This window comes from Diadema antillarum, unplaced genomic scaffold (assembly GCF_040938485.1).
Source record: "Diadema antillarum isolate AM-2024a unplaced genomic scaffold, OU_Dant_1.0 scf00000109, whole genome shotgun sequence".
Classification (NCBI taxonomy): Eukaryota; Metazoa; Echinodermata; class Echinoidea; order Diadematoida; family Diadematidae; genus Diadema; species Diadema antillarum.
In genome coordinates, this window is record NW_027270998.1 from 2,312,304 (window position 1) to 2,384,392 (window position 72,089).

The 72,089-nt window shown below is 38.8% G+C and overlaps 2 protein-coding genes and 1 pseudogene across 2 annotated transcripts; 2 read left to right on the forward strand and 1 right to left on the reverse strand.

Annotated features, from left to right (window-relative positions):
* Positions 1-3,037: 3,037 nt before the first annotated feature.
* Positions 3,038-5,046, forward strand: LOC139719337 (retinol dehydrogenase 13 pseudogene; annotated as a pseudogene).
* A 6,301-nt stretch (positions 5,047-11,347) lies between these two features.
* LOC139719372 (uncharacterized) lies at positions 11,348-30,416 on the reverse strand. The gene is made up of 14 exons (XM_071630787.1): positions 30,271-30,416; positions 28,733-28,795; positions 26,505-26,667; positions 24,964-25,029; positions 23,513-24,539; positions 21,586-21,733; positions 20,482-20,646; positions 19,302-19,466; positions 17,693-17,843; positions 16,619-16,784; positions 15,904-16,008; positions 14,936-15,125; positions 12,783-12,992; positions 11,348-11,519 (listed from the first exon to the last, which is right to left on the reverse strand). Exons 1-14 carry the CDS (start codon positions 30,342-30,344, stop codon positions 11,369-11,371), a joined length of 2,844 nt encoding a protein of 947 aa, XP_071486888.1. The 5' UTR covers positions 30,345-30,416; the 3' UTR covers positions 11,348-11,368.
* A 217-nt stretch (positions 30,417-30,633) lies between these two features.
* LOC139719339 (egl nine homolog 1-like) lies at positions 30,634-47,299 on the forward strand. Its single transcript, XM_071630754.1, has 7 exons — positions 30,634-30,826; positions 34,403-35,252; positions 36,519-36,638; positions 39,927-40,060; positions 41,545-41,624; positions 44,859-44,992; positions 46,494-47,299. The coding sequence occupies exons 2-7, from the start codon at positions 34,533-34,535 to the stop codon at positions 46,629-46,631; spliced, it is 1,326 nt and encodes a 441-aa protein (XP_071486855.1). The 5' UTR covers positions 30,634-30,826; positions 34,403-34,532; the 3' UTR covers positions 46,632-47,299.
* The last annotated feature ends 24,790 nt before the right edge of the window (positions 47,300-72,089 follow it).

Here is a 72,089-nt window from a genome sequence, read left to right on the forward strand (position 1 = left end):
TGATGCTGAATGGTAGGTGCCCCTTAAGATAAGCGCTGGGCTCGGCTTTTACACTGTTTAGAGCTAAAAGATACACATGATCCATATTATGAACTGAATACACGTGCAGACGTTTGTTCATCTGACAAGCTATTAAGTGAGTCGTCTGTGTTTTATGTGTATTCAAGACAACATACTAGACAATAAACCAAAGACACGTATCGTCCGATATTTTGTAACACGTTATACTTTATTTAATACTCTTTATTTGATTTCAAAGTTTACATCACTTTATAGCAAAACGTTCGTCTTGCAATGTATTAATATGCAAATAATATGCAATCATCAACAAAACAAACCCTCCCCACTGGGGTGACCATTGCATGTATGTTGCATGAACTACAGACTTATGTATTCTAAACGTTCGTGAAATTAGCAAGACAGTAAAATACACATCAAACAACAAGAGACTTCCAGATTACTAGTATACTTTTCCTAAACTTGAACTGCAATCGAGAGTGCGATCACCTGACAACATTCTTGCCAAGAGCGGTCAATCACAAGGACAGTGGTGCGATCATAGATTTCATAAAGCATACAGTTGTGTTCTGCATTGTGTGCTGATCATGCTATTTTATCATCTTAATTATACACGTGTATTATAGTTACATCCTGCTTGTGGATAGATTGCAAGTGTTTCGAAAAAGACATAATTATAGCGCTATGTGCAGATTCTCCTTATATCCTTGAAATTTGCCCGACCAGACGCCGTGCAAAGCGACATGGCTGTACCGTGTGTTACCTTGAAATATGGTTTGATATGCTGATTGTTTATATTACTACAGAAAAGTGACAACTTTATGATTTCTAAATTCTAAAGGTCTGTGTGTAAGGCTGGTTTCCGGACCCTTATACCAACATACTGTACTCCATTCTATAAAATGCACGGCAACGAAGTCGCCGCCCGTTCGGCGAAGGTGTGTGAAGCGGGGTTCCCACTATCGTATGATCTTTTACGAACGCCACGATTGGACATTCGTAACTGATCATGGAAGCTTCGTTGAAGTCATCTGAAATTTCACGTTTGGATACGAGGTTATGCGAGTCAATACGTGTTGGTTCGCTTGGATCCTGGATACGATTATGGTCACAATTGGTCTATTTAAAGCAATACGATCTGTCTGGTCTCCCGTTCGCGACGATTCGATAGGATTGTCCCGATTGAGTCTATCCATTATGATTGGTTCCGATCTACTAACTACGAGCGGGATCCCCGATTTGGTGCGTGCAGCTACGTTCCGATACGTCAAGCTCCAATACGAATACTGCGAACCAATGCGGGCTGTTGAGATAAGATACGATATCTTTCACGATCGGGATCAAAAGTGACACCCATTAAAGGTGCGATTGGACCCGAATGGGAATATAATATAGTCCGACTGACGGTGGATTTCATTGTTTCCTCCAATTTCTGCAGCTACTATCCACAACCATTGATGATGGCAAGGGTTGACAGGTTGAGGATGACGAGATCGTGAACTTTGCAGTATTGCGAATGACGATTACGTTATCATCAGATAGAAATCATCACCGAGGCGACCTCAGATAGTCCCTCCTTTAATTTAACCTTAAGAAATTAATAGATTATTGAATCGACGTGCTCATCCCCCAATAAATACGAATACACAAAATCAGACCATTGCCCCATTTTTTCCAGAAAAAAAGATCAAGACAAATGTTTTCACCTTTCTTTGAAATACGTGAAGAAAATATGATGACATTGAAGCTAAATAAAAGGATGGGATCTTTTTGAATGCTAACATAATGTGTGTTATATACACTCAATTTAAGAAAGTTGGCCGAACTGTTAGCATTGCTTGTGTGTTTGATTTCATGTTCGCATAGTATGTATCATATGTATTTTTATTTCAAAATGTCGTTATCTCATGGGGTATTGAAAGTTTGGTTGGTTTGGCTCGATTCATTGTTTCATTTAACAGTGTTTAACAAGACCGACATACACATACAACAGAAAGGTAACTCCCCTAAAATAATGTCACTTTTTAACCAAAAAAAAAAAAAAAAAAAAAATCCTAAGCAAAATTATTTCGCAGGGGTATTGCTGCACCTATTTACTAACTTTTATGTGAAAAATAATGACAGTGATCTTTATAATCATGCACGAGTGACCTTACATAAACCTCGACAATGGTCACTTTTCAAAAGTCACAAAAGTTACTTTGTGGGGTATGTGGAACATTTTGCTTCTGGTGGATGTTTCAGTGGTCTTGTGCATTGTGCCACCCCTCCCTTATTCAGCCTTGCAGAATACAAGGTACATACGATTTGCGAGTAAAATAAAGGCAAATGTGCAAAATAAGCAGAAGGAAAGTGAAAAAGTCGATCCCGATCAACACGATTAAGAAGCACGATTAGATAAGATTTGCTGCGTTTTGATACGATCGAAGACAATCTGATGCGATGATCACGATCAAAAATTAATCGTGTTAATCGTAGAAAATTTTTGAACCGTCCAAAAATGTTCTACGATTAACGCGATTGCCACGATTGACCTCAAGTTCTGATACAATCTGATAAGATCACCACGATTGCTTCACGATTAAGACAACGATTTCAATCGTGGCGCCGATCGTGATAGTGGGAACCCCGCTTGAGAGTTCTGTGCGCTAAACCTGCTTCAGTGTACTTCTTTTGTCGTTAGAGGGCGTACTCTGGGAATGAAAGTGGGAAATACCCGTTTCTTTGCGCTGCGTTTGCATGCCCGGATGCCATATTGAGCATGCAGTGACTGTTATGTTCTGCACTGTACCTGCACCCGAGCTGAGTGGTGGTGAGTAATGGTGACGCCTTTTTGGCTCAGAACTCATAGTACAAATGAAGATCAGCTAGATTTGCTTGTACCGTGGGCACTTTCACGACTACACATGTCATCGACACATTTTATGACAATCGGCTCTGCAGTTGTCAAGTGAAAAAAGAATGTTCAACGATACCGTCCAGGTTTAACTTGTGGCACTAACTGTTTTTAATAGTAGTAAATTTACATACAGCAGGACTCCTGTAGTGGTACATGGTTGTCGATTCTCGTCCCTGGATATACATCACATTAATTCCAGTTCATCAGTCAGATAGTTTATATCACAACAGCCGGGAAATTCTAGGCGTTCAAATTTGAACTTTGTATATTCAAGGAGGCTACATAATAAGTTGAGAAATAATGGGTATGGGTGCCAGTAGCAGTCTTGACGAGGGCAAATTGAGTTCTCCTAGCAGCTCTCAGCTGTGGACTATCGCAGGTGTTGCTGTGAGTACAGGGTTGCTGATGTACATCAAGTTGAGGTTCAGGGGCAGTGCTTGTCAAAGTACTGCCAAACTTACTGGCAAGACTGCTCTTGTGACGGGTGCAAACACTGGCATCGGAAAGGAAACTGTAGCCGATTTTGCACAGAGGGATGCCCGCGTCATTCTCGCATGTCGTGATGTCGAGAAGGGCAAGCAGGCTGTGGAGCACATCAGGAAACAGACGACCAGTGGAGAGCTAATTGTCATGAAGCTGGATTTAGCTTCACTTGCATCTGTGAACAGCTTCTGCGACAAGTTCCTGGATGAGATAGACAGACTGGATATTCTTGTCAACAATGCCGGCGTCTTCCAGACCCCCTACCAGACGACTGTAGATGGTTTTGAATTGCAGTTTGGAGTCAACCATCTTGGCCATTTCCTGCTCACAAACAGACTGTTAGATCTTCTGAAGAAGTCTGCACCTTCACGCATTGTCATTGTGTCCTCATCATTGCATAAAAGGGGGAAACTTGATTTCTCGAAACTCAACCCCAGTGAAGGTGATTACAACAAGGCGAAAGCGTATGCTGATAGCAAACTGGCCAATGTTCTGTTTGGGCAGGAACTGAGCAGACGCCTCCATGGTTCTGGCATCACCACCTACACCCTGCATCCAGGCGTAATCAATACAGAGCTTGGACGGTATCTTGGTTTCTCTACGTTCTTTTGGGCAGCAACTTATCCCCTGCGCTGGTTGCTGCTGAAATCTCCTTGGTATGGTGCCCAGACGACCATTCACTGCTCCGTTTCAGAGGAATTAATGAATGTTACCGGGAGATACTACGGAGATTGCAAGGAGAAACCCTACCCTGAAGTGAAAGGAGCAGATGATGCGGTTGCTAGGAAATTGTGGGAAGTGAGTGAAAGGATGACAGGACTGACAGCAAACTGAGATGAATGAGTGCCTATGATGAACAGTATTATGTAAAATTAATATTTGGACACACTGCATTAATTATGTTCAATTACAAAACAGAAAGTGATCTACTGTATTAGCACCATATAGGGCCTACCAATACATCTAGTCATCAATCAGTTTTTATGATTTCTTGATCAACTTGCTTATTTCACATGCACAAGAAGGTGTGGTGAAAACCTGCATTTAATCAACAATTTAAGCCAAAATTTGCAGAATTATGATATATTTCAATTGTGCATTTCACTGAGCTGGTGATGCTAAATTGTAAATCAATTAGTTTGAATATTTGCAGTACAGTCAACCTTGCCAAAATGGAATCTATTTTGACTGAAGAAATAGCTTCGACTTAAAGAAAATTGTTAGTTATCAAGGGATTAAAATCATTGGAATATAAAGACTAGAGGACTTGAAAAGACTTGACATAGGCGATTGTTTAACTTATGCAAGGTTGACTTAAGCACGGTTGACTGTATTGCTAGCATATATTCTTTGGTATTCAAGGATGTACCATCGATCTTTTACGTATTTTTGGAGGTAGGCCGATATTTTTGCTCTGAAAGCAAATGACGTAATCAAATGGGTGATTTGCAAGTTATGAACTAGATTTTTGGAATTGGTAATCGAGCTTGAGAAATACTAATTTGGAATAGTAAATTGGCACTGATAATGTTACAGCATCCACTAGTGTTTTAAACTGGGGTTGTAACTTGTAGGGATAGTGCTGCCTTCAGCTGTATCTAACTTGTGTAGCAACTTGTTTTCCACTGAAAACACTAAAGAATGGAGTGTATGATGCATGTACTGTGATCCTGTTTGTAGGTTTTAAGATAGTTGTCATTTCATAGGGGTTGTGCAGTTGACACTTAAAAGCAAAAAAAAAAAAAAAAAAAAAATTCATGCAAGTCTGTAAATGATTGACTGATGTGCTGTTAGTATAGTTGTGTTTGATTTAACTGGCATTGTTGATAGCGCATTCTGTGCCGTGGTACCATGGCTGTTGTATGAGCAGATGCACTCTAAAAACAACCAACCATGAATGATCAACACACACACATGAAATAGGAGAAATGCAATTGTTTTTTTCTTGTGAATTTGAAATGTTCATGATCCTTGAATTATGGATTGTATAGTGTGTGGAATGGAGCGAACAGTGTCAATATTTCTGAAATTTGTTATGCTGAAATATTGTAATGCTGAATTATGATTAATTGAATTATCAGATGTGCTGGTCAAAAAAAAATGAAATAAGCAATGACCCCACGAGTGTAATATCAGGCAAGTCGTAAATTAAAGTTGCAACAAGTGACAAACAGTTTCAGAAGGAAGACAATGCAAGATTATTTGGGATGGATGATGCTTTTACTCTAGAATCAACTTTGTTGATCATGGACACTGACTATTCATGTACAGTTTTAAAAGTAATGCCCTCAAGGGGATCATGTGTTTGTTTATGTTTTATATGTTTAAAGACTCATGGATATGTGCATATGAACAAATTTGATATCCCCCTCTCCCCCTCTAGTAGTCTGCTTCATTCTGTTGGCCTGCCATATGGAAAATGGTTACCATGATCAACAAGTTCACCATGCCATTGTCAATGAAGTGATTTTGAGTGTACAGTCTAGCACTGTACTGGAGAACTGTTGTAACAATGGACCTATGTACAATAGGTCCATGTTATAACCAACACCAGCACAACAAGATTTCATTATTAGTTATTTAAAAATAATTTTTTTTTTCCCAGTGTGGGTTTTTAACAGGCATGGCCATGACACAACTCACTAAATATGGCAAGCTAATTAATGCAAACACTGAACAAAACCTTATTTGTACAAGGATTTTACAGGTGAAATTCGTATTTCCCAATTTGCTTTGTATGGGACAAGATTGGAAAAATAGAGGATGCCACTCACTTTTTTTTTTCTTCTGATTAGCAGACACTTCCACTCCCATTCAGATGGCAGGGATCCTTTAAATAGCAAGATTGTCCTTGGAAATGATTGGACTGATTCCCCCCCCCCCCCCCCTCAAGATTTCTCTGCACACTGTATTACACTCCCATACCCACAAATAAACTGAGTAATAGTTGCAAGGTTTCACAAATATATACCAGTACTTTCAAATCTACAGTTCAATAAACTCTCTACTTCACACTGACATGCTAAGGGCATCTATGTGACCCGCTAGTGATGCTTAATGTCCAGACTGTCCAGATTTGGTTATTTTAATGAAAAAAATTCTAGCAGTCCCAACTACGTATCTCACTATAATGGCCTAATGGCCAGTATGTCTTTTCAAATACATTGTACTTCACTAGCGAGGTATTCAACATGTGTATGACTACATCTGTAATGTACCAGGGGAAAAAAAAGGGGGGAGGGTAAGAAATAACAAGAATGCACTTCATAAGAATTGATTGTCCCAAGGAGGTACCTCCTTACACAAAGTAGCTGGTTGCGTGTTATTTTATACAGTAGATACATTGTACACTTGTATGACTGAGCACTGTAAATAGTTGACTTCTTCCATGTTAGTGCTTCTCTCACCTATCGTTTGTTAGCTTGCTTTGTATAGAGAGTGGTGTTGAGAATGTCACAGGGTGCATTTGTACTGTCTACATGATCACTGCATACTGTAGAGTGGATGAGCAATGCAAATGTCTGAAAAATATTCTTTGCATGTGCGGGAAGATGTAAAAACATCATTTCATGAGCTGAACTTCTCAAATTAAATTGAAAATCTTAAATGAGACAACTGTAGAAGTGCGTATTACATAGAGTCTTTATTTGAGTAAAAAAAAAAGAACAATTTTTTAAATATTTATCACCACACACACATATCAAATAGTCATAAATTAAGAATTAACAATTGATATACATACTGTATACATATACTTTGCTATCTAGAAGTCAATCAGTGCTTCCAAAACAAGGTGTTTTCATTGTGATTGGGATGAATGGTTTGTCAGGAAACCACACGAATGCAACTGCTGTTAAACAGTGTATAAGCTGATCATCCAAAAATTTAGTCAAATCATGTTGGAAAATATACAGAGCACAGTGTAGTAGAATAATGGAAATATTGCCATGGTGTTTTGATCAATGGTGAAATGAACTTGGTTCAAGTGGAGGAAATCAACATGAAATCATCCTTCAACAGTGAGCTTAAGCCCATTATGTACTTCTGCCAAGATTGAGTTTATGGCTTGACTAAACGAAGTAAACATACGGTCAACCTTGCTCAAGTCAACCTTGCCTAAGTCGAATAATTACTTCAGTCGAAGTCCTCTTTATATTCTATTGATTTGAATCCCTCACAAGTTGAAGTATCTCTAAGTTGAAGCTACTTCTTCAGTTCAAATAGATTTCGACTTGGGCAAGGTTGACTGTATGTTGTACTTTTTCCATCAAGAAAACAATGGCAGATACATTTAATAGCAACACTGCAATTTTACTTTAAGTTCAATGCAACCAATGTATAAAGTAAAACTAAATGAATGGGAGAAGTATCATCAGCATTTGGACATAAAATAAGACATGGGATATTAAATCTTGTCTGTTTTCAAGACAGGGTGACATAAATACACGTATAAGTCACAACCCCATACGTAAAGTAATTGTAGGTGATGATGTCCTTGTCTTGTAAGTCTCCCAATAATCTGCATGTGTACACAAATAGTATTCACCAACTCGCATCATTTGGAAAGAATAATACAGATTTGCATCTAACTGGTGCTAAATGTACTGATATTAAAAACTTATGCTTGCAATGGTGAACTTTAACGAGATGGGGAAGTACTGTAGATCCATTATTCACCCAAAACAAAAGTGTTGTTTTTGTTTTGTTTTTTGGTCATCTCTGTGTTCCAGCTAGTGATAGCATTATCTCTGATCCTATTTCCATATGTACACATAGTTATGACAATTCTTACTGTTTGTGAAATAAAAATAGCCAAAAACTTTGAAATTCCATAAAAATTTCTTGTCGCTAGTGTAATTTTGAATGAAATCCTATGTTTCTGTTTCATTTTACTCAAGATATTTACTAAAGTTAATTTGAACAAGGAGTGGAATGCATTTGAGCAATCAATAGGGGACAGTTTTCTAACAAGAATTGTAGTCAAGTAACATACAACAAAGTGCTATACCAATGAAAGTACATGAGGTTTTGGCAAAATAATGTACACCTTATTCAAAAGCATCTTAAAGCCCAGGTAGCGTGGGGAGACATGAGTGGTCCGATTGAATTCGCTGCCCACTGGGGGCATTCAAAAACCCCGAATAGCATCCTTTGGCGATGAGTCAGCAAATATGTGCATCGCAGCGTACGCTCAGCGGTAACGGTCGATTCCAGTGGAGATTCTTTAGCCATGTGTGAACATACCTTTGGGATCAGTGACAAAGCTGTGCACAACTCACTATGGGGATTCTTAAATACGTCTAACTCAGGACTGCACACTAACCCACTTTTTCTACTGGTCCGACCTGTCTGTCGGACCAGTAGGTACTTAGTTTTTCTATTCTTTTACTGGTCCATTCCTGATAAAGTTACTGATCCGACAGTGACTTTTACTGGTCAGGGACCGTCTGACCAGTGCCAGTGTGCAGCCCTGACTAAGCGAGCCTCCCTTCCCACCTCATGGCGTCCCCATGCTACAGGGCCTTTTGATATAATAATGGTAGTCAACTGAAGTACTGAACACATGCTATTTCACAATATTTTGTACTCCATGGAGATAACTAACCCTTGCACTAGTGTTGTGATCAGCATAACAGTACCGGTACTGACAATAATTGTGTACAAGAGAGTATATTGCACAGGGGAGTCCCCTAGTAATGAGGTCACTGGGTCAGATTACGGTATTATACCTCATATCCAGACTCTCATACGTCCATCTGCACACTAGGAAAATACCCGTAAATATACACTGCATGAACATGTCCTGCTTTGATAAGGTTACATACCAGGTACATAGTGTGACACAATATTGATGAACAGGAAAATGGGGAAATGCATATTCTCTCAAAGAAAAACATGTCATTCTTGATGCCTGCCAAATATTTTAGATCCGATGATAATCACGCCCCAGATGGGGCCTGCCTTTCATTACATATGTCAATGAATCTTCATATTGTCTTCACATCGTGTTTGCATGTTTTCAATCACACTATACAACATCAGTGGGCACAAAGTAATGGTAATTGAAGAAAAAGGAAACAAATTAAATGGGTCTGAAAAATAGTAAGTACCACTCTATTAATACCACTCTATGAAAAATAGTAAGAACCACTCTATTAATACAGACCTATAAATGTAATGATTACATACATGTGCATAACAGTGTCGGTGATTGTTGTACCTTAAGCTCATCTACATAATGCATCACTTTTCTGAGTTTCTGATATGATGATGTGACCAAATTTTAAGTCAATGAATACAAAGTATATCGGTTTCGGATGGAAAAACACAACCATTCTTATCTCTCAAGCAACAGTGCTAAGTAAAAGGGGTTAAGGTCCCTCTGTTTTATTAAAACCTCAACATGAATGTGCTACCCGAGTGCATAACATTCCTCATAAGTACGACCTACAATCTTACACTGTACCAAGAAATGCAGGTAATAAGACAGAAAGGCAAAAAGACAGAGAAAACAGGAGAAAGAGGGAGATAAAAACATACAAAAACACATAGTCCTGGTTCAATTCTTGAATCAGAATCAAGATAGAAACTTCACTGCCGTTGATTTGCAATTCAAATTGTCATTTAGAATGTTGGTAATACTTGTTCTCGCAAATTACCAAGGTAATATACATTTTACAGCATTCAATAAATATCGCTACCAGTATTTCTCTCCATTGCTTTGGAAAAAACCTGAAATTTACAGTATTTCAACAGGGGAAAAAAGTGAAAAGACACTGTTAAATTTGTGATATCACAGACATTTTGAATTTTCTTAACTGCTAAAAAATGAAAGGCGTCATGACATCCCACATAGCATCTCAAAGATTCTAAAGTAACAGGAAGCAAACATTACATACACATTAAATTATATCTCAGAGACTCCAACTCTCCCGTTTTCAACGGGAGATCTCCCGCCGAAAACCCATTTTTGCAAAATCTCCCGTTCTCCCGCCCTGGCTCTTTGTCTCCCGTTGGAAAGGATTTCTTACTTATTTCTACAGTATGTTGAAAAAAATAAGCCTTAGATAGCACCAGAGAGCATCTAATACCCTAGGAACTTGGCGCTTCGCACACATCAACTTTGAGTCTCCCGTTTGCTAGGGGTTTCAGACAGGAGAATCTCCAGATCAGAAGGTGTTTTGGGTTGGAGTCTCTGATATTGGAGTCCCAGAAGTTGTATGTCGTCTGCGGAACTGAAGTTTTGCTCCCAGGCTCAGATTTATGCAACCATGTCTAGATTGTTTGTGCTAGTTATGTGGGTGATGTACTTATGGACGTGAATGTGGGTCTCGCACAGCAATGCTAACACCAACACCAAACTTGAAATGGCAAAGATGATAAAAATCTCTAAGGGCTAATGTTGGCTAATTGGGAAGAAGCATGTAAATCGTCAACACAAACGGCGGAGTTCGGTTCTGGCAACATCCGGCCCAACACAAACTACTGGAAATACATCATAATTTTGAAGTCAACCTCCAAACACTGTCTGATTTCAAGTTCTGTTTTATCGCCGGTGCTAGTGTTGAGATAGCACTAGCACTAGCACTGAACTTGGAATCACCAAATGTGCTCAGAAACAGAAAACTGCATAATCTGTACTAACTAGTGATACATAAATTTGATCGTTCGACAGCAAGACAGAGTATCACTGACAAAAATTCTTCTTAAACGTATTCTTTGGCAAATGTGGATGAATTCTGGCTATTTTTGGCTGGACAAAAAAAGGCTATGATTTACTAAAAACCTGCACAAATGAGGACAACCAATATAAGAAAACAGTTTGATTTTTAAAAATATATGAAAGTTTATAATATTACAAGAACACTACAAGAGGGGTACCAAGGTGTTGCTATGAATTGATGACATGTTCCAAAACACACACAAAAAAATGTTACACTGCTCCCTTCTCTCTATTTCACTAAGACCTTAGTCATAAAAGTCAAAGTCGTCCTTGTCTTCTGCCACAACTCCTGTTCCCATGGGAACGCTCATCTCCGACTCATCATCCAGGTCTGACTCGTTCCCCCAAAAGGCAGCCGACCTGTTCATGGTATCTGTGCGTCCTGTAGACTTCATGCTGGAGGATCACAGACAAAAACAAACAAACAACAACAACAATTGTAAGCTCAACATTTTTTCCCACTCTCATATTATTTACAATGCGTTATGGACATCACAATGATAACGGTATGAATGCTACAGCACTACTGTATAAGCTGTTATTTTTGCTTACGGATATTTTTGCAAATGAGAAGGTCACTGACATTTTCGCAAGATGTTGTTTTCGTGATTTGACATCTTTGGTATTGTAAATGCATTATTAGCCTAGCATATGGCAAAATTTTCGCGAGTTGTTGGATTCGCAGTCCAACTGTGATTCGCAAAATTCGTGAAAATTAAACCCTCTCAAAAATAACAGCTTATACAGTATTTAGGTCTAGAATGTCAGTCACATCAAATTTGCATATCCCCTGAGTAATCCCTTTGCAAGGATCTCTTGTCAGAAAATGTCCTACAATGTAGAACTGTAACTTCCCATAAAATCCTGGGATGAACCAATCAACTGTAAGCACATGTGTAATCCAATCAAATTGGAAGTTGCCATTAATTTGTGATGTAACTGCTTTCAGGACAGTGATGATATTGCAGCCCTAGTGTCATTGCTAATGGAAAGGTCTGGACTTCTATATTAAAAACCATGAGCCGATACACCTGCAGATTGTGCAGAATGGTAATACAGCAAGATACAGTGGACTCCCATTATAACAAAGTCCTCTGGACCGGCGTTTTCTTTCGTTATATCAACATTTCGTTGTAACTGAACAAATAAACAATGAAAAACATAAAGCCCATAATGTTGGGGCTTGAATTTTTATTTCGTTGTAACCAGAATTCGTTATAACTGTGTTCGTTATAACGGGAGTGCTATGCATTGTTCTAAAGAGATTTTTCATTTCATGTTAAAATAAGTTGACTAAATTCAAGCAAACATGAAAATTGAGAAAAAAAAAGTAAACTTTCATTAACATTACATAAAGAGCACGAAGAGACTTATGGAATTTAAATGATTCACATGTCTGAAGGCACAACAATAATGAACTAAGGCACAGTACCATTGCCCGACAAATGCTCTACTGGTTTGTGTATGGAAGTGCTGTATTGACGCTATCGTTAGTTGTCAATAAAATAGCAAGTGCAATGCCTTGTCCTTCAAAATTCACCATTGCCCAGTAAATATATTCGCAGAAGAGTTTGATGGAAAAGATACAAGTTCATGTGGTTGGATGCATAGCCAAGCCAAGTCATGAACACATGCATGCAAGTCATGATTGAGACAAACCTCTTCTCCATGGCTGATGGCATGTACCCTCCCCCATCTCTTGGGGTGGGGGAGAGTGAGCTGGGTAGGTCGCTCTTGTCCGGGGATGAAACATCGTCGGACCGGTCAGATGGGATGGGATCTCCCTTCAAACCATCGTCATCCCCCACTGGACTGTCTAGACTTCTCCCAAAGCTTCCACCAAGTGACGAGAGTACATTCCTCTTCCTCCTGAATTAATAATATAAAAAATATATATAACCATTATCATTATGATCATTATTGTTATTATCTTTATTTCATATGTGACTGTGCATCACAAAACAAACAAAAAGTTGCATCCCTTGATTTTCTGTGAGGACTCCAGAAAGGTGAAACTGGTCAACCAAGTCAATTTTGAGATTTCCATATCGTCTGAAAGAGCTATTCTTCTTCTACATTATTCTTGAGTTTCGGATCATAAACTGAATGGGAAAGTGGCTTTTCAGCCAGTCTACAACCCCTTTTTTGGTAGAGTAGTGTGATCAGGTTTTTCTTTTTAGGATTCTTTTCATTTCTTGAAAATCCTTTGCACACTCTTCACTTTCAATTATAGTAACTTTTGAAAGGATGATGCTACCGCTTTGAAAGTTAACATTTATCATGGGAAGCATGTGTTTGTAGAGCATGCTCAATTTCAGCTTAATCTGACAATCCTTTCATTGTTGTTGCTACAGTGGTTAACATCTTGTTTTTTGTCCCATTCATGGCACAGGTAGCATGGCTCAGTAAAGATTAAGCACTTGAATAGACCCTGTGCATCAGAGCCTCTTTTCTCAGTTCAAACTTTTCCAGAGTGTGGGCTTTCTTTACAATATTTATATAGGTTAGGAGAATCCATTTGAATTGGGTTATACATCATTTTAAAGCTTTGAGCAAAATCTGCCCTTAACTAAAAATCCCTGTCTGGCGACTTTTTGTTGGTTTTGTGATACAGGGTCACATACATACTTTGATATGTGTGGTTCCTTTCATTTGTTGGTTGACTCTCACTTTCATTTTGTTGCCTCTTCCTGGTACACCAGGTTAGGGCTTGCTGTTTGTTAAGCTCTCCCCCACCCCCCCACCCCCCCACCACCACCACCACTCATGCTGTTGCTATATCGCTCTTTTTCTTCCCTTATCCCTCTGTTGTCCCTATCTTGTTTGATGCTGCCTCCCTATTCATCTCTTTCCTTTACAGGTTGCCCCCTATTATCCTTGGGATCATCACTGACCCCCTTTTAACTTTTGTCTGTCCACCCTCCTGCCTTAATCCCCTCTCTTTACTTGTTGTGCTCCTTGCTCATGACCCATCCCTTTTGTTTTCTTTGTTCTGTGTCCCTAGCCCTCCCCTGACTGTTTTTGTTGTGTGTAGTCCTTATATGTGATTGCTTTCACTGCCTGTTTGTCATTTTGCCTATGACGGAAGATTCTGCTAGGATTGAAAGCTCAGGCCTTTTTTGACGCCTTTTTACTCCATTGGCTCGCAACTATTGGATAAGCTGTTTTCAGCAGCTTTTTTTTTTTTTTTTGCTACAATAGAAAAACAAACAAACATATGTTTGCCAGTGGTGACTGTGATGAAATAAAATGACAGCAAAACACTATTCTCGTGATCAGGTAAACATTACTTCCAGTATAGCTGGAGTAAAAACAAACAGCTTGCCTGTTCAATATAGTGCCTAGCTGGAGTGTGAATTGGTGTGAATGCTGTGCATACGGTGTACAAATCTATGTGGTTATACAGATGACACGATGTCAACGTTCAAAACCTTTGACCAATCATTCTTTTACATAACTTATCAATAATATTTCTTGTGGCTATCAGTGTGACAGTTTCATGGAATTTTAAACCCAATTATGAAAGAAAAGTAGACAATTTTGTCTTAAAAATTTGGCAATCGTCCACTGATTGCAGGTTTGTTTTCAATCCAGTCATTGCTGAACACCTGGTGGTCCGAATGTGAGAATGGCTAACATGAAGCGGGTAGAGAGTTTTTTGCTTTTTTGTTTAAAACCCTTTTTTTTCCCACTGACTGGGCCCATTGCACTCCAAACTATTCATTATTTGATACACACATGGATATATTTCCTGCATTTTTCAACATAAAAACAAAAGAAAGATAGTTGGCCGCAAGCTTCACGGTGCTTACTTGGACTGCTGGGAAGCGGGGGATTCCAGGTCGAGGCGGGCAGCTCTCTCGATCTCATCCTCGCTGTCCTCCTCCTCCTCCTCCTCCTCGCTCATCTCATTAGAGCTGCCGGCACTAACAAACTCTTTACCCTCCCTGGACCGCTCCTGCTGGGTTGTCATCATCATCATCTTCTGGTAGGCCGAGGTTTCTGGATATGGGGAAAAATGGAGTGCAGGTTTCTTGACATCAATCATCACTCACATTCATCATGACATATACTAAATTTCTCTTGAATGATCTTTGCCATTTTTTGCCAATGAAAATGTGCCTGAAATTAGACTTTTATTTCATGTCTTGTAGCAGCTCACAATTACAATAATGTACATCTTCTCATGCAGAAAAAGAGGGACTCTGCATTTACATATTGTGCAAATGAACAATAGCAATCACAAAAATTGATCATCATGCAGAGTATTCAGGTTATGAGAAAAACAAGAAGCAGAATAGTGACATTTGTTTTGTCTGTTGAGAAAATTGAGAGGGCAAATAACACAGCAGTAGATGACAGGTTCGAGTCCTGTGGTTCCTTTTTTCCGACATGTTTGTTAAATTACAGATCAGCGGCTGCAATCTTACAAATCTAATTTGTAGAGGGAGACAAATTGAAGAAAATTCTCATCTCAAATAACATTCTATTGAAGCAAATTAGGAATGATCCACACAATACAATTAGAACAAAAACTGCAGTATTCTGTAAAGCTGCATAACATTCATTTCAGCAGATGCAAACACTATCAGGCATTTTGTGTCTTCTACAAAAAGTATTCTTTTCCTTTTCTGTAATGAATCAAAAGAGATAAAGCATGAAATATGTAACCTTGCAGAAATACTACAGACAAAATTGTTGATAGGATCCAATAATTGATGCAAGTCAAAGTTCGAGTCACGCTTTTAGAATCAAATGTAAGTGAAATAGCCAAACTCACCAGTGAGAGGCACCTTGTTGTCAAAGAAGCTGTCAGCACTAGTTCTACCTGTGTCCACATGGTCATCCGTATCACCATCTGTTTTCCCCAGAGAGAGTGGTGGGACTGATGGAGAACCAGAAAAGTTTGAAACTTTTACTACTACAATTTCTAACCTTTTGGTAAAACTATCACACTTTCTAACCTTTTGGTAAATAACCAAATTTTATGCTCTGCATTGTATGCTGCATTTAGAATGTGCAAAATGAGTTTTTAGCCTGTGTCAAGGTATTGCTAGCAGGGATGCAGATCCAGCAAATGCTATTGCAGATTTCTGAGAGCTGACAAAGGTGTAGTTTATTATTTATTTATTCATTATTCATTAATTATTTATTTATTCAGCAAAATCAAAATGACAATAACAGCTACATAACATAAATTCACATGGAAATGGCACAGTTGACGTATAACACAAAGTATGAACAGGGAAGCAATATGGGCTAGGGCTCACAAAAGTAATAATTTCACTCTTGCCCTTAGGCATGTGAGCCCTCATGCAATGCGTTACCATACACATATACTGTGAACTTATAAAATAAAATTATACATTATTGTCAAAACAGACCAATAATGAAAATATCACATTGAAATACAGGAGATAAATGACAAAAATACCAAAAAAAATCATGAGGAAGGAAGACGTCTGCAAGATATGCTGGGAATACCAGGTACTGACCAGAAGGATAATCAGCGGGCTTGTCCAGCTGCGTGGGAGTGACCTCTGGGCTGGGGATAGGGTTGTCGGGGGTCGTGGGCGAGGTCTCAGTCACGGACGACTCGTCGCCAAGAGTTATCTCCTCTTCCTCCGCCTTCAGCAAGATGTCTGACATCACGTTGACAGCCTTCGCAATCACGAGCAAAAAAAAAAACAGAAAAAAAAAACAGAAAAAAAAAAACAGGTTGATGGCTCTTGACCCCCACATGCAATGCTTTGTAAAGTATCTTGTCATTCCCATTAAGATTTATATTGATATGTAACAGACCTTTTCATCTCTCTTTTAAATACTGTATTAACAAGCTTATTCTTGTAACTTTGCAAATGGGATATCATCTGCTATGTCTTCTCTTTGAAGATAATGTGCTACCTGTGTAAACAAACTTTTTTTTCACCACTTTATACTATGTGTACAAGTTTCAAAATTAATTCTTTAAATGGCAATCATCAAACACAAATTCTATTCTAAATGAGATTTTTTTTTTCCTCATTGAAGATCATGTCTGTACTTTGTAAACAAGAATTTTACTCTTGTTCAGGATTGCATCCATGTAGGATATGAGGCATTGCTAAATTCAGCATAACGTGCACAGTTCACACTCATAAGACTACTGTATACACCATATATTTAGCGAGTCTAATTTTTGCGAATTGGGACTTCCCAACTATTTCACAAGTGGTTAAATTCATGATCGTGGAGTAGAGTACTAAACGGAGAAATGTATGAGTGCATGTCACATTCATATCGGGGATCAGAGTCAATATTTTTGTGCGTCTTTAGGTTCGCGAATAGCACCAAACTTGCGACATTTGCGAAAATAAAAACCTCACAAAATATTCGGCATACACAGTAATACATTGGAAGTGGAAAAAGGCTTTTGCTTTAGGTTATATTTGAATTGTAATGCAATTATACACATCCTTCATACTCAATACTAAGAATATATTTTTGACTTCAGCAAAACTTTGACTATTAAAATACAGAAATGTCTGTACACTGACCGCATTGCAAACATGACAAACAGAACTACTGACCTTTTCAACAGCCAGGGAGTTAGCAGCCACCAACAGTGGAGCAAACTTCTTGGCAACCACCTCCGGCTCCATCACTCCACGCCTGACAAGGAACACCATGTGGTGGAAGATGTCATCCCAGAACTTGAGTGACGAGGAGTACATGTGAGACCTGGTGGAGGGTGTAACATGTATGTGAAAACAGACATTAAATACGGGGTCAAGTAAACTACAGTCATTGGACTGCCAGGAAGTTTGACTGAGATGCCTTTGCCTTTTCATGCAATAACTACAGCCTGCCATTAGTTTATGCCTTTTGAGCTATCACCACTATCATTTCACACAAATAATTGTTGATTTACTTCCATCCTTTAGATTATTCCATCCTTTCCAGATGGTAAATAGAGGGTCAAGTAGTACAGTCAGTGGACTGTGGGGTACAGCTGACTGAGATGCCTCAGTCTTTTCATGCAATAACTACAGCTTGCCATTAGTACATGGCCTTTGACATTTCACTACTATCAATTAAGAATTTACACAAATAATTGTTGATTTACTTCCATCCTTTCTACCAAATTATTCTACATTGGACTTCCCAAGCTACAGCTATGGCAGCAAATTAATATTTTCAGTCAAAGTACAATGACCTTTGATGTTGACTGTTAACCTTTCATCACTGTAATTTCATGCAAACACTTGGCTATACATATATGACTGAAAATTACCCTTGACAGTGAGTGACCTTTGACCTTACAGGGTGTTGCCTCATTTTTCTCTATCCCACATCTACACCTCATACAGCACACAAGTGACAATTATCCCTTACATAATGTGGCTGAAGTGAAAGTTGATTTGTGGACTAAAAACTCAATGCAATCAAAACTGAATGAATAAATTAATACAGAACTTGTTGCCATGAATCTTCTCCCCCCTGATGAGGATTGCTCAAAGTGCAACTCTGATCCATCTTCAAGGTGACATCAATGGATAGAGTATATTGTATACTCAGAATAGAAGTGATATTAACTCCCTCCGCCAAGGAAGGAGGTTAAGTGATCATCGGCAATGGTTTAAATGTTTGCAAAATGACTCAAAAAGTTGTGAACACATTCGAATGAAATATACAGGAAAAGTCGATAATGACACAAAAAGCAGATAATTAAATTTTGGTAGTGATCTGTGAATTTCCATGTATCTTTGAAGGATTTTTTTTATCTTTTGGCATATAAGGTCAATGAACTTCAGAGTTCTTGCTGCATGCACTGGAGGTTTACATATGCGCACTAAAGCACACGCTCTGCTCGGGCAAGATGCCACACTGCTGGAAGCTGATGACTTGACAAAAGCTTCTATATTGGGATATTTCATGCATGTATGGGTGCAAATGAGTTGTTGGCTTGGCGGAGGTCTGCGCTCTCCGAGTGCTTTTCCAGTTTTTCAATCAATAATCACATTAATTCTATTCACTTTTATTTCAGGAAGCAAAAAATTGGGTCAGGGGCATTGCATCAGTTATGATCATAATTACAGTGATATTTTCTAACTCAGCATAAAGGTCTGAATTCAGAATTTCTCCATTTACCACAGTATCATACAATATCACACAAAGGAAATGAAATGCCACAAATACCTGATGGACACCTCGGTGATGGTCCTACTACTGGCCACCAGAAGTCGCTCAGACAGGAGGCAGCCGCCAGGCAATTGACGCACCAACAGAGGGAGCTCTTCTAGCACAACCATGCTGATGGCTCGGGGATCAAGACGGTCAAAGCCGGTCTTGGCATTAGCAGTCCTAGTTTACAGAAAGACTTGGTATAATTTTGTGACATTCTGTGCCTAATTAGTTCTACAGACTTTGTGGAACAACCATATCAAATTCATAATGACACTGATGACATATATGCACCAAAGCATCTGATAAAAATGTTTTTTTTTTGGTTTTTTTTTTGTTTTAACGGTTCCTGCTTTGACTGTCCCGTAAAGAGACTTAGATTAATGTCATCTTAGAAGGTTGCAGAAATACTAATTTTCTTATTTGAATTTGTAAAATAATTAGGGAGTATTGAGTCTACAGTAGAGATATAAGCTATGCTAAAACATGATCACGACATCAACACTTTAGAAACTGAGAAGGATGCCACCCACAGACACTGAACAAAATGAGCTAGCGCCTTTGTGGCTCTTAGCTAAGGGTGTGTGGAATGTTGACCATTACTGACCATCACTGACCATTGCCGATACTTGTCACAGTTTTATGAACAACTGACACCCTTGCCTCTCCCATTAAATGCTCTGCCTGAATTTCTTCTCATTGTACATCACAGGATCGAAAAGGTGAAGAAATATAAGAAGATCATAGTCAGTAAGACATGCTGGAAGTGCCTTTATCAACCCTTTATGTGTTCTAAACTTAAAAATTTTCAAGCTTTTTCATCTGTACTCAGTAATCCATCAAACTTGACCTAGTTGTAGATGTAATCTGTACAGATACTGCCATGCAACGCATGGAGATGCTGCCGACAGGTTGGTTGAATTGAGTGAAATGTTTTCGGGGAGAAAATGTCGAGTTTTGTGCAATAAAAAGAAGGGAAACAAAGTAGAGCGCCTAATGATTAGGAAACTATTTTGAACATTGAACATTGTCTGCACACTATATGCAGACATGCAGTAGGTATTGGCTGTAATGGTGCATAAATTGCACCCTGAATTTTGACCCGTTTCAGCTGGAAAAAAAGTGCAGTTAGTACACCCTTATTTACAGTATTCAAATTACAGGATCAAAGGAAAAAGAGGGGTGTGGGGTTTACCTCACAATCTCATCTCTGATGGTCTGGGTGCATGGCAGAGAGGCATAGATACCCTCCAGGGAGTCCGTCTCATCAACCTCCGCTTCCACAGCCTTCAGCAGCAGCCAGAACCCAGTGGCAGACAGAGCAATGGAGTTATGATTTGATTCCTTGCTATCTGCTTGCCTGAGGGAAACATAAAAGAATTATACACTTTAAGCACCCACAAAACTATTTCTCACACTCTAGCGCACACACACACACACACACACACACACACACACACACACACATAAATGCAACATTAACTACACAAGAGGGATAGTTCTGTAGTTGCTACACTATCAACATTTGTTTTTATCAGTTGTGACCAATTAAGCCATTTTGAATTTTCTTACATGACTACTTGCATTTTAAACCCCTACTTGAATAATGCCCTTGACATTTGAGCTAATTTAATTTTCTCTCATGACTATCACTATTCTATCTACAGTTCATCTAAATTTTCTAGTTGTGACCTATTTTAAAAAAAGCCTGGACAGAGAAGCATTTCATTGCCATCATTCTGTCATTACCATCTAGCCTTTGGTACAGGCTGCAGCACCACTTAAAAGAAATATCAACTGTACCTCATGTTATACAATGAATATATCGTTTCGTATGTAAGTAAAGTGTGAACTGCAATATGGCTGACAGTGCTCAGCTATATTGTTTACATATCATGGTCACATCACCACTTTAGGATGCAAGAAAGATGGCCAGAAATAAATGTATAACTCCTTTCCCATGAAATTCATTCATTCTCATAATTTCAAATGCACTGAAAGGTATTACACACAATCTGCAGAAAGACTTGTCTACAAAACATGGCAGTCTGCAGTATAAAAATCTTCCTTCTTTCACAAAGTCTCAAAAGGTGCCAGTGACTATGTAAAGATTTACCAGGTAACCCCTCAAGACACAGTAGGTCATGTAACTGCATTTTAACAGCAAGGATGGCAATGACTATTTTTATTTGTTGTTTTGTTTTGTTTTTGGTGGTTTTTTTTTATGTGTTGTGTGTGTGTGGGGGGGGGGGGGGGGAGGACTTGGTGACTAGCGCAGCTTCTTGGACTGATATCTTACCCAGTGGGCACCTGCTTCCTCTCAGCTGGGATGGGGGCGGTATGTCTGACATCAGTATCGCTGAGAGGGAGGCTGACATCGCTGTCTATCTCACTGTCTTCTTCACTACCACTGCTCTCACTCACATCCCCTTGCCCCAGGAGTGACCCTGTCATCAGAGTTTGGCAAATCAACGAAGGAAGTGATTAAGAACCATCACAGAACTACTTCCTTTAAAAATATTCAATCATTAGTTTTCTACAATGCAGAAGCGATTCAACAATGGCCTTACCATGAATATATTATTAAAGGACTACTAATGATATATTAGATTATTGATACATTTCAGGAAAAAAAAAATGTTTTAATAAAACAAATTTTGTGTAAGATGATGAGATGGTAAGAGCTGACTGGCCTTACTTTACAGGAATACAGATTATTTAATTAAATTCATTACAATGCTGTCTTGGAATGGCAGCACTCATTACTACTTGCAAACTAACATAAAACTAGAAATATCACTTAAGGTGATTAATACCCCCGCCCCGTGACGACAGTTTTACCCAAGGAATGATCTTTCCTTGATCTTCTGCCATTTAAATGCCGTTACCATGGCAACGCAGCTTCCGACACGTACGAAAAATATGTCTTGCACATCTTCCCACCAAGACTATTGTGTGTGCCACATTTCATAAGCTTTTGTCAAAAACTGAGAAAGTAGTTCAATCCACAAGATCTTTCCTTGATCTTCCACCATTAATATGCCGTTACCATGGCAACGCAGCTTCCGACATGTCCAAAAATATGTTTTGCACATCTTCCCACCAAGAACAACGTGTGTGCCACATTTCATGAGCTTCAGTCGAATACAGAGGAAGTAGTTCAATCCGCAAGATCTTTCCTTGATCTTCTGCCATTTATATGCCGTTACCATGGCAACGCAGCTTCCGACACATCCGAAAAATATGTCTTCCACATCTTCCCACCAATATCAAGGTGTGTGCCACATTTCATAAGCTTTGGTCAAAAAACTGAGGAAGTAGTTAAATCCGCAAGATCTTTCCTTGATCTTCTGCCATTAATATGCCGTTACCATGGCAACGTACTTTCGGGTACTGTCGAAAAATGCGTCTTGCACATCTACAACCAAAGGCACACATCTGTACCAAGTTTCATGGAAATTGGGCAAAAACTGAGGAAGTAGTTTGCAACACAAAATTTTCCATCATTTTGGCTCATAATATGTGAGCTGTTACCATGGCAACATACTTTTTGTCACTGTCAAGAAATGTGTCATGCTGACCTATATCCTAAGACAAACATTCAATATGAATTCCATGAGAATTGGAAGAACACTGATGAAGCAGTTTTGCCATGAAGCATTTTGCCCTATATTTTACCAATAACATGCCGTTACCATGGCAACGCACTTTTTGCCACTGCGGAAATATGTGTCTTGCACATTAACATATTCAGATGAACATCTGTACCTAATTTCATAAAAATTGATCAAAAACTGTGGGAGGAGTTCTGTTGGGTACTGTCAAAAAATATGTCTTGCACATCTACAACCCAAGGCACACATCTGTGCCAAGTTTTATGGGAATCGGTTGAAAACTGAGGAAGTAGTTCGCGACGCAAGATTTGCAACGGACCGACCGCCCGACCGCCCGACCGCCCGACCGCCCGACCGTCCGCTGATTCCTATATACCCCCTTCAAACTTCGTTTGGCGGGGGTATAAATCACTGTAAAACATACATAAACACAGAAGGAAAAGCCTGTTTTGATGTTTGCTCTCTTAACACTCTCTTAACAACTGCAGACAGTATTTGATATTGAATATTTTGAAAAAGACATCATGAACATCAATTGTTTATTTTACTATGATCTATGCATCTATCAATATTTACTACATATTACTAGAATTCAAAGGAGAGGAATGATACCTTCACTGTTTTGGGCCTGCAGCACCTGGTGGACAGGATCTTGTTGCTGGGCCTCCTCATACTTCGGCAGTGCAGGTGGAAGTTCGGGAGAGTAGAGAGCTTGGTCCAGGCGTTCCCCACTCTCCACATCAGACACCTCATCATCAGAGGAAAACGGCTCGGTCTGTGCCGAGGACAGCTTGGGTGGTGTTGCTGCCACTGAGGGTATCCTGGGAGCCTGAGGAGCAGCCTTGTGGGCCTGGAGAGTCTCCTTGGTTTCATAGGCTACACCAGGTCTGCCTCCATGACTGCCATCACTCTGAGGTTGTCCACCCTGGGTCCTGCTCATGGCTTGTGGTGTGACCACATCAAGGTTAGCATCAATATCTTGTGGATTTTCCGGCTTGTTGGCGGGAACACCCGGAGCAATTCCTTGGGGTGGACCCCCATCTCCCGGCTGGTTGAGTGAAGATGGAGAAAACTCTGAGCTAGTGGGCAATGAGCCTGTGTCTTCTGTCCTTCCATTGAGCTCTTGAGGGTGCCTTCCTGGTTCTATTTTACTGGGTAGCTTCTCGTCATGTTGGGCTGCTGTTCCACCCATCTGTTCCGGGTGACGGACATGTTCTCTCTGCACTGCAGCCGGATACTGACTCATGACGTGAGGCAGCGTGTTGCCGTCTGTCATAATCTGCATGGGATGACTGTGTCCGGACTGGGGAAGAGTTACAGGGGCTTCAATGTGCTGCTGCTGGGGGAGTACCTGTGTGGGGTGGAGCGGGCCAGCATGAGAGGGACCACTCCACTGATGTGGGGCTGCTACAGCCTGGGGTGGGTTGGCATGGGATGCGGCTTCTTGCACAGAGTGCACATGAGTGTACGGTGTTGCCTGCGGTTGATGCAGTGGCGTACTTGAAAAGGTTTTACTAACCCCATCAAGAACAGGTCCTGGAGTAGAGTGGAAGTTCAGGGTATCTTGCCTAAAATGTTGTTGATATGCGGTAGGCAGAGCTGCACCACCTAGATGCTGCTTACTTGTTACCTGAGATTGCTGAAAGTTTGAAAGGGAAAAAAGGGGGACTCATCACACACTTGGCATCTTCTAGTGCAGAGGCATTTAGAAAGATGTTATACTGCATTTTTAATATCAATTTTATATGGTATTCATTTTTCAGATTTAAGGGTAACAACAAACCATGCAAGCACATTGTTTATGGCTTTAATACACTGTTGGAACCTCTGTACACACATGCTTGTAGATAACTACAATACAGGACTCCACAAAATAAGAATGTCATTCTGCAGTACAGATACTGTAACATTAAACTATTACAAAATAGGGGTGTTATCTTTATGATTTACATGCAGAGAAAAGGTTTGCTTTCAGATTCGGAGAGCTGCTGATTACTGCAAGTCAAGAAGTCATTCGACCATCAATAAGTATACTTACATGTATGTACATACTATGTACTTACTCTCTTGATTTCAAATTGTTCCTTCCAGTAAGGGTACATGGCCTCTACTTGCTTTTCATATTGATCCTGAGCATGAACATACAAATTGTTACAATTAAATCACATTAAACAGTTGCAGAATACTTGCACATATGTCATTAAAAAAGAAAAGAAAAAGGTGACTACCGAACTGAATGTAATAAATGTGGAGGTGTCGTGGCTGAGTGGATAAGAGCGCTCGTCTGTGAACGACATGAGCGTGGTATGGTTCGTGGGTTCGAGCCCATGCCAAGCCCGACACGTTTGCCCTTCAGCAAGGCACTTTATCCACATTGCTGCTCTCCACCCAGGAGTATAAATGGGTACCCGGTAGGATGAGAAAGCTTATGTTGGTTGATCAGCATGTGCGCGCCTGTAAAATGGCTGCGACTGGCTGGAATGCTCCCCAGGGAGTGGAGAATGAGCACTGTTAGTGCTGGTTGGAAATAATGTATCCAGTGACCGGGGTAATAATAGTCTGTAAAGCGCATTGAAACCCTGAAGTGTGTGTGAAATGCGCTATATAAAAAACCAGCTATTATTATTATTATTATTATTATAAATCAAGGCAAACAAATGAAACAAAACAAAACAGACACGACATTCAGGGAGGGATTGCCAAACAATTGCAATACCTGTTAAAAGAAGATATCTGGACTATACACACAGATACAAGATTGATTGAAAGAGAGGGAATGAAAACATATCTACCTGAAGCTACTTTGTACAAAAAAGGGGCCTGACCTTTGATTACCACCAGGGTCTGAATTCAGGCTTTTTTCTGAAAACTGGCATCTCTGTTTACAGTAACAATTTTGTTTATGAAAGAAAGGCAAAAAAACAAAACGAGAAAAAAAGTTCTGTCAGGAAACCTGTTTATTTCTTTCCCTTACTGGCATTTACCCTAATAGAAGATGCTGAGACCAAATCATGGGAGTGATGTCTAGACAAAAGACAGAAGTAGACTGGCATGGCATCATCCTGCATGGACTAAGAACTCAAGGCATATAGCATGTTTTCTGTTTTTGTTTCGTCTTAAAGGGATGGTATAGCTTTGGTTGAGATGGGGCTTCAGGTTTCCAACTTTTTTGTTAGATAATGAGAAACCTTTCATGAAGTATTAAAGAGCATAATTATAATTCTAAGAGGAATTCAAATTTTATTTGGTGGAAATTTGTTTTGAAATGGCTGAGATATCCAAAAACAGAGAGATCCTAATAAAAGGTGGATCCACCTGTTATGGGGGCCACTTTGTTATATTGTTTTGGATATCTCTGCCATTTCAAAACCCATTTTCATCATGTAAACTTTGAATTCCTCCAAGAATTGTATGCTCTTTAATATTTCATAAGTGGTTTCTAATCATCACGCAAAAACTTAAACTCTGAGTCCCCCACCTCAACCAAAACTATACCATCCCTTCAAAAGCATGTACCTATTTTTGCATCACACTGCTGCATTTGCTTGGTCAACATTCTTGCAATCCCCATTCCAAGGCTGTTTTTAGACAACATCAAACCAACCTTCAAGAGTCTAAGTCTCTCTGTTCTGCTGGACAGCGTTGCAATGTGTGCCTCTACCCGGTTAAAGTCACGGAGTAGCTGCTCGTTTCTTGCTTTGCTCTTTTTCTCATCCTCGCAGATCTTTTTCCAGTAACTCTGCAGCTTGGCAGCTCTCAGTCTAGACCTAGATAAAATACATGGCACAGGCAGAATTTGCAAAAAAAGAAAACATGACTACAGGGTATGCACAATTACATAAGCTGTATTAGTACTTGTGAGATAGTTGAGTTCACAGTTGTGAAAGAGCATCATAGATGAATCACTGAATAATAACATACAATGATGCATTCTTTCACATGAAAATAATTGCTTTGCAATTTATGGATAAATATTTTACATTTGATACAATACTCCTATCATATTGCTACAAAGATGAATGCACAAACACACACACACACACATAAAAAAACATGCACAGATAAACACAGTACGTATTCAGAGTAATTAGAAAATGTCCAGTGATATTTTCACCTCAAATGATACTCAAATAGATGTCTCATGACAACAACAAACTAGAAATGTCGCTATGGCGACTGATGCCTCCGCCATAATGCATGATTCTCCCAATAGGTGTATGGTACAATGTCTTCACAATGTGTGACGACTGACAAAATATTGAAATGTCAGGTTTGTCAGAAATATCTTGAATGTTCACATTCCTTGAACTAGGTTTACTATAATTGTCTAAGAGTGCAGGTACACGCATTTGGGGAAGTGAGGATTTTTGCTTGACTTCTGACCGACCCTTTTGTAAGTTTATACATTGAGTAATTTTCAAGGTATGAAGAAAGAGTGTAATTACAGTATAAAATAGATATTTTTTTTTGTATTTAAACCTGGCCTTTGACCCTTAACCTTTGACCTTTGAGAGAATCTACATTAGGTAATACATGAATATATCAAGTTTTAAAAATGATAATGTAAGCATTGCATATAATACTAGTTAAAGAGGGAAATAGTAAAATTTTGAGTTGACCTTGACCTTTGAACCCTTGACTATTGACCCATGACCCCCACATTCCCTAGATAATCCCTGCCAGTCAGTACATGCATATGTACCAAGTTCCATGAAGATACATCAGAACCATTTGCAAGAAAGTGAAATTGTAACATTCTCACCTAACCTTTGACCTTTGACCTTATGACATGAAACTCTCTCTGGAGAATTTTTGCGCAGTAGTACACGTCTACACTAAGTAAAAAAAAATAACTTCGGACATTGCATGGATATGGGGGAAATAGCAACATTTCTAGCATTTGACCTTGACCTTTTGACCTTTGACCTCTTGCCAATGTCACTAAAATCAACTCAACTAATTGCCCCATCATACATCATCCTTGGACCAAATTTGGTGAAAGATGCTTCATCCAGTTTTGAGTTATCATGTAAACAGTTAAATTTTAGGATATGACCTTGATCTTTGACCTTTGACCTCTGTCTAATTTCACTAAAAAACTAATCAAATAATTGTCCCATCATACATCATCCTTGGACAAAGTTTGGTAAAATTTGCTTGATCCAGTCTTGAGTTATCGCGTAAACGGATACAATTTCATGATTTGACCTTGACCTTTGACCTTTGACCTTTGGCCGATTTCACCCAAAATCTAATCAACTAATTGCCCTATCATACTTTATACTTGGACCAAGTTTGGTAAAATTCCAGTCAATATTACTCAAGTTATCGCGTAAACAAATGCGGACGGACGTACGGACGTACGGACGTACAGACGTACGTACGGACGTACGGACGGACGGACAACCCGAAAACATAATGCCTCCGGCACCACTTCGTGGCGGAGGCATAAAAAGAGGAAAATATGTATCTCTGCTCTAATTCCTAAAACAGGTTTATCTAGAATAATAATGTTAAACATATGAACGTTCTGTTGGATATCAATAATTCCTTTTACAATTGCTTTGCGTGCTTTTATTCTCCAAATCAATGTGTTTATTTGCATGGGTAATTCACAATATGCAAGAAAAAACATCAATTGATCTTCATGCATTGTGGTTGTAGGAAGAAAGAGATATATATCTTGGCTTCAATAATATTTTGAATGGTAATTACATCCTCCATAAGACATCAATGACATAAACATACAGTTTGTTTGTCAAATCCTCCATGCACACATGCTAATGGTCTATCTGTAGGGTTTAGAAAATCAATTTTCCCTGTTCTACTTACAGTCTTTGATCTGACGTAACATAGCTGTCAAACCTTCTTTGAAGTTCCATTCTTTTCTGTTCCCTGAATAAAGAAGAAATGATAACAAATGATGCATCACACTGAAAATGCTACAAGATGATTTCTCTCATTATGTGTTAACAAAAAGTTACCTTACCACAAAACATTTTGTAAGTATGATGAATACAACATGATAAAAAGTGTGAAAAGGCAAATAATTTTGTACATTTATGTGTCAAACTGTATATTGATATCAACAGCAGCATTTTAAGTTGTAAGGGAAAAATATTTCTGCAACAAGCAAGCAAATAAATAAAAAGTGCAGCCAGTTGGGACATTAAAGCATCACCTGTAACTTTGGTAATGCTAGACATTACAGATACCTATCGCTGACTTCTAACTAACATATCTTTATGATGATTACCATAGGTGGTACCATGTAATACAGGAGATTCTTTCTGTTAAATAAAAGATTTGTTTTGCAAGAAACCAGTGAGTCATATCGAAGCAGCAAGTCACCATGATCTCAGCAAATTGCATACTTATAGATATTACCATGGTAAGAAAAAGAATGGTAAATTGGCAACGTCAGTGGTAGTTTGCAGTCTGCATGCATGCATGCAAAAAAAATAAATAATAAATAATAATAATAAACCATGAAATTGGTAAGCTTCACTCGTTCCTTGAGTATGGCATGCATGCCAAGTTTTGTGATCTCTTATAATGGAAAAAGGGGAATTCTACCCTGTTTCCTATACTTGTCATCATCGGATAAGTGAATTTGCACAAAGAGTGAATAAAATATCAGTCTGTTGTGAGGGGCTGACCATATTACCGACACTGAACAAGAGGCAGATGTATTGTTCTATTAAAGTAACAGTAATAGGGCCTATACATGTAAGCCCACTTCTCGTACTTTTCACACACACACATACACGCTTTCATATGCTGCAGGTAATTAACACATATATTTTTACATCAATAACAACAAAAAAGCAACAACATTTTACCACTTGTAAATTTGTGGGTGGGCGACGTATGCGAACTAAATTCATTTAACTACGAAATAGTGTGCAATTCTGCATTCTACACAATTTTGGGGCGATTTCCTTCATTGTCATTACGGTACTATTTCTAGTGGTGGTTGATGTATTTTTACATGTCACTTAGCCCCAGCCCACCAGTAGCAGTGCAGTGGGCGTTTCTACACTACCACATTCTGAGCTGAGAAAAAAAAAATTTACATCAAATTATCCGTCCCTATTAAAATCAAACTAACTACTTTTGTACACTTAAGAGTCTTACTGTCTACAATGTATGTAATTCATATCCTCTCTGGAGACTACCACTTATTAACCAGTCATACAGTACTCGATGATCACTAGTAACTATGCCGAGTGTTACCTCAGGGGGAGTCAGACAGCAGACATACTGTAGTTTATACACACTCAATCATACATTATTTACATACTCAAAAATTAATTGGTGGGTCTACATGGGTAAACCGCCTTTTCATTATTGGCACTAGACAAACTTACCTCTTGTGTTGCAATGCTTGAATGTTCTTCAAACGAGTATAAAAAGCTACACTATCTGAGGATGGTGTCGTCATTGCCTAGATCGAAATTTAGCGCAGAGAATTCTCGGTGTTAAACTTGTACATACGTGTATAACTATGTAGTGAATCGAGTGTAGTTTTGGAGCGTGCAAAGTGAATACCCAGCCAGTGTACGTGTCGTATCAACGTTCAAAGATCGCGCGGCGGTAGTTCCCCTTTGGCCCGCCCTCCTGCCACCGCCTGGCGCCGCGCTATCCCTACCGCTCTTGAATAAACAGTGTATTGAGTACACTTGTACATTGGTACTGTATGCATGTTGCGAGTGAGAGAATGCGCTACTGCGCTTTTATGCACATCTGACATCTGAAGATGTGCCGTCGTTCATGCCCATCAGAATACTGAGCCTGGATCCTAGGAGATGAGGAGGGGGTAAAACCATGGACGATAAAACAACATGTGAAATTATCACCTCAGACTGATCAAGCGAAGGAACTTCAACACCTCTGCGTCTGTTTCAGTTGTCGACTGGTCAATTGGTAAACAAATATATTTATATTAGATCTAGGGACTAATTTAACTTAAGGTAAAACTAAAAGGACGTTCCTAAAACTTTACACTAATTCACTAGATCTATTAACAGTTTATAGGCCTAAATAGTATAATTTACCAGAGCAATACTAGTAATAGAGACGACTGTTCTCAAACGATTTGCATAAGATTGGCACTGTAGCCTAAATAAAATACACTGCACTGAGCTTCTGAGCTAGATAGGCAGTGCAGTGTTTGTAATATTTAGTGCTATCATTCTTCCGACTAACCTAAAACTACCAGCCTACCATGACGCACTGGTACTGTAATGGGCTGTACGGGTAATGATGTTGTTGAATATTGGAATGTATTTATTAACAAAACTGAGTGAGGCTTTCATCACCCAAATCCACCAGGTAGACCATCCGATCCAGAGGTGTGAACACAAATAATTACTGTAGTACTGGTACTGTGGTACACTGTCACTGGTAAGTGGTAGTGGTAATTTGTTAGTTGTGGTACGTAACGTAGTTTACTTCATCCAGCATAGCCGTATAGGGCCTACTAATGATACTACAGCAGCTTTCCTGTCCCGTGGGAGTGTGATAACTTATAGTTATACTTGTGAATTCAGCCCCAGTGTGTGGCATTCAAGTTCAATGCCACGGTATGGTAAGGCTAAGGGTACCACCTGTCGGCAGGGTACTTAACATCAGCACCCTGCGTATCATGGCTGCTTGCGTATAGAACGAAAGGTATGCGTGGGATTAAGTGCCATTAGCTATGAAAACAATAAAAATGAAGAAACGAAAATCAAACTCATAAACAAACTAACAAACCAGACTACACACATTTCAATTACACACCCGCTCAGTAACGATGTATGACTGTGAAATTCACATGTATTAACTATGGAGGGAGAGGGTGCCGATCGTGAGGTACGGTACCCTTTTTAAGCTGCACGAAGAAAATGTGTCGCATGCACTAAAATTGTGTTATTTTACAACGGAGATTCAGAATCAACAGGACGGTCACGAGATTTGAAACTGCTTGTGCAGTATTTACGGCATATTTGAGGAAAAAGTTAGGCGAATTTGCTTCATATTTTTTTGAATAAATGAGTTGCAGATCCTTAGGGTAGGGTGCCTTTAGGCATGGCTCGACACTAACTTTTTTGTTTGGTGGTCCGATGGGGCCACCAAAATCCTAAATTTCAAATTTTTGGTGGCCCAAGAGAAAAATTTGGTGTCCCGAAAAAAAATAATAAAAAACATTAGAAGTTCTTTATTTAATGAGTCAAATATTTAAGTTTTATGATAGTAAGAATTAGAAGTTGGACATATTTACTCATAAATAAACTTTAACAAACTTGCAACACTCACTCTCAGGCACTCATTCAGTTCTTTTCATCCATCCTTTAAACAAATTTAACTGCTAATTTCCGGCGCAAAAAGTTACAAATTTATTGACATACTTTTCAAAAAATTTTGGTGGCCCGAGGCGGGCCACCAAATTTGCCCTTTTTTGAAATTTGGTGGCCCAACTTTCATTTTTGGTGGCCCCGGGCCACCGGGCAACCGTTAGTGTCGAGCCCTGCTTTAGGTGGTACCCTCAATCATACATCCAGACATGAGCACAGCAGTGGGGCTTTCTTCCACAGTATGATTCGTGAAAGCAGCCCCACCAAACAGCGTTTATGTGTGATTGAATTGATACAGCAGCAGGGCTGATTTCCACAACATACAGTAGCATCTTGTGTTCCCTATTCTTTCCTTTTTTCCATTGTTCTTTCTTTTCTTTCTCCCTAAACTAGGAAAGACTTCCCAATGTCCCTTGACTAATCTAACCATGCATATATAGATACAACCCTATGATAAACCTACACCTAAACCCTAAACCTAACCTAACCTTCCTTGCTATCAAATGCACGGTGGCACATGCACTGTGGTGGGGCCTATTCCATGATCGATTTTGCCCCTCATCCCCAAATCCCGGACTCAACAAAAAAAGAAAACAAAACTCATTCTTTCCTTGTAGAATGGTTAAGTCTTGGAATGCTCTCCCAGACAATGTTGTGAAGGTCTCGTCAGTCAATGCCTTTCGTCTCCTGCTGACGGAAGGTGGCAGCAGCTTGTTTTGAGGCAGTTTTTACTTGCACCTTGTAAATTAGATATTGGCACATGCACCCTACCCCTATGTCATGACACACACTGTTAGTGTTACCAAGATCTGCAAGAATCTTCGAGGTTGGTTAAGTCTGTTGATTCCCTAGTACTGGAGTTGTAGATTGCACAGTTAGAATCTATTCTAGTCTTTATTGATCGACTTTGTGTGTGTTGGGTTTTGACGGTGTTGCGTCATTTCATCACTTTGGTCTTGTGTACGTTTTGTAACCTATGAAAAGCTCTCCACATGCCATAAAACATGTTTAGTCTAAGCAATCATGAATGACTGCAGTTGTGATACCAGATTAGTACTAGGACTAAAGGAAAAATTGGTATTAGGCTACAGACTATCTATTGATTTCATCGAATACCCTGTATTTGATGTTACTTTTCTCTCATGAATGCAGTAACAGAGACCATGCAATCATTATTCAGAGAGAGTTAAATTTTGTGGATGAGGTTAATGAATTAATATCCCAAGTCATGCTTAGAAATATAGGAAATTTTTGCTGCAATGTGGACAGGAGATCATTGCAACAGTTACATTGTAGGTGGATTTCACCTCTCAGTACAATATTTTATAAGAATGTCAGTACATATAAAATAACTACTGCAGGTAACTATCATTTAGAAATCATTTTGAACCCCCCCCCCCCTCGAAAACAAAACAAAACAAAACAAAACGTAATAGAATTATCATAAATGTATGTGCCTGGTGGGAATAATATTTCCAACCATGTGTATTGCTTCTTAGGCAAAGAGAGTGACAAAAAAGAAAACAAAATGGGGTCTGTACTGTTACAGGATGCTGGAGTCCTAGTGTACATAATGGATTCCAGAGACCCTTGCACTACGGTTTGAGTTTGGTTAGGATTAAGGTGTTGGTTGATATTGAATAATAATCCCCTAAAGTATACCATGCCCCATTTTACTCAATTTCCATCAGAAGTGCCCCCTCTTTTAAAATATTGGATTTGGGAAAAGTATGCATTTTTTTTTTTTTTTTTGGGGGGGGGGGGGGTGGGGGGGGGGAGGGTACAATAGGAACTCTTTCTTATAACACAGACAGTTATTCATATCAGTGTAGATATCCAATCTGCATATACAGGGACCTTTTTCATGGACTGGAGCTACTGTCTCATTTTACTTTTTCGACTAGTCTGTAGAACTAAATAAATAATCATTCTTTTTTTTTCTGTACACAAATGGATAACATTCATCTTGAGAGGCCAACATGATCAGTGTCGTAAACTCAACAATCACATCCATCTTGATTTCAGTATTTGGGTAAGCACCTTTTCAGTTCAAGCAATGTATGTTTAGTTGTTTTCTTTTGTATGACTTCAGGCATTGGCAGTTGATAATTTACTTTGTATGATCATTATCTAATGAAAAATTTTATCTCTTTTGCCATTACAGGGTATGCCAGGAGCCTACTGAAGATCCTATAATGACCAACAATGTAATGGCACGGTCATGATCCTCACCTTGCCATCCATTGAAGTCACTCAAGAGAGTTTTGTACTCTGAAGATTGTGAAGACATTATCATGGCTTTGAGGCAGGACATCGAGGTGGCTGTACCTCCTCCAGTAAGTCCAGTTTCGTGCGCTGTCTGTGGTGAGAGTCAGAAGCTAATGAGATGCGCCAAGTGTATGTCGGTTGCTTACTGTAGCAAGGAACATCAGAAGCAGGACTGGAAAAAGCACAAGAAAACATGCAAGGACAAAGTGACTTCAAAGGAACCTGCTGCTGCAGTGGTCAACACTGACAAAGTGAGGAAACAACCCGATGACCAAGCTAAAGCCCCAGGGGAGGGAGATGCAAACCCAGGGACGCAAAGCAAGACCATCGACCTATCCTTCCAGTTTGACGAGAGGCCGTACAAACCCATCCAGTTCCCTCAGCCCACTGCCAAAGACCCCGCCACGCTTGCTGCACATGTGACAGCACGCTTGAAGCAGGACAACTACTGTGTTGTGAACAACTTCTTAAACTCCAAACTTGCCCTTGCTATCCGCAGTGAAGTGTCCAAGCTCCACTCGTCCGGCATCTTTGTGGACGGTCAGCTGTCTGGCGGGAGGACAAGCAGTGAGGCGTCACAGATTGTGACAAAGAAGACCATCAGGGGGGACAAGATCACATGGCTTCAGGGCAACGAAAAGGAGAATTTCCCATACATCTGCCTTCATGTGAAAACCTTAGACGGACTGCTTTCTAGAATCAACAGCTGTCTTGATGGCGAATATGAAATAGGAGGGAGAACAAAGGTTAGAAAGTTATCAGATTACAATGAGAAACGCTAATTGTCTCTATTTATGTTAAAGGCACAAGACCCGGTGGTTACGGGGGCGCTGTTTGATGATCTTGCCGATCACGGTTAGCATGATGCGAAGATTGCTGAAGTTGAGCCGTCATCAAGAGTAAAGCGCGTAGGTGTTGCTAGGTAACATCGCCTTTGTTGTCTTCTGCGCATCATGCAGTCTGTATATTGTAGTGATGCCAGGGTGCATGCTTCTAAGTATGACGTCACAGAAGAAGTTTGCTGAAGCTGTCATTATCAGCCGAATTATGAACCGAACTGTGATTGGACCACTGACTACAGTAGATCGCACTTCTTCGGACTCGTGGAAATGGGTCACAGTATAAGTGCTAAAGAGGAGTCAATAGCATAGGTCTCTATGGGAAACTTGCGCCGTGCGCCCACGTACGCATTCGACTAAACCACTGGGTCTATGTGCCTTTAACATCATTTGGGTGTTGGCTGCAAGGAGCTTCCAATTTGTATGCTTTTACTGCATAGATACTTTATTTTCTTCATCCAAACTGAGAAAATATGGTTTTTGAATTAAAGTTATGCTTGTTTGTTCCTTATTTGACTACGCATGCAAACTACAACATGTAATTTTCTGACTGGAGAAATTCTTTCCCTCCAGAACTTTTTTTTGGGGGGATGGGGGTTGTTTGTTTTTTACTGTGCATTGTAATCCTTTTCAGATCAGCAAAATCTGAAAGGGAGCACTTCTAAATTTTTGTTTCAATTCCTCCCATTTGACAAGCTTCTATTTTCTAGTTTCTATTTTCCATCATAATGTATTGTCAAATGCATTATAAATATGGTTTGTTTTTTCGGTGACATACAATGTAGATATTTGATAACCGTTGGTAGATAATGTCTCCATCTTAAGTCTCTTGTAGGTTGATTTGTAGATTCTGGCCAATTCTTTCAGTATAATGACAGACCACACAAGCCTGAGATGGTAACTAGTATTTATTTCAACTGAATGTCTTATTGACAATTTATAGTATTTTGTTAATACTTTAAAAATGCTGAGATACATGACTATGTGGTAACAGGGATACATTGGCTACATGATTTGTTGCCTTATATAGCAGCTCTTTGGGAACTCATGCCTCTCTTGGTTGATAATTTGAATACATACTGAATGACTCCTACTTGTATTGACTGCTTTTTAGAAGCTTCACTATTCATAAATTAGCGTCATTTTTTCCCCCTTAAAATAACAATTTTACAGGCTATGGTTGCTTGCTACCCTGGTAACGGTACTGGGTATGCCTGTCATGTCGACAATCCCAACAAAGATGGCCGCTGCATCACATGTCTTTACTATCTCAATGAAGGATGGGATGCTAGGGTAAGTTGAGAACAAGGAAACACAGAAATGTGTGAGCTTTAGGCCAGCATTGAGTTACTGTAAAAGTGGACATTTTCGCGTAATATTTCATGCTCGTCCAGGTTAGTTGAGTTTTTCTTCTTTTTGGTTTAATTCAGTAGAATCAAAATAAAGATTAGTGTTTATGTGGCAAGCAAAATATTTTGCATGCTTTTATTTTTTGCACTAGTTGCACATTTCATGAAATACACGAAAATTTCCACTTTTACACAAAGTCAATAAAGCCAAAGGACCAGTTTACTGTGTTCGTGCACTATGCATTTCAGTAAGTCATGTTTGAATACATTAATCGTTACTATGTCAGGCAAGCTTGACCAAGCTGCCAGGCCATCAGGAACAACCTGCAGGAATGTGTCATACAGTTTGAAAGTGTTTGTAAGCCAGTCTATTCCTGTCTATTTTAGCTGGGTGCAATGTTCATCATCATGATGTATTATTTCCACTTCAGTCATGTGAGAACTCATTTACAAGTTACAATGGTGCTACTAAATTACAAGTAATGCCCCAGTCACATATAAGCACGGATGCTCAAGGATTTACACGGTGATCCGGGGAGATCCGGGGACGTCTGGGGAGATCCGGGATTTTGGTATGACTGTACACACGGTATCAACATCGCAGCTACACGGATAAGGCCAGAAGAGCACGGCGTCTACACGGACAAACACGGCATCTTCACAGATCAACACGTCAACTACATGGATCAACACAGCAGCTACACGGCAGCCACATGGACCACCCCGGATTGCTCTGCCAACATGGCAATCCCTGGACGACGCCGGTTGTTTTTGACCTCCAAAAGTTGCCATGTTGGCCTCCCAGCGTCAACACGGATCTCTTCCCGGATCAGATCCGGGATGGTCCAGGGTGATCCAGGATGTCTATGTGACTGGGGCATAAGCTGGCTCAAGTTGAAATGCATAATACACACACAGTGTGCATTTCAACTTCAGCCAGTTTCTTGTAATTAAGTTTTGCTGACAATAAGTACACTACATAAGTTCTCACATGAATTGAGTGGACCTTCCAGACATTTGTTGTTGCTTTTCATGTTATGAAACTGAACAACTATAAAAGCTTTTACTTTGTATACAGATATTTTCATGAATGAGGTCACAGACATTTGCGTGAAATGTTGTTTTCGCGTTTCAACACCAAGGACTATCACATAGTGCACTTATGTCTGTCCATTCGCGATATTTTCATGTGTTGTTAAATTCGTGGCTGAACAGTGATTTGCAAAATTTGCGAAAATTGAACCCTCCTGAAAATAACGGCTTTTACAGTATACCAGAATGCAAGCATTTACATGCTGGCAGTTAAAAATGGTTTTCTTAAAAAAAAAAAAAATGAAGTTCAAAACATAGAAAAAGAGAACAAGAAGAAACAGATGGATCCATTTTTCTGAATCTTTTGATGGAATGCATAATATTGTGTTAGGTTAACTGCTTCTAATATCCTTTTAAAATCATTCTTGTGTTGGTACATACAACTACTAATGCCAAAGTATCTTTTGTCTTTGTATCACTTTTGATCTGTGTAGATATTGCATCTTTTATGCTTTCACATGTTTATTGTCCCCGCCGAACGAGTTCGAGCAGGGCGGGACTATGAAACGGGCGTGTGTGTGTCCGTGTGTGCGTCCGTGTGTGATTAAAATCTTCAATTTGCTACTTCTCTGTCATTTATGAGCCAATTTTGATTCTGTTTGCTTTATATGATAGCACTATGTGGGAGCTTTGAAACTTCTACACAGAATTTCAGTTGTGACCTTTGACCTTGACCTTTGACCTATATTGTACATTTTGCCACAAAATGCTACTCCTTCGCCATTTCTAACCCGATTTCGATTCCGTTTACTTTATGTGATGGCACTAGTTGAGGGCTTCAAACTTCTACACAGAATTTTGACCTTTGACTTCTTTGACCTTTGACCTTGATTTTTTGACCTGTATTGTACATTTTGCTACAAAATGCTACTCCTTCGCCATTTCTAACCCGATTTCGATTCCGTTTGCTTTATGTGATGGCACTAGGTGAGGGCTTCAAAACTTCTACACAGAATTTTGACGTTTGACTTCATTGACCTTTGACCTTGATTTTTGACCTATATTGTACATTGGCTACAAAATGCTACTCCTTCGCCATTTCTAACCTGATTTCAATTCGGTTTGCTTCATGTGATGGCACTAGGTAAGGGCTTCAAAACTTCTACACAGAATTTTGACCTTTGACCTTGATTTTTGACCTGTATTGTACATTTTGCTACAAAATGCTACTCCTTCACCATTTCTAACCCGATTTCGATTCCGTTTGCTTTATGTGATGGCACTAGGTGAGGGCTTCAAAACTTCTACACAGAATTTTGACCTTTGACTTCTTTGACCTTTGACCTTGATTTTTGACCTATATTGTACAATGGCTACAAAATGCTACTCCTTCGCCATTTCTAACCCAATTTCGATTCCGTTTGCTTTATGTGATGGCAGCAGGTGAGGGCTTCAAAACTTCTACACAGAATTTTGACCTTTGACTTCTTTGACCTTTGACCTTGATTTTTGACCTGTATTGTACATTTTGCTACAAAATGCTACTTCCGGCGGGGACATATATTATGCACCGCATAATTTTTTACTTTCTTTTTGTTGTTGTTGTACTAAATGATTCTAATTGCAATATTTTACATTTGTAATAGGGCTAACTTGAAAAGTAGGCCCTAGGTCCTGAATGTGACCACCCTGTTCACTTTTTAAACTAGAAAAGCACTCTGAGAGTGCAGATTTCCACCAATCAACTCATTTCCACCACTGATTTCCACTCATACACTAAAAATTGTATGCTGAAAATCACCTAATGTCCCAATAGAAAAGCCTTTTGTCTATGTCATCAGCTTCCAGCTGTGTGGCACCTAGCCCAAGCAGAGCACGCACTTAAGAGTGTGTATGCAAACCTCAAATACACTCCTGACTTCATTGAACTCCTGAGTTCATTGACCTACTTGCCAAAATTTCAAAAATCCTTCATAAAATCCAATAAAAATTCCCAGATCACTACCAAAATTTAGTCATCTGTTCCTTGTGTCATACTCAATCTTTCCTGTACATTTCATTCAAATCTGCTCACAACTTTTCAAGTTAATTTGCAAACAGTGACAAACAAACCAATACCGATGAAAACATAACCTCCTGCCCTGGTAGAGGTAATAAAACTTAATAAAAGTTATCCCTGTGATGGCATACCCTTCTGCAGAATGATGGAGGTCTCTTGAGACTCTTTACTGCATCCGGTGACCACGTGGATGTGGAGCCCTTTCTCAATCGGATGCTCTTCTTCTGGTCGGACCGCAGGAATCCACACGAGGTGCAGCCAGCATTCAAAACTAGGTAGGACCACTTGGGGATTGTGAGGGGGGAAGAGGGTGTCGCCATTTCTGGGGTCTGTGGTGTATGATAATGTAACTGATTGTAAGAGTGAGTTCAACAGGTGAACGTTAAACCCCTAGTTCACAGATACATTGTGCATCATGTTTAATGCAGTGCAGTACTCTCCGCATAATCAGGTGGGCTCGGACAGAGCGTTTCTTACCCGATTAAGCGGTGTACCCGATTAACTGAAGAACACGTCTCGTTCACATTTGACACACACAATGTGCAAGTACAGTACATGCATTAATTGTACACTGCACCAAACACCTACACTGTATGCTTGAACATGCGCGCTTACACGGCACTTTATATGTACCTTACACTTGCTCAGTCACAGGCAATAATTTACACTCTTTTTATGGACAAATATGTCTTCAGAAAACTTTGTCGTTTGACTATAGACTCCTCGCTAACACGCATGTGTTTTCCGAAACGATCACAAGGAGCGCAAGTGTGTTCAACTCATGTCTGTCTATGCAATTGTTAGTGCCAGCTACATGTGTGATGTTCGTTTACATGTGGCAAGTTGGTACATGTACATGTGTTATCATGTTTGATTACTCCCCAAATGATCAATCTTCTCTGCAAATTAAGCAGAGAATGTGATTAGCCATGGAAAATTTGACATTCATGATTTCTAAAAGTGATATATCTGCAATAAAATGTGGGTAAAAAATCAGATTAGAAAAAAATTACCCGTTTATGCGGAGAGGCAACCCGATTATCAGGTAATTATAATGTGCATTGAAAGTGATTTTGACATTACTACCCAATTAAACGGAGTACCCATTTAAGCGATACCTGAATACGCAGAGAGTACTGTACTGAATGTTGATGATAGGAAATATAGATGACCAAGTCAGTCTTCTCCAAAAAGGCTGATGTGAGAACTTGATCAAAATGAAGTAAAAATGAGGGAAGTTATGAAATTAATGATCATTTAGATATACCACAGTTTGAGACTGGAGTGTAATTGCATTTGAATGAAAAATTTGATATTTTAAAATTCTATGTACAAACCATATGACAAGTTGTGAGGGGATGAAAATATTACTTCGCTATTTGCATAATATTTATATTGACTGTTCAAAAATTGTTTCCTGAGAAATTAGCAAAACTTCAAAATGTCATAATTTCCATATTTTTCATCTGATTTCGGTCAAATCTTCATTGTTCTATGAAGATTTTGCTCCTTCTTTTCAGGCTTTTTTTTAAACTTCACTGGAATTTCCCTTTAAAATCCACTGTGCATGCATTAGTTGTTGCTATGTTGGGCAAGCATTGGGAAGTTTTCTAGCTGTCAGGAGAAACCTTTGTTCTTTAGCTGTACACGTAAACTAATCAGAAATAATATCCTTCCAGATTAACAATGTTTACGAAAGGATTCATATTGACTTTGACTTTCTACGTCTTGGTTGCTGTGTGCAATCTTTGTCCAACAGATACGCCATCACAGTTTGGTACTTTGACAAACAGGAGCGACAGGAAGCAAATGAGGCCATGAAATCCAGGACTAACGGAGGTCAGATTTTTCTTTGAACCATCTTATTTAACAGCCACACTTGCTACTCGGTTCTGTAGGTGCTATAGTGTAATCACTACCTAATATTATTCAACCTCAAATATAACAACATGCAAATACAAAAACACACAATAACAAGCTGAAATGTTATTTCTTTTTTTTTAAAAAGTCAACTCATGCCAGCACTGGATCACAAGCAACTAGTAACTACTATAGGGTTAGCATGCTGTGTGAGCCATGACGCAGCGATATCTGGGGCATATTGGCATGCTAGGACAGTACTTTGACTGCAGAACACAGTTTGCTTATGCACAGGGAACCACCAAGTAAAAACATTCAGTTTACAGTACTAGTGTTGTTACTCAAAGCAGATGTCTGGGCCCTGAATGGGACTACCCTGTTCAATTTTGTAGATAAAACTTAATAAATGAAATAAATCATAATTCTTATTTGTGTAATAAGAGATGAAGCTATGATTACTGGGCTCTCACAACTGTGAAATTAACAGCATGCAGAAATGTCAGACAAGTAGCGATTTGCAAAAATATCTGTACATGAAAATTTCAGCTTGTACAGTACTTGCAGGCACATGAGGAATGTAAATTTACAAAGTACATGGATGTACTGAATAAAGTGAAGAAAGCAAGAAATTCACAGAGTATTTAGAAAAGACCTAGACTGATAAACCTGACTCTAGTTCAGGGGCCTCTTGTTAACTGTGTGGTAGTAGGCCCCGTGCTACAGTCAGATATCTTCCATTCACTCTGCTGTGCAGGCTTGTATTATCTGACGAGAGAAAGTAGGAAATGGGGTACAATTCCCCTTTTTGCCATTATGAGAGATCACAAAATTTGGCATACATGTGTTTGCATGTTGTAAAAAGAGGAATGTTGGCGTGCATTTTAATTTTGCGAACTTCGTGATAGCCGAGTTTCACGAAATTGTAATGCACGCTAAAGATCTTGTCTATACTACTGTATATGCATTGAATGTTGGAGGCAACTGGCGAAAATTTCATGCTGCGAATAAAACCGTCGGCCCCCATTCGTGAAAATGTCATGCCGTGAAAATATTGTGTTTTACAGCACTCAAGAAATGAGTCAAACTCACCAATTTCATGATTTATTCCTCTTATACACCATTTTGAGTGCTTTATTTGGTAGAATGGCTTTTGAATTCTTCTCGCCTACACTGTGAGAAAGCTGTATCTCCACATGTGCAAGTGTTTTACCTGTTAACCCTATTAAGCCCAAGCTATTTTGACCCCTCGCAGGCCCAAGGGGGGGCACATTGTGCCCCCCCTATATAACTTTCTTATTATTTGATGTATCATCGTCATATTTGGCACATGGGTAGAGTAACTCGTACTCTACATGACCATAGATTTGAATTTTCTCAAGGTCACCCATGGAGGGCGCTATTCACCAAAATATAAAGAAATACATAGGAAATATGCTAAAAACATGTTTTTTCTGTATAATTTCTTTATCCCCATTATATATGTCTTATTATAAACCAATCATTTTCATATTTGGCACAAATGATAAGCAAGTGGAATCTTATTATTTGTTACGGTTGAAATTTCTCAAGGTCACCACATGGGGGCGCTATTCATATCCACATAAAGTAGTACATTATGAGACCTGAGATGAAATGTTTGCAATGGGTACATGTAGTTATGACATTTCATATTTGCAAAATAGTAGAATTTTGAGATTGCCAATTAATAATATGATAAACTAATGACATTAGAGGCATAACTTGGGTGAAGGGATCAAAATAACACAAAATAGAAGGGCAATCTTTAGGAAATATTATTGTTTTCAATTATCTCTATTATGTCTATTGTTTTATGCCTTTGTCACATAAAAACAAAGGAAATAATAAGAAAAACTTTCCAGGACTATAATTACTTCAAATTTCCCTCCCTCCACAAATTTCAGCCAAGAAACCTTCATTTCATACACAGTAATGCTGTTAAATGAAATGGGAACAGAAAAAAGATGCAAAATCTGACTGACATGGTTGTCAGTTTATGGTTGCCATGGCAACCAGCAACATCAGATATAGCTAAATTATATACCAAAATGGTCGCAATAAGATTTTAGGAAAAGTCACCAAATTTGGTTGAAATCGGATAAAGGGCTAAGGAGTGGCAAGTGAAAATCTGGTAGGGGGGGCACAATGTGCCCCCCCTTGGGCTTTATAGGGTTAAAGGACAAGTTCACCTTCATAGACGTGAGGGTTGAGTGAATGCAGCAATATTAGTAGAACACCTCAGTGAGAGTTAGAGGAAAATCGGACCATCAGTTCAAATGTTACGATTTTTTTAAGTTTCTGCTCAGTCACAGCTGGATGAGAAGACTACCACAGCTTGTGATGTCACATGTGTACAACGATATAAAGAAAGTATCAAGAAAATTCAACATATTTTCACTTTTCTCGTATGGCAAAAGGTCACTTGACTTCTCTCTTTTAGAAGGCAGGGGTAATAATAATACCCTTAATATATGTCAGTAACAAGTTGAAGAAATGTGCACTTTCTTCAAAAAATAAAGGTTTTTGAAATTCTCTTTTTATTTTCCTTATATCGTTGCACGCGTCTGACATCATATGCTGTAGTAGTCTTCTTATCCAGCAGTGATTGCGCAGACACTTTAAAAATTCATAACTTTTGAACAGATTGTTGGATTTTCCCCAAACTTTCACTGATGTGTTTTACTAATATTGCTGCATTCACTCAACCCACATGTCTGTGAAGGTGAACTTGTCCTTTAAGCATTGCTCGCACAATGAAAAGTAGTTTCTACCCCATAATGATGTCATCACTCTCCATCTTGGAATTTCCCACTCGGCAAGCATTTATGTCTTTTATGGGTCTGCTGTGAGATAAGATACCTTTTTTTATCCATTCTATTCAGACACTGCTGATCATGAAAAAATTTTAAAAATCTATCTTTGACCTCTATTTTCTACTGTAGTTAGTAGATGGTACACTAGAAAAACGATGTACAGAAATCTGATGTGATGAAGCGCTAGTTGTAACTATCTGTTTTTCCCCAATGGAACAATATCCTTTTGGGGTTTGTTCCCTTGTTTTGTGTGTTTGTCTTCAAATACAACAATATACTGGATATACTGATCATATTTCCAAGTCCCAAAGGACTCCTTTGTCACTAGGTTTCTATCATACATTTGAATGCCATGTTACCCTTTGTTTTTACAACCCCTCAGATATCAACAAGCTGCAGCAGCAGTATGCCCTGATGGATCTCAAATCCAAGGAGGCTGAAAAGGTGGCCATCGAGGACCGCATCAAGGAGCAAGCACAGAGCGCCCTCAACAGCCCGACTGAGGAAGAGCTGCAGGTAGGACCCTCCACATATGAGGGGGCGGGACCATCGAGTCGTGCTACTGAAATCAACTCATTAGTAAAGAGCAAGCTTCATTTTGCAAGTGCAGCAATTATCCAGGAGACATCATGAAAGGAAATGGACAAAACTGCACAAGCTGTGGCATTTTCTTTATTCCCCACTAATGTGAAAAATTATTCTCAGTGTGTTTACAGGCTGTTGGTAGAACATTGATTCCTTAGTCTCAGGTCTACTGAAAAGGAAAAGATGAGTAACTGTGAGAATTTTGAATGTTGTGATTCCTCCTGTTTGCCAAAGTTAAAGAGGTCCACATACTACACATTGGCCTTTTTAAGTTTTGAATGTGCCTGCAGTGTGCATGGTAGATTGGGCAATAAAGCAATCTTGTGATAATTGCGTGTTGAGTCAAACGTGTATGTTAGCATGTATGAAAGAGGCACTCTATTATGAGCTAAGCACTGCACTTGTGACCCTGTACCTCAGTAAAAGGTGGCAAAAAACCAACGTGCTAAGAACAGTTTGTGGTGCGAAAGTTTTAGTGTAGATATGTTTCTGCAATATATTCACTCCATTTATCTGAACAAAGTTTGTTGTATCAAAATAAACCATTCAAGCTATGAAGGTCAAATTTGGTGTGCATGATGGTCTTTAAGTGTAGTGATGCTGGGGGAAAGCATGTTTCCATTTACTGTAAGTTTTATACTCGGTGTCAACTCTGTAATTGTACAGTGAACTAAAATTGTTCTGTTTCCAATTCGACAAGTGCACAAACTTGGTATTAACGTCATTGCCCTCATGACATCACATACTATAAAGCAACACTAGGGGTGGGGGTATTAATCACCTTCAGTGATAATTCTAGTTTGTTTGTGGGGTTTTTTGTGTGCCTTGATGCTCCATTTCAGTTATATGTTGTTCTGTGTGGATGGAGTGCGTAAAGTACTATTTCAGGTGTATGCCAACTTTTGTTTTGTCTTTCTGCAGTCAGACAGTAAAAATAGTATCAGGGTTGCCAATGTAAGTACAGTGAACTCCCTTTATAACGAACACAGTCATAATGACATTCTCAATACAACAAAGTAAAAATTTAAGTCCCAAAATTATCACCAGTATACATAATATTATATTTCTTCATACTCTGCTGTTTTGCTGTAAAGAAATTTTGATGTGTACCAAAAGAAACTGAAGGTCCCAAGGACTTCATTATAACGTGAGTGCACTGTAGTTTTTACTTTTCCTCTTTGAAATTTGTACTTCTTTTGTAAGATTTTCTTCCACGAAGAGGAGATATAATACTTATGGGATGTTGTTTCTTTACTTAATTAATCATTTATTAATTTTTTCTTTTTTTATTTCATTAATTTTTTTATACACAGCACCATCTATCTGTAACAAGGTCTGGATATGTATCTTTTTTAACAGACACGTCTTCATAAACTTTGCTGGGTCTCACCAGTCTGTTCCTCTCTCCTGTCTGTGTTCTTGCCCCAAACAGTCTGTGCTGGCGATGATTGAGCAGCACCCCAATCCCGGAGAAGTGCTCACCAGTCTCAAGATAGCCCCAGCAATCCAGGAGGCTCTTCTGGCTCTCCTCCAGGAGAAGAGACAGACCGATTCATCTCTCACCACCTAAAGTCTCTCTGCCATTGGGTCTGGTTGCATCATACATGTACTTTGTTTAACCATTTCCTTGAGTTTTGTTCATTTCTTTCATTTGTTTTATTTTGCTTTGTGATTTGTTAGGAAAGCTTATTGTTAGCAAAGACCGCATTCCAAAAAAAGTCATGCCCATTTAAATGCTAAGATTTCATCAAATGTGGCGTCCCATTTGCCTTTCAATATTAACATCTCTGTAAAGACATTTCTTGCCATGGTTTTCCTCCTTTGCAAATAGCCAAGAAAATATGATCTATCTTTCATTTGTGTGGAAATGTTGACCTCTCTTTAGAGCCTTTGTTAGAGCATGCCGTAAAGGTTTCTCACAATAAAAAAGTGACATCGCAACATAATGCAATTGCTACACAGTTATTTAAGGCTGAGAGAGTTTCAAAGTACCTTTCAAGACGACACATGTAACAAATTTCATGTAAGCTAGATATTCTAGAGTGTAATGCACTTAACCACAATGCAAAAAATCGAGAGTCAATGCATATTCATTTATCAAGCATAAAAATGTGGATCTTCTGTGAAGTCTGATAATGACCATGGTAGGTAATAAATGAGTTTGGAGAGGAAGGTCATTCCAGAGTTTGGGAGCAAAGGTGATTGAAAAGCCATCACTGGACTTTGGTAGTGTTTCACTCGTGGGCAGAGAGTGCAAAACAAATGAGAAATACTTTGCAAGGAATATAAGAATGGCATGCCTTTAGCACTGGCTTTCTTACATTCAGATCATATTTATCGCATCGCTTGCCATGCACTGAAGCCCCCGACTGCCAGATTAATTTTGCGCACACTGAATGTAAGTAGTGCAGTTAGCATACAGTAGCTGTGACTGTTTCCATAATGTTCTCCCGACAGAAATGTGCTGATGAAAGGCATAATTTGCAAGCTGTTGGTGTCTGCCCTTTCCATTTCCATTCCACTTTCCAAATTCTTATTGGTTATGAGTACTTTTTCATTGCTAAGTAACTCATCATATCAAAAAATGCAACTCTGAAATAGTTTCATCACTGTATATTGCTGGTCTGTACAGAGTGTTCAAAAGATAAATTCGCATAGTGCAGTTTAAACAGTCATAGCTAACAGATATATCAAATACAAGGATGAAATACTTACCAAGTATCATACATTGTCTAAGCAAGTTTAGCCTATGACGCAATTCCTAACTCAAGCCAAGCCATGTCTACTAAATCCATGTATACCCCAGCATCTACTATCGATGAAAAGCCAAAAGCTCAAATTCGTAATTGTGTCTGAATCGGGACTGAAAGCTGCAATGAAGCAAGGCATGCTCATGGAGACTGATAACAACCACAAGTCAATCTGTAGCACATCTGTGCTTTGATGTTGTAGTGTGTTCACATAACCCAGGTGTCAATCACAGCGCTTGGAGTATGTCTGATTGGCGCTTGAGGTGGACGTGCCTACCTTTCATAAAGATGGCTCACAGTGCTACTCTGTTTTAATATTCAAGTGGAGTGAGTAGATTCAAGTCAATGTTACTGTCACTGCGTTAGTTGTGTTTTTAAAAATATTTCTTTATGTATGAATTGCTACAAGTTCTTATTTACCAGCTATACTATTCATTCCAAAGCCATCTACCAGCACAAATTGAAGTGAAAACTACCTAATATGCCAGTTGTCATTCAAAGTGACTAACAGGAGATTTTGGATTATTTTATGTGTCTTCTCTCCCTTGTATTTCTGCATCTCATTACAAAGAATACGCTGCTGTCACAATGACAAATATGTGAAAGCTATCCCTCAATCTTCTGTCATTGTTACATTGCATGATCTGCTGTTGCAGATTGCTCAGTTACAAGTTTTTGCTGCCCCACGTAGCAATGGTATCATGAATGATTTATTCAGCTCCATCATTGAAACTCCCTGGTAGGAGCATAACAGAAGAGCATGTGCTTTGAAGGAATATAGGGAATAGTTGTACAATTACTGCAAAAGTGATATGATAACATCAGAGAGTTATGTTTATCACAGTGGTGGCATTGCTTGTTTACATGCTGAGGATGACTTTCTCAGATTAAATGAAAATGTGGACTTTAATACTTGGTATGTGAGGATGTTGAAGAAAAAGACTTTAAAGGGGATGGCTAGTAACTGATCAATGGGAATTAGTGGGAATGCTGAGGGATGATTGTTACAATCCTTGTGGTATTCATTTAAGAGTACATTATATATCTGTTGTTGTGTGCAAATTATTTGCTTCAGAATGGTCTCATATTCAAGTAATGTGCAGTTTAATGTTTCCAGGTTAGCATGCCTGTACAGTGACGGGGCGATCGTCAGCTACTAACTGCACATTACTTGAATATGCGACCATTCTAAAGCAAATAATTTTCACACAACAATAGATATATAATGTTTTCTTAAATGAATCCCAAGAGGATTGGAACAATCATCCCCCAGCATTACCACTGATTCCCACTGATCAGTTATTAGCCATCCCCTTTAACTGTTAGGCAAAGTCTGGCAGTTTGAAAACATAGAAATTTTACAATAATATCTTCTCTATGTTGCTTTCATATTTGCAGATTCTTCTTGGCCAAAACGTGAACATGCTGAAATTGAATTAATATAATGTAATAAGCTTCTCTTTCAGGTCCTCCCCCAATTAAAAAAAAAAAGGAAGGAAAAAAAGGCACAACAGCAATAATAACCAGTTTATCTGGATATCACTGTTGAGACCACAATCACATTTTACATTTTACATTGTACAAATAATGTTATAATCTCAAGGAGATTAAATGCGGGGAGCAAAATATTTGTATGTTTTGATTTTTTTTTAAATGTTAATATCGAGCACAAATGAGAACATTTCCACATAGCCAATATTCCATGTTTACAACATTGTTTAGTCATTTTTTTTTCTAATTTTATGTTATATTGTTTCCAGCCAACCAAGCGTGTATATTCCAAGACGCTGATAATGATGATTTAGCAAGTGCCAAATCTTTGAAATTGTATTTATTGTCAATACCATAGTGTTGAAACCATTCCTTATCATTTCTTTTCCACACATTCATTTCCCTGGGTTTTCCTCACAGCTTTCTTAGTAGTATGTGCACAAAGAAAAGAAAAAAAAAATAGTAAAATCATGATTTCATTCAGTCATTGAGAAGTATGGCCCCATCCCTCCCTTAAAATCTTCATTGTAAGACTACTAAAAGGTAGCAAAAAGTTGACACAAAAATTCCTCTTATTTCATGTAAAACAAGGAACTTTTGAAAAGATCTGTGTGCAAAGCAATTGGTAGGCTTGTGTTGCAAAGATTTCATCACCTTGTTTTAATTGCATGAGCAGATGTGAGCATTATAAATGTTCCATAGGAACGGGACACTCTAGATTCCATAACCTTATCATTCTACGTCTGATTTCAGTTAGACTTCTATCATTCTGTCAGTATGATTTTGCTCCGTTTATTAACGTTGATTTAGATATAGAGAGGCTTTGCACTTTAATCATTGTACTGCTGATAGATGCTTTCGTGCTATTTTTGTGATCTTTCTATTGAATTGATGTACTCGCATATTTCCCTCTTTTACAGGCATTTGGAATTTTCTTGAGATCGTATGTCAGAGGAGATGCTACGTGCCAAATTTTGATAATATGCCCTTGATTAGCCAAGTCAAACAACGGTACTCTGTTGATTTCATTGATTTCATTTTTTAGAAGAAGGTTGTCCTGTTTTGTCTTTTGTGTTACATCTGTAGGGCTTCCAGGTGTCTTATAATAGTTCAAAGCATTTTATTCTAATTATAAATGTTTTCAACATTTTCTTCATGGTCATATGCTGTGATGTGTTTACCAGATGAATGCCATTCTGTTTTTAGGCCAACTACCTTTATAAGTCTGTTTACTATGTGTGTCAGATAGTCTTCAAGCTGTTTGTTGTTTTGTTTGTCATTTTCCTCAATGCTTGACATTCACCTAATCCTCTTCAGTGTTCCAAGTACAAGCTCTTGCAGACACTGTTCAAAATTGTGATGGATTTGCAATCATGCTAGCCTTATTGTGGATAGCCAGCGTTGAACTCTAATACATAGAACAAGTTTGGGAGTGCACTTTTATAACTAACTGCAACAATCGGCGGAGAAGAATGGAGGACATAGCTGAATACCAAACATCCTGTGAAATGACCAGTAAGGCCATCAGATGTGTTCATGGCAAAACGTGGTGTTCAGTTTGGCCATCTGACAGAAGTCATTCCCTTTCTGGTGGAGTAGGAGTCTTGTTTGTTTGTCTGTTTGTTTGTTTCTCCGTTATGTATACCCAACACAGTAATGATGTATGAACATGACCAAATGGTAAATGTTACTTGATTGACACTTAATACAAGGAAAATGAAGTGCCCTGTACCACAATGATTGCCAGGTACAGTGTGTTCACAATCTTCAATTGCATGGTTTATGTTGGTTGAAATTAGGTCTATACATGCTCGATACCGTTATGGTCATAATGTCATGTGGCTGATTATGATGCAAATGTAAAAAGCCTAGTAGGTCATTTCTTGCTACACTACTATGGAGCTTAAAGGGTGTGTACAGTTCTGGTTGAGGTGAGGATTTAGCTTTTAACGTTTTGCGAGATATTCAGAAACCACTCTATGAGATGTCAAAGAGCATGCAATTTTAAGGGATATCAAAAGTTAATTTGATGAAAATCGGTTTTGAAATGGCTGAGATATCCAAAAACAAGGTGAAACAAAGAGATCCTAATAAAAGGCATGGCCTGTCGCCTTTTATTATTATCACTTTTTTGGATATCTCAGCCATTTGAAAACCGATTTTCATCAAATAAACATTGAATCCTTTTTAAAATTACTGGTTCTTTCATATTTTATAAGAGGTTTCTCATTATCTCACTTAGGAATGTTTAAAACATGAATCCCCACCTCAACCTGTACTGTACAGTTCCTTTAAAGTTTATGAGTCCCTTTTGCAACCCTGTAAAAATAAGACTCCTTTGTAAGCCAGTATATTGCAGTGGTATGTAATTCAGACCTTTCCTCAGAATAATAAAACTGGAAACTTCTTTATGATGGAGCGATAACTCTCTAGATTTCCTGTGAATTTATTTACACCCTGAAAAAATTCCAACCATTATTCTTGATACAAAAGTGGAATATATTCTCAAGTGACATAGGATTAGCTTTTCATTTCTTTCTTTTTAAACTCTGAGGTGTATTACTGTATAAGGATTTTATACACGATGTTGGGAGACGTTTGTTTTCAATTGTGCGAAATTTTGACATTTGAGAAAGGGATATAAAACCTTTACATGTATTTATGTGATATCAGACAGCCAAATGACATTTTATTCTTGTATATTGATAAATGTTTCCGCCATGCATTGCCTAGTTCATGACTTCTATCTCTCTATCTTGTCTGTTTTCTGTTGCAAAGACATGTAACCACACTATCAAGTTCTGAGATTGAGAGTCGATATAATCATGTGGCAAAAATATGACCAGGAAAAAAAAAGAAATGAAGGAGAGAACTGAAGTATAAGTTTATGGTGTATATTATCTGAAATATATATTATAGTTTTACACCATTTCATTTGAAGATATGTTGAATATTAGCTGAGAGTGGTAGATGATTTTGTACATACAGATTTATATAAGCAATGCCAATATGCACTTTGTAATAATTATACCTGCTGTACACATGATCCAAGCCTGTTATACAAAACTTTTACATAAATACATTGTACGCATATAAAATGAAAACACTCATGGAAAGAAATGATTATTATTGTACTATTGCCTGAATATTGTTCTGTGTGAATATCCTCATAGATTATATTGCTTTGTGATACTGACAAGACTCCCCCCCCCCCCCCCCCCAACATACACTCTTATTGTGTTTTTCTGACAATCTTTATTTGATTTCAGGGCACAACATATATTGTACCAGTACGAAAAAGCTGAGCAAACTAAAAGAATTACGTAATGCAAATGCAAGTTGACTAGTGTTGGTTCATGATACCTTCAACATCACTGGTGGCTAAACGATAATGACAATTCGTGCCAACAAAGATTCATCCAGTGACATCACCTGTCAATCATTTTTAAAGTACTAAAATTATTAATAAAAGACACTTAAATGCACCTTTCCGCAGACTGAGCATAGCCTGCTGTTTCTACGTTACTAATATGATTAACAAAAGACATTACACAGAAGCATACTTGTTACGCTCGGTCTGGGAGAAGGTGCAGTCGTATGTTTTGTTCATCATATGTGTACATTGGCAATGATTGACTGATGATGTTGCGGGCACATTATTGGTTTGGAAGTTGTTGTTTTTTTGTGGGCATATCCAAGAAATCTGAAAAAAAAAATAGAATTTACAATGAAGTATATGACATATATGAAGATTTTAGTTTAGCCTCATAATTGACGATTAGGGTATTAATACTCAATACAAGTCAACATGAATTTGCATTGCGATGTCCCTTTAAAGGATGAATTTCAGGGTACTAGTACTCATGCCCTTCCATGATAATTTCTGTGTATAATTCCTTTGTTGTGTATGTATCACAACTAGCATCTATTTCTGTGTTATGTGTTTCAGATGAAGATTTTACTTTGATGTAAATCAAACCAAAGAGGGGGAGTGAAGAAAGAAAGAAAAACAAAATGTGCATCAATCATTTCTAGTGCTTTGTACATTGAAACAATTTATGCTTCCGCTTGGCAGTATATTCATTCATGTATTACCCAGTGCTTTTTTGTTTTGTTTTTGAATAAATCAAATTTATTCAGCTAATTCTAGAATGTGTAATGTGTTGGTATCCCTTACTTGGTGAAGCTAGATGCAGGTTATGGAGTTGTGTGAATCATGTTGTGTCTGTGTGTATTTGTCTTTAAACCAAACGAGTTTGCTCACATATTTAATAAACAAAGGTTATTAGGGATGCCCTTACAGCTTGCATGATGTTTGCATAACATAGCAACAAGTAATGGTGCACACTGTACTACAGAGGAATGGGTGATTTGACTCACTTATTAGTAATTCCCAGGGAACATAATCCACTGAGGTTAATGCATCAGTAAACTGGTGTATTGTCTGAAGTTTGACCAACAGGAGATGTATTGATGTAGGGCCTACTCACATCATCAGCTTTCATGCTTACCTCAGTGAATTGAAGTATGATTCTTTGATTGCCCAACTCAGAAGCAGCTAATGAATGCAAACTGGATCCCATCTGTTAACATACATTTAGTAAGGACTGGTGGCCAGTGTATAGCTCACTCTAGATCCGTAAGGGAACATGACTGTAATATCTATCAATTTGAAACCTTTTGTAAGTTGGGTCTATTCATGACGACATTCAATATAGTAGTGATTATATGTATGAGGGTTAGGGGGAGGGATATCCCCCCCCCCCCCCACACACACACACACACACGAGCGGGGATTTTACATTTTCAGACTTGAAATTCAGGAATCTGGTGCACACTTGTGAAATTTTTGGATTTTTCCTCTTAAAAGGTAAAGAATAAAAAAAAATAGATATTCGCAGAAATGTGAATGACTAAATGGGGGTATCAGAGCTCTTATGCCGCGTGTACTAACTGTATGGAAGTTGATGGCAGGGGTGGGTATTATGGGAGGGAGTACCCCCTCCTACACGACGAATCTTTTGCACTTTTAGAAATGAAATAGAATCATCTGATCCACACTTCTTGTGGAATATTCAGAAAATTGTCAATCCCAAAGTGTGCCGTAAAAAGATAAGATCTCTGGTGACTGTCCCCGCGATGCGGGGTATATGGAGGTGGACCCAGCACTCGCGGGAGGGTCGGAAAGGGGTGGGGTATTCCCCTCATCTTCGAGGGAGCTTTTGTTTTTTTGTTCTTTGCTTGTTGTTTGTTTTTTAGGGGTTTGGGGGTTTTGTTTTGTTTTGTTTTGTTTTCTTTTCTTTTGTTTGTTTTTTTGTTTTTTTTGTTTTTTGGAGAGAGAGACCTGGCGTACACTTTTGTTGGAATATCTTGAAATTTGTATCAGAGAAGTGTAGCAAGTATGTCTGATATGGAGTGAGACCAAGCGGGGGAAGAACGTGGGAGCGGAGTTATCCCACTCCCACATTAGGGAGCTTTAGCATCTTTATGATCTCAATTACGATCTGACCTGGTGAACACTTTTGATGGAATATGTAATGAAGTGCAATCGTATTGACGCACGGAGGGGAGGCTTATACAGCAAGAGGGAGGGTGTGAAAGGGGTGTGCCCTAATCCCTACCATATATTTGGTAAGAGCTTTTGATTTCTCTTTGCATTTTATGAATTGGAATGAAAAAAAAAAGTCTCGCATATATATTTATGACGGAACATTCGATGAAGTGTACTAAATCTATGGGAAGCAGGATATTGAAGTGCACACTTTTTTGATGAAATATTCGGAAATTTGCCAATCTCCCATTGTATACAAGTGTATGGAAGGGGACCTAACGGGCACTGGCGTAGCCAGGGGGGGGGGGGGGGGGCGATGGGGGCGGTCGCCCCCCCCCCCCCCCCTAAGATTTGGACCGGGGATTTGGGAGGCGGAAAAAAAAAATGCGTGTATACTGTATGCATGCACATGAAGCGGGTCTCCTTTGCAACCTTTCATCAAATAAGATATTTTTTTGGAATATTTCACTCAAATTGTGCACCAGATCGTTGAATTTCAATTCAAAATATGCAAAATCTCTCGTGCTTGGGAGGGGGAAACCCCCTCCCAAACCCTCCCCCTCTGTGTCTCTTTCCCTAGCTTAGTACACTTTTTTAGATTTGCACAAAAATTATGAATCATTCTGAGTGCACAAGACTTATCACTTATATTCCGAAAACTCAAGGTTCCCTCATGTATAAGGGGAGTTTCCCCTTTTAATCGACCCTTTCCTCCCTCAGTCCCCCCCCCCCTCCCCATCAGTTGGTTTTTTTTTTTGTGATTTCCCAAATGTTGATTCCATCAAATATGCGTATACGAGATATCTCAATTTCAACCTCAAAAAGGCAAAAGCTCCATCGGAAGGGAAGGGTGGAGATAACACTCGCCCACGCCTTCTCCCTACTCGCCCGCCCCTCCCCCCCCCCCCCCTTCCGCCATGCATAGAAGTAGACTGTGGCTATACCCAGATCGCTTTATTTCAATTCTAAAAACGCAAAAGCTCCGCGAGCGGGAGGGGAAATCCCCCTTCCCCTAAGCTCTACCTCACTAGACTTTATACATACACACAGATGGTGCACATTCGGAATAAGAGCTAAATTCCGTGATTTTAACACTTCGATGAAAAAGTATTGCACCAAAAATTTGCACCAGATCGCTGAATTTCAGGTCTGAAAACGCAAAATCACGTTCGTGTGGGAGGGGATATGCCCCTATCATCTACACCCTCGTGTGCATGCTTTTTCTGTTTGATTGCTGAACAGACAGCGTTCATGATATTCAGTGTAAGAATTAATACAAGAAGATTATTTAAATGATACCATTTTATAGGCATATTGTTCAATAATAATCTACACTAAAATATACTGCAACCTTAAACAAGTGGGACTGTTTCAACTCGTTAAAACACGCAAAAACATGCATCAAATTGCACCATTTGCAACATCAAAATGCAAAAAGTTCTCCCACACCTTCCCCTCCCCCCTCGCTCGCTCCGCTCGTTCGGGTTCAGTCGCGTTCATGATATTCAGAGAAAAAAATTAATACAAGAAGTGTATTTAAATCATTCCATATTACAGGCTAATTGTTCAATGATAATCTACATCAAGATATACTGCAACCTTAAACAAGTGGGACTGTTTCAACTCGTTAAAACACGCAAAAACATGCATCAAATTGCACCATTTGCAACATCAAAATGCAAAAAGTTCTTACCGTGGGAGGGGGGACACCCCCTCCCACACCCTCCCCTCCCCCTCGCTCGCTCCGCTCGCTCGGGTTCAGTCGCGTTCATGATATTCAGTGAAAAGAATTAATACTAGAAGTGTATTTAAATAATACCATTTTATAGGCAAATTGTTCAATAATAATCTACACCAAAATATACTGCTACCTTAAACAAGTGGGACTGTTTCACGTCGATAAAACGCGCAAAAACATGCATCAAACTGCACCATTTGCAACATCAAAATGCAAAAAGTTCTTACCGTGGGAAGGGGGACACCCCCCGCCCACACCCTCCCCTCCCCCGCGCTCACTCCGTTCGCTCGGGTTCAGTCGCGTTCATGATATTCAGTGAAAAAATTAATACAAGAAGTGTATTTAAATCATGCCATATTACAGGCAAATTGTTCAATGATAATCTACATCAAGATATACGGCAACCTTAAACAAGTGGGACTGTTTCAACTCGTTAAAACATGCAAAAACATGCATCAAATTGAACCATTTACAACATCAAAATGCAAAAAGTTCTTACCGTGGGAGGGGGGACACCCCCTCCCACACCCTCCCCTCCCCCTTCGTTCGCTCCGTTCGCCCGCGTTCAGTCGCGTTCATGATATTCAGTGAAAAGAATTGATACTAGAAGTGTATTTAAATGATACCATTTTATAGGCAAATTGTTCAATAATAATCTACACTAAAATATACTGCTACCTTAAACAAGTGGGACTGTTTCACGTCGATAAAACGCGCAAAAACAAGCATCAAATTGCACTATTTGCAACATCAAAATGCAAAAAGTTCTCACCGTGGGAGGGGGGACACCCCCCTCCCACACCCTCCCCTCCCCCTCGCTCGCTCCGCTCGCTCGGGTTCAGTCGCGTTCATGATTCAGTGAAAAGAATTGATACAAGAAGTGTATTCAAATTATACAATTTTACAGGCAAATTGTTCAATAATAATCGACATCAAAATAAACTGCTACCTTAAACAAGTGGGACTGTTTCACGTCGATAAAACGCGCAAAAACATGCATCAAATTGCACCATTTACAACATCAAAATGCAAAAAGTTCTTACCGTGGGAGGGGGGACACCCCCCTCCCACACCCTCCCCTCCCCCTTGCTCGCTCCGCTCGCTCGGGTTCAGTCGCGTTCATGATATTCATGAAAAAATTAATACAAGAAGTGTATTTAAGTCATGCCATATTACAGGCAAATTGTTCAATGATAATCTACATCAAGATATACTGCAACCTTAAACAAGTGGGACTGTTTCAACTCATTAAAACATGCAAAAACATGCATCAAATTGAACCATTTACAACATCAAAATGCAAAAAGTTCTTACCGTGGGAGGGGGGACACCCCCTCCCACACCCTCCCCTCCCCCTTCGCTCGCTCCGTTCGCTCGCGTTCAGTCGCGTTCATGATATTCAGTGAAAAGAATTGATACTAGAAGTGTATTTAAATGATACCATTTTATAGGCAAATTGTTCAATAACAATCTACACTAAAATATACTGCTACCTTAAACAAGTGTGACTGTTTCCCGTCGATAAAACGTGCAAAAACAAGCATCAAATTGCACTATTTGCAACATCAAAATGCAAAAAGTTCTCACCGTGGGAGGGGGGACACCCCCCTCCCACACCCTCCCCTCCCCCTCGCTCGCTCCGCTCGCTCGGGTTCAGTCGCGTTCATGATTCAGTGAAAAGAATTGATACAAGAAGTGTATTTAAATTATACAATTTTACAGGCAAATTGTTCAATAATAATCGACATCAAAATAAACTGGTACCTTAAACAAGTGGGACTGTTTCATGTCGATAAAACGCGCAAAAACATGCATCAAATTGCACCATTTACAACATCAAAATGCAAAAAGTTCTTACCGTAAGAGGGGGGACACCCCCCTCCCACACCCTCCCCCCCTCGCTCGCTCCGCTCGCTCGGGCTCGGTCGCTTCGCTCCCTCGCAGACTAACCGCCCCCCCCTAAGATGAAATCCTGGCTACGCCGTTGCTAACGGGGGATGGTGTGGGAGGGGGTACTCCCCTCCCACGCGCGAGGGAAATGTTTGCATTTTCAGAAGATAGAAATTCAACAATCTTCTGCACAATATGGGTGAAATGTTTGGACAGTTTCCATCAAAAAAGCAAGAAAAATTTCCGCACCTCGGGAGACTGGGGGGGGGGGGATGATGATTTCCACCTCGCCCATTTTTTTTTTTTTTTTGGGGGGGGGGGGGGGGGGGGAGGGGGGAACTCCCCCATTTGCCCTCCAGGATCGACGCCTCTGCATACAAAGGAGCTTATAGGCATTTTTCGAATTCCAATGAAAATATCCCGTTAACACAATATGATCATTTTTGATAGAATTTGGGAAATTGTTGATTCCAAAAGTGTACTGAATAAACGGAGAGAAAGTAAAGCCAAGTGGGGGAAAGGGTTGATTGAACTGAAGTGACAGATCTGGTGTACACTTTTCATAACATATTTGGAAATCTGCCATCTGAAATCAAAAAATGTACTAAATCTTCAGGAAAGGACAAAACGGAGAAGGATGTGGGAGGGGGTATCCCCCGCGAGGGAGATTTTGCATTTTCAGAATTGAAATTCAACAATCTGGTGCACGCTTTGGGTGAAATATTTGGACCGTTTTCTGTCAAAAAAAAAAGTAAAGTAAAAAGAAAGATCCACATCTCGGAAATTATGGGGGTTGGGCAAATAATATGTTTGCCCCCCTCTCCCCCCCCCCCCCCCCCCCAATCGACGCTCCTGCCTGGATCTGGATCTGGATCTGGATGTTTACGATGCAGGGCCCTACTGGGCATAACGCATCGGATGAGAGAGGGCGCAGGGGTGATTAGAAAGCTCTATCAATGGCCTTTTTGAATGAGGCGATTGATGGCGAGTTAATAGTGGCGTCACTCAGGTGGTTCCACTCGATGACAGTAGACGGGAAGAATGAGTTTCTGAATTGTTCTGTTTGTGCTCTTATTTGATTAAAGCACTTACTGTTATTTGTCACTTGTCTGTCTAAGATATTTACAGTATCGCAGTTTGTGAATTGCTTAACACGGATACGTCGTCTAAGTTTTATTCGGTTGAGCAAAGGTTTGAATTGGGAGAGCTGGCACCAGCCCCCCGACCACTTTGAAGAAGAGGGTGAGCTTGAGATTCCTTCTTCTTTCCTTCAGGCTTGGGAGACAAAGTTCAGCCAGCTTGTTTGTGATAAAGCCGTCATCTCTGGACACGTAATCCCCTGTTATGAATCGGACAGCTCTTCGTTGGACACTTTCAAGTCTGTTTATGTCCTTTTGTAGATATGGGTCCCAGGCAGTGGCACCGTACTCAAGGAGTGATCTAACGAGTGAAGTATAGGCAGTTCGCTTAACGTTGGCAGGGCAGAAGTAGAGGTTTCTCCGAAGGAGGGATAGAACCCAATTCGCCTTTTTCGCGGTCTTTGCGACATGCTTCTCCCACTTCAGGTCGTCAGAGATAGTGACTCCTAGGTAACGGATGTCGTGAACGTGCTGCAGAATATGGCTGTTGAGTTGATAGAAGTAGGATGATTTACTGCAGACACTCATAGTATAGCACTTCTCTGCGTTGAAGCACATACCCCATTTATGTGCCCAAGAGACCAGGGCTGTCAGGTCGTTTTGAAGGATGAGGTGGTCTTCCTGGTTCCTGATCTGACGGTAAAGGAGACAGTCGTCTGCGAACAGCCTTATTTGTGACCTCACTGTGTCTGGTAGGTCGTTGATGTAGCAAAGGAACAATAAGGGCCCGAGTACTGTTCCCTGGGGTACACCTGAATCAACATGTGCATCGTGGGAGCTCTCTCCGTCTATGACGACTCTCATACAGCGTTTTGTTAAGAAATTTCTAAGCCATGAGTGGGTGGGGCCAGTGATTCCAATGGATGTAAGTTTATGTAGGAGATTTTCGTGGGGGACCTTATCGAAAGCCTTCGAAAGGTCCAGCACTATGATGTCTGATTGCTTCCTTTGGTCGTTTGCATGCAACAGGTCATGGAGGGCAGTGATCAACTGGGTTTCGGTGGAGTATCCAGATCTAAAACCGTGATTCAGGTGAGTTAGGATGTTGTTTTCTTCTAAATAATCAAGGAGGTGTTTACATATGATATGTTCCAGGAGTTTACATGTGACTGATGTTTTAGAGATGGGACGGTAGTTTGCCGACTGGTGGACATCCCCGGTCTTGAAAACTGGTGTCACGTTAGCCTGCAACCAGTCAGTAGGTAGTACCCCAGTGTCCAGGGAGAGCTGGAATATCTCACTCAAAGCTGGCGCAAGTTCGGTGGCACACTGCTTCAGGATAATGTTAGGGATGTTATCCGGTCCACAAGCTTTATGGATGTTGATGTTCTGTAATAGCTTGAGAACTCCATCAGCTGTGATCTGCAGAGGAGGGAGGGAGCAATTGTAGTTTTTTTCAATGCTGGGCATACGATTGGTCTGGTCCCTTGTGAACACAGATGTAAACTGCTGCAGGAGGGTGGTTGCTTTGGTCCTGCTGTCCTTCACAAGGTTTCCTTCCAGCATGAGGGGAGGAACTCCATTCCTGTCTTTCCTCTTTGCCTTGATGTAGCTCCAGAAGGGTTTGGAGTTCTTGTTGATTTCCAGTTCATCGACGATGGTGGAGGTGAGATGGTCCCTCTCAGCTCGACGGAACTCTTGTCTACACTGGCGTTGAAAGGCCTTGTAGTCGGCCCATGAGTTAGTCTTCTTGGCTCTCCTGTACAGTCGTGCCTTCCTCTTCACCATTCTTTTCAGCTTGTGGTTAAACCAGGGAAGTGACTGTCTGCTGCTGCTCGACTTGGAGGGGATCCTTTGTTCTATGATGTCTAACAGGGAGTCTCGCAGCATAGTCCATAGGTCTTGGACGTTTGTCCCTTGCCTCTTTCTTTCAATGACCATCTCAGATATGTTGGCTACGTCCTTTTTCACCTCTTCCCAGTCAGCTTGAGAGTACTTGTAGATCTTTCTCCGTGGTATCTTTGCAATGGCTGGTTTCATGTCGAAGTCCGTGACCACCATGGCATGGTCGCTTATACCTGGGATGCTGTACGACGATTTCACTTGTGTTGGGTTGTTAGTGAGCACGATATCTAGGATGTTATCATATCTCGTAGCTTGGTTGTGAATCTGGACCAGTCCGTGTTCCAATGAAAGGTCGATTAAAGCTTGTTGGACTTCTCTGTCTTGAGCATTGTGACGCAGGGTGAGAGTTTGCCAGTCTATATCAGGACAGTTGAAGTCACCTGCAATCACAATGGTTTTGTTTTCCTTCCCTTGAAATTTCTTGAGGGACTCGTCAAGTCGCTTGACATCTAGGAGACTGCGGTGAGGCATATATCTGCCTCATTGGTATGCTTATGAGGGACTGACACACATCATCAAAATTAATGTGAATTTGTACAATATCTGACGAAGTTGTTTAAAGTAACCTTGCATCTGAATTTTTATTCACACACACACACACACACACACACACACACAAATAATTTCCCCGAGATTCGTCTATAATAAGATAAGAGAGAGTAACCATGTCATCATATAATTCTATATTTTTTCATGGACCCAAAATTTGGAATATCTTACCGGTTGAGATAAGACAGAGTTCATCGCTCAATATGTTTAAAAGAAAATTAAGATTGAAGTTTATAAATCAGTGTGCTGAAATTGTATGATAAATTGTTCTCTTAATAAAATATGTCATGTGTGCGTGTGTGTGTGTGTGCGTATGTATGTGTGTACTGTCATAAAAATTATAGTTATGTTTTTAAATCAACAATATTTTTATATTTAATGAACGAAATCGTATAGGGACAATACTTTTATACAAGGCATAGCCTTTCTGTCTGTCTCCGAACACTTTCAAATGTATAGTATTATTATACTGATGCTTACTGTAATAATTCTTTTCTCTGTTAATGTATGGTGTTGTCAATTCTCTGTATCTTTTTTCTTCTATTTCTAATGAAAGTGTTGAACAAATTGAAATCAAAATCGAAATCGAAACTGAGTAGTGTGACGGAAAATTGGTAAATTTTGCGTCTGAATTTGGCTTCAGACAGACATCACAGATCAATAATAGAGACGCACTGTCTTGCTTCGTTTGCAAACTTGTTTGTCTCTTGACCGATTGTACTGAGGAGTGACCGCAGAGCTTGGACAATGCAGAGAGACAACAACAACGACACACCAGGGTCAAGCTCTCGCCATACGCCAAGCAGTGCTAGAGTATTGGTACAGTGTATAATGGTTGAGAACGTTTGTGTCGTTTCCTAGAATGTCCTAGACGTCACCCTTCTGTGTCAGATTTGAGTTTTTACCTTCGTACAACGCAAGAGGCCTTGCATTTATCGACGAAAGAAAAGAAAAGAAAAGAAAGAGTAACCATCTGAGCGTGTCCGTTTCGTTCATGATCTTTTTCGTCTTGTAACTTGTGAATAAGAGGGACCCAACTCTGTACAATGTCCTTACGACAACTAATGGCCTTGCTCAATGTAAAGTTGGCTATACTCTTGATATGGATTATTCGTTTTGTGGAAATCCTCCGAAGAAAAATGACCTTTCGATATTCATTTTCATTGTTCATTCTTTCATTCACTCTCCGGTTCCATTCAGTTCTTCATGCATTATTATACAAAAGTGTATAACAGCGGCTTTCGAAGAATAACTGAATGATTCTGCGGAATCGTGTGTATGGAATTTTGTTCAAAGAGATTCCATTCATGAAAAGAAAATGGCTATATCTCAACACAATGTTACATAATGCTACGAATTCATTTTTTTTCATGTTTCATATACTAATTAGATGCTTCAATCAAGAGGAACATGTTTTTTGGTCTTTTTCTCGGTCAATTTGTCAGTCTCTCCTTTGCATCCGATGCTTTTTTTTCTTTTTTTTAAGCAGATCATTGAAATGAATGTTATAAAAATGATGATGAATCTTTAAAAAAAAAGACTAAACACAAGACAACTACAAGAATAGATACAGCGCAAGCAGGGGAAAGAGGTTTAAACACTTCACAATGATCAAAGTTTATTGTTGAACTACCAAACTAAACGAAGGCGTTTGCAACCACTTAATCCTTAATTCTGAGCTGATTTGTTACTAGTAGACCATTCGATGCCTTAGAACCTTTGTAAGATATAAAAGTTTCTGCGATTTCGTCTGGTAACACAAGATCGACGTTCACAAAAGATTTTAAAAAGTTGACTATCTGAAGAAAAAATCATTGAATATTACATGCAGATGAGAGATATATTCATTCTGTATCGGGTACTCTCAACAAGTTCAGTTTAGAGTGGCAGTCACTCCAACATTTGTTTATGTAAATGTTGACGAGAGAAATGTTCAGAAAAAAACAACAACAGCCGAGAGTTTGGTTGAATATTTTGAGTCGTACTATGCTGACATGGAGACAGTAAAATAGTCCATGGAGAACTAAAAAGTTTTGGGGAAAAAAAAGATCGACGGTCAATGAATGGCGATGCTAGAGTCCGTTATTGAAATACAACGTAATGTCTAAAAGTGCATTAGGGGTGAGAGCTTCCAGTGAGTGCATGGTCGGTATCCTTTTTATAATCTCAAAGAAATGGAAAGGCTCAAATAATAAGAATGAGTCATTATACACAAAATGCACATCTGTCTCATTAGTTGACCTTTCAGGCTGCTTTTGAGGGTTACTCTAGCATTGAGAAAAACATTGCATCATTGGAAACAGGCCTCTTGTTATGCTGTATTCACAAAACATGCTAAAGCCTTTTTCAGAGGTACGTGTACTTCATTGAACAAGTCTCCTTCAATAATCACGAAACAAGAGGTTACAACATACTCTCGCAGACCGAGTTTAGACAGCGAGATCTTGAAGAGAACGTGCGTAAACACTAACAAGTGTAACCTTGTTTCCACCAGACCGCGGAGGATTCGAAAATCTTAACTCAACTTGACCCGAAAAGTGAAAGCAATCGATAGCGGTATCGATCGCCCCACATCATCATTGTCACGTCTGTCGGAGACCGGCTTCTGTTGCAACATAATTGAAATCGATCCACGCCCTCTCATACCACCCCCATAGAGGAAATGACATCCATTAGGCTCTGGTGTTATTTTGCTAAAGAATCGCGCTGAAGTTTTTGTCGACTTCAATGTGGCAATGACCACATCTATCAGGAGGCCATAATGACTGGGCGTTCTCCATCGTAGGAAATCCGGTAATGGGTGACCATTTGCATCACAGAGTTATCGATTTCTCTTTTTTTATCCCTCTTATTTTCGCATCTTTCTGGAATTTCTCTAATTTTTGAGAGATGAAACACTCCAAGACTTTTCTTTGTCCTCTTTCATGTGAATTATCTCCTTTCTTCCTCACGTTTTCAGGTGTTCTCGAAAGTGGTTCACCTCTTGAGAAATCTGAGGTTTCTTTCTGATCGCCGGCTCCTCATTCGGCTTCCTTTCTTCATCTTCTTTTTTCAAGCCGCCCTGTCGCGACACAGGTTATACATGCTGTCTTAAATATAATGCTAGTGTCCTTTAAAGTCTAGAAGAGAGAGAGAGAGAGAGAGAGAGAGAGAGAGAGAGAGAGAGCGAGCCATGATATAATAAGAGACAGTCGATCGTGCCATAGTTGGGAGAGTAGAATCAACAACATACTAATAAACAACATATCTTCATCTTCTTCTTTACATATTTCGATGATTAGTGTACAATACCATAAAGCTTCATGAATGATAAATGTTTATCTTTTATTTTGCAAAGTATATTCTCTCTCTCTCTCTCCTTTCTTCTGCCTTTCTTTTTGTCTCTCCCCTTTTTTGACACTATCTGTCATAGACACAGGTGCAATGATAGTTCTTATATACTTGTCTGTGTGTGGGATGTACTCAGCACATAACTGTGTATAATTATGTTCGTCGATACACATTCTTTAGTCTCTTTTTTTTGCACGGGAATATGTATACACAGAAAAGCAAACATTATACTACAGCGAATTTACATCTAAATACAGTGCATCTGTAATAAACATTTCTCAAATTAGAGTCAGATCATGACAATATTTAGATTTCATTATGAAACCGCGCTATTCATGAGACACGGGGTGAAGTATGCACGTAAACGGATGTAATTTTGACGAAATTTCGTATAATCATCGACAAATGAAGATAAAAGGGCAAAAATTGCTTTTAAAAACGAGATATATCAAAATTCTTTACCAAGATGATGTGCGCATAAATGATTTTGGGACAACGTAACCTGGTTCATGACGATGTGTATTACTCCACTCTCATTTCGTTATTAGAAAGCGCTACAGACCGAGTTTGGCGCCAAGTTTGAATTCAAGTCGATGATTTAAATCACACACACACACACAAAAAAAATGGATACTAAAACAACCAATATGACTCGCGTGAAATAAAACAATAGCAACAACAAACGTCTCTCATCGTTGCTAACATTAATGTTAGCTGTTGGATCGTAAGAATAATTCACGACAGACTTTTGGCCTCCTCACCGCAATCAATATTATATATAACTTATTTCAGGCCTTTGACTCTCGTATAAAGTTGTGATTCGTTGAGCTATCTGCGAAGTCTTATTGTGGCGCTATACCCCTCGCACTAAGATGTACAGTTTATGACTGTCTTTTTACCTTGTACAGGGGTTCGTTAAGTCCATCATCGCCTACTGTAAAAGAAGACATTCTGCCCTTTTGATGGTACATGATCTATTTTAAGTGGCCATGCGTGTATGAGAGCGCGGTGCAGAGGGGGCAAGGGGGAGTTTACTTAAATGTCCCGATCGTTGTTTTTTTTTTTATATATACATTAAGACGCAGGGATTTCTTCAAAGTCAGACATAAAAGAAATTTATGGAATTGTATAAATAATGTTTGACATGTTTTCAAGTCGGGGTATACATTATCACTATATATAGCAAGCACTGGTCATGGGCGCATAAAATGAGAATTAGAAGGATACCATGGTTCAGTTCAGTTTGATTTTATTTCTTCATAAATCATTTCCATGGAAATCATGCATGAATGAACGATGATTGTACACGAACAAAATTGACGGTTGCCGTTCTTTATTCGTAAGGTTTGTTACTCCGAAGATGAAAATGGGGTTCGTTATTCCGAAGGTCCGTAAAGCATAATACGCACCTTTTTCTATTTTCGGATTAATGAATGTTATTCCATTTTCGCATCAATGAACCTTGGAATTACGAACCTGACGTGATTTTCGGATCCACGAACCTTCAAATTAATATTACAATGTACCTTATATCATTTTCGGAAATGCGCACCTTCGGAATGACGTCACTTTTATGTTCGGATTAAAGAACATCTTATGTACGGAATTTGTGTGTTTCGGAATAACGAACCTTTAATACCGAACCTTGTTCCATTTTTAGAATAAAGAACCTAATGTCATTTTGGATTAGGATTTTGGATTTATTTATTCAATACTCCATAAAAACCATACAAACAAACAGAGAAAATACACTACATATTAGTACAAATACATTACATTCAAATTCATGTCGTCAAATTTGTATAAAGTATAACTGATATGACTGCAACGGATACAAAATATGAATGTCAACATAAGAAATCATGAAGCATTAGGAACTTGACAGGAAGGCGGTGCCTTATATGAAGCCAAGTCCTTTAACATGTACCAAACGAATATCATATAAATTACAAAGTTACAAACAGCAGCACACACACACACGCACACACAAAACAAACATAGACACACAAACACATTAAACAAAAAGTATATATAGATATATACATATGTATATATATATATATATATATATATAACACAGTGCTTATATAGCGCATATCACTACCTTGGTGTCTCTATGCGCTTTAAGGAGAGGGATGAAGTAGAAAGAAGAAATGCAGTGTACAATATGTGTACCATAAATGCAGAACCAAACTCATTCATAATACTTTTTGAACAGAAATGTCTTGAGAGCAGTTTTAAACTTTAACACTGTGGGAGCTTCTTTTATATAACACGGAACAGCGTTCCACAGTGTGGGAGCAGCATGGGCAAAAGATCGCTCACCATAAAACTTTGTTGTGATAATAGGACATTGGAGAAAATTTTTCTGAGTTGATCTTAAATTACTAGAGGGAGCGTACCTGACCAAGAACTTACTGAGATATTCTGGTGCCATTGAATGGCGGCACTGATAAGTCAGTAACAGTATCTTGAAAACTATACGTGACTGAACAGGAAGCCAATGGAGCTGTTTCAAAATGGGGGTTATGTGAGAATTCTTCTTTGTGCGGGTGATCAATCTTGCAGCTGCATTATGAATTGCCTGGAGTATATATAGTCTTATCAAAAATATTTTCTATGATACATTTATTCTAAAGATTGTCTGTCACTCAAGTATTGCTTAAGATGGGTTTTAAAAATCGTTAAAGTCTGACTTGACTTTATTTCCTCTGGTAATTTCATTCCATATTTTCGGTCCATTATAAAATATTGACTTTTGATAAGAGTTTAATCTTACAAATGGCAAGTGATAATTAAAAAAGTTTCTTGTTATACATGTATGCACCTGGCTATTGAGCTTAAAGTAATTAGTTAATACTCCAGGAAGCATATTATGAGAACATGAAAACATAAATATTGCACTTTGATATATTTGATACATATTATAAATATTAAGAATTTTCAAACGATCAAATATTGGCATTGTATGAACACGGTAATCGCTATGAGATACAATTCTGATTGCTTTCTTTTGTAATTTTAAAAGCATCGACATATTTAGTTCAGTATAGTTTGCCCAGATTTGTATACAATAATTCAAATAAGGCAAAATTAGAGAATTATACAATAAAAACAAAACTTCTTTTGGATACGAATGAAATCTATACAATAAACCAATATTTTTTTGAAAGTTTGTTGCAGACAACATCAGTGTGCTGGTTCCAAGACAATTTTTCATCAATTATTACACCAAAAAATTTAACATATGGAACACGTTTAATAAAAACATCGTTTATTTTAATATAAACAAAATCATTGTGTACTTTTTTGCTTGAAAATAACAAAATTTGTTTTATTTACATTAAGAACAAGCTTATTTATATCTAACCAATAAACCAACTTTTTAAATTCACTTGTAAATTGTTCCTGTAATATTTGTATATTAGAATTGGACATGAACACACTGGTGTCATCTACATATGGAATAAACTTTAAACAATCAGACACATTACATATATCATTAATATACAGAATAAGTAATAAAGGGCCTAATATAGACCCCTGTGGAACACCACATTTAATTGTCTTTTGATTAGAGGTATAACCATTAATTGATACATATTGTTTACGATTATCCAAATAACTTTAAAACCATTTGTGTACAACACCTCTCATACCATAACAATGAAGTTTATCTAAAAGAATATTATGATCAAGGGAATCAAAAGCCTTACTAAGATCTAAAAATAATCCAATTGTTATTTGTTTTTTTCTAATGCATTCAATATTTTGTAAAGAAAGTCAACTAATGCATATGAGATACACAATACTTAGACCTAAGCCCAAATTGATTGTCAGTTATGATATTACACTTTTCTAAAAAAATCTATTACTCGATTAAAGACACATCTTTCGAGAACTTTTGAAAATAAAGGGAGAATAGATATAGGGCGATAATTTTGATATATCCTCCTTAGATTCATTTTTATGCATGGGTATAACTTTTGCAATCTTTAAATTATTAGGAACTTCACCAGTTGACATAGATAAATCACAAATTTCACATAAAGGAATACAAAGAATATGAATAACCTTTTTGATAGGCAGAACATCAATTTCATCATGCCCAGGACTTTTACCATTTTGAATTTTACTAACAATCCGGATTATTTCATCAGGAGAACACGGCTAAAAAAAAATACTACTAAGTACTTGCATTTCTTTTGACATTACTCATATAATAACCAACTTGTTTACAAGATGAGGCAAGTTTGGGCCCAATTTCAATAAAAAACTAATTAAAAGCAGAACATGATATCATCTTGCCCAGTTACAGTTTTACTATTGCACTTTAATACATTAGGGAGGGCATTTGACTTCATATCATTAACTATATTCCACACTTTTTTCATATACTACCTGTGGCTGATTCAAATTTGTTTCTAAAATACAAAATCTTAGCCTTCTTTATTTCTTTTGATACCATATTTCTATATTGCTTATACCTAAAACATCTGTACTCAGTTGGATTTTTAACATACTTCCCGTACAATATACATTTTTTATTACAAAGTTTACGTAGTGATGTGTTAAACCACGGCTTATGCATATACTTTTTCTTATTTGTAACACGCTTGACAGGAAAGCAATCATAATATATTTTGGTCAACTTTTTCAATAAAGTCATTATAAACATCATTTGAGTTATCATGTGTAATATTCCAACACGTGTTGCTAACCGCTTGAACAAATTTCTCACAATTCATAGAGTTGATATCACGTGTAAAAAATATTTGGATCACTATTATTTTTTAATAAGATGTTGCTCATCCTTCAGAGTACCATATACCTTATTACATTTTCTGAAATACGAGCCTTCGGAATAACAAACTTCCGGAATAACGCCATTGACCTTCATGTTTGCTGCGGAATAAAGAACTTTGTTTCATCTTCGGAATAAGTAAAATTCTGCCATTTTAGGCTTAACGAACCTTCAGATTGGCATCATTTTATGTTCTGATTAACGAACATTTTAGGTATACGGAATTTCGGAATAACGAACCTTCGGAATGAGGAACCTCATTTTGTTTTCGAATTAACGAACCTACGGAATAACAATCATCACCTAAATCTACATAATAGATCCAAAGCACACATGTATAATGATGACGATAATATTATTTAAAGTAGGTTGTACATTATTTGAACATATACATTGAAATTAAAGAAGTCCATGGTACACTTATTTCAAGTAGGCCTATATAGGCCTATAAGAGAGAAGAAAAGAAAATGCATGAGTTCGAAGGTGCTTGATAGTAATGGCAGCCTAAGAAAACACACTCATACACGCACAACATTTCTTCCATGGAAAATCTCGGAGCGGAACCCTCGGAAATTGAATGACAATTGTTTTAACTGTCTTGTAACACGCAAATCTAAGGTTTGATCGTTTTTCTAAAAAATAGGCCCTGACAGTGTCCTACATAAGAGTTATTCAACATTGGCATTCGAGACCCCGATCCATTTTAATGACATCAACAAACTAAAAGTACTCATTTCAGTTTACCTCTCATCATACAATCATTATTATTCTCAACTTGGATATTGTATCCAACTTCCAAGGTAACTACGGCTACTGAAATAATGTTCATTTCCTCAGAATTAGTTAAATTATCAAAATATTTTCCTTTCACTCTAAATAATTTGTGTTGTTGTTGTTGTTGTTCATTTTCCATCTATGAAGATGGCTGGATATGTGAATGGGCCATCAGCACTCTTAATTAACATGGCACCTTCAGATTAACATGGCAATATTGCACAACTCTGGAGCAGCAAAAATAATGAAAAATGCAATGTTTTGTCATAAAAATGACCTATTATAACAGGAGCGTTTTTGAAGTGTCTATATTATAGCTGGTCGTACCATTCCGGGGGGGGGGGGGGGGGGTTGTTACTATGGCAGTCATGTCCGAGTTCATTTACAGCCATATATAGATATCATAGTAATGTGGTTATTGCCAAGGTAACACGCTGATGTGATAAAGAGTTTATGAGAAAAGCGCCGGTTCTGTCTCAGTGAATAGCCGGAGAACTTTCAGTGTTGGCTTCTTTGTACAGGTAACTGGACTTCCTTAGAAGAATGAACCCAATATCAGATTCTGAAGTATTTTCAGGTCACGTTCATGTCTAATTGTTGTCGTTTCACTGCATGGTAGCAGCTGCGTACAGCAACATGAGAAAATCCTCCTTTCCGCCTCCAAATACAAAATGATCACGAGTTTTACATATTAAGGTCCTTTTCTCATTTTTCTTACAAAGTATGAATCTCGAGATTAAGTAAGTTTTTTTTAATGGTTTGTCCCTATAAAGTACGAATCTCGACAATATATTGAGTCTGTCTGTTTGCGTTTTTTTTTTAATTCAAAGATCGAGTCTTGAGTCGAGTTATAATAAATTATAACAGATAACGAAATAGACTCCTTGGAACTTGGTACATTGACTGGACTGAAGATGATTTGAATTGTAGAACAGTTTCAATATGAATGACCTATAAACTGCTGACAAGCCTATCACATTTGAACATGTTAAAGAGGTGGTACAGTTTTGTAGAGATGGGGCTTCCGTTTTCCGACGTTTTGTTGATGATATTCTTTTTGTTGTTGTTGAGATCATTAGATACCTCTTATGAAATATGAAATAGCATAGAGAGGAATCCAAAGTTCATTTGATGAAAATTTGTTTTGAAATGGTTGAGATATTCAAA

Excerpts from the sequence above, each read along its gene's own strand:
- LOC139719339 (XM_071630754.1), top strand. The coding sequence starts at position 34,533 with ATGGCTTTGAGGCAGGACATCGAGGTGGCTGTACCTCCTCCAGTAAGT. Across the intron at positions 40,061-41,544 it reads CAGCCAGCATTCAAAACTAG|ATACGCCATCACAGTTTGGT; the intron begins GTAGGACCACTT and ends TTTGTCCAACAG. Across the intron at positions 44,993-46,493 it reads CGACTGAGGAAGAGCTGCAG|TCTGTGCTGGCGATGATTGA; the intron begins GTAGGACCCTCC and ends TGCCCCAAACAG.
- LOC139719372 (XM_071630787.1), bottom strand. The coding sequence starts at position 30,344 with ATGACGACACCATCCTCAGATAGTGTAGCTTTTTATACTCGTTTGAAG. Across the intron at positions 26,668-28,732 it reads GTTACGTCAGATCAAAGACT|GTCTAGACTGAGAGCTGCCA; the intron begins GTAAGTAGAACA and ends TATTTTATCTAG. Across the intron at positions 19,467-20,481 it reads ATCAGAGATGAGATTGTGAG|GACTGCTAATGCCAAGACCG; the intron begins GTAAACCCCACA and ends TCTGTAAACTAG.